Raw genomic sequence first — 72,089 nt, 5'->3', positions numbered from 1 at the left:
ATGATATTGAAACTTTTCATATTGCATTTTTTTCCATGACAATGATTATCGTTATAATTTTTTTAAATGTTGAATGCAGCTAGACTTGGTTGTTATCATTTTTGTGAAGTTTCAGTGAGATTCCCCGAGCACCTATATCTGCAACAATATATCACCCCGACTTCGTTCGGGATGATATAAATGCAGTCATAATTTGACGATTGCAGGAAAGTGTACACTCACCAAGACTGTTCTAAGTATTCCAAAACTATCCGGACTAGTTGACTTTTAATAAAAACCCAGGGGAATTAGAGTATCCAGACTGATCGATCTGATTAAATAAGGTGATAAAATGTAGAACTACACAAAAGTTTATTGTTCACAAGCGAGTTATCTTCCTTTATTTACATTTTCGTATGGAAGGTAAGTTATGTCAGATTTTGATAAGATTGATATACAGATCACCAGGAACTTAGGTTATTTAAGGACAACGCCGTAAACAAAAAACCAGTTATTACAGAAATGCCAAAAATAATAAAAAAATCGTTGCTAGAGTCTGTAGTCAAAACATAGTTTCTGATGAAATATTACGTGAGGATGCTTCCATATAAATATGACCAATCATGGCTTTGCTGTTCTTGAGGAGTAGATTTTAAAAGATTTTTCTTATGTATTCCCATGAAAAACTTTGATCGCCCATTGTGGCCCCACACTACCCCTGGGGGTCATGATTTTAACATGGTCATGATGACCAATCATGAATTTGCTGTTCTTGAATAGAAGATTTTTAAAAAAATTTCTTATGTATTCCGATGTAAAACTTTGACCGCACATTGTAGCCCTACCCAACCCACGGGGGTTATGATTTGAACAAATTTGAATCTACACTTCCTCACAATGATTCAACATAAGTTTCATATTTTCAAGCACAGTGATTCTTGAGAAGAAGATTTTTAAATGATGCCATTAATTTTTCACGAAATCATAAATCATCTTGAAAGAAGGCGTGGCGTGGCCCTTCATTTCAACAAACTTGAACCCCCTTTACCCAAGGATACTTTGTTGCAAGTTTGGTTGAAATTGGCCCAGTGGTTCTTGAGAAAATAAAAATGTGAAAAGTTTACAAAGACCACAGACAATGGACAAATTTCGATCAGAAAAGCTCACTTGAGCCTTCGGCTCAGGTGAGCTAATAATTTAGAAAAAAAAAAAGAAAAACAAAAAACTAATGCCTATAATGACTAATCCAGATTTTCCGTCATCGATGAAAATCTATGAGGGGACCGATCATGCGCACGTCTTCAAACTAGATAGTTCATTGTAATTAGTTAAAAACAACTTGCATAATTAGAATTGAATGCAAAATTTTCTAATGTCACATTATTCAGATTTCATTAAGTGGGATGTATAAACTAGGCTTTTGATTCCATTAAAAAGAACTCATTTGAAATCTAAAAGATGAATTTCCTCATATTTCTATCAGAAAATCCCCGAATTTCTTCCTATAATAACACCGATCAGAAAAAATAATGTCTTTTATTATGTACATAATGATATATGAGGCAATGTTTTAATATTTTAAGGGTATTTTCTTATCTACAGAATGTTTTATGATATAAAAAATCTCCTTTATTTTTTTCTATATTAAAAAAATCTAAAAATAAAAATCATTTTTGATATCAGAAAACTGATTTTTCGAGATCAAAAAATAATCGAGATTTTCCAATATCATTGAAATATAAAAGTGATTTTTTTTTTATACATGTATTTAAATTCGAATTTTTTGATATCTTTAATTAGAACTGTGTACATTAAACAGTGTAAAATACACAAGAAGGAAAAAATACTGTTTTGAACTATTGTATCAATTTGGCAAAGAAGTCGATAATTTTCCCAATCACAAGGAACCTACACCTAATGTCAAAAAGTGCTACGACAACTCTGATTCACATTATCAAACGTTCTATAGATTTTTTTGGAATAATTTTATTAAGCAAATATGCTAACACATTGTAGCTATTTTTAATTCTTAATTTAAGAAATTCTTTGCTGAAAGTAAACAATTGCAAATGCAGAAGGGGACTTCTGCTAGAATGGATGAACAAAAAGGTCCCAGAAAGCAGTCGAAGTGGACTTTATGGTTTGCTTTTTAGAGTAGTACCAGTGCAGTTCCAGGGCAGGCCCAAATTTTCAGAAAGGCATCCAGAGTAGTCCCCTGGACTGCTTTCTGAGACAGCGTGGGGCGTGGGTGTCAGGTTTGGTCTCATTGATACTGTATTTGAAAACCATTTGGTGGGGATATAATGGAAAATCTGGTGACCTTGACGTTTGTCCAGAAAATGAAAAACTGCCATTTTATCATGACAATTATGTGTACAAAGTTGATAAAAATAAAGATAACGTTCTGGAGATATATTTGTAGCAAATGTTTGTTATAAAGTTTAAAAGGTTATCTGATTACCAAGGCCAAACTTATGTGGAGAGTTTGATGGCTATCTAGCAAACTTTTAAGACACCATTGGTCTGTCGACCGACCGAAACTTGCACAGCAAAGTTGCAAAAAATAAATACTATACACTGTAGGTGGCAAGATTATGAGGTATTGATAAAAGAATGTTGTAAGTTTCCTGTATTTAATGTAGAACCTACGTCGTATGACGTCATATCAAGTAAACCAGTTTAGACCGTCTTTTTTATGCTAGATCCATTAATACGTCATAATTAATTTAATGTTACTTTTCCCCGTACTTTCTCCAAGACTGCCTCTTGTAATGAAGTTACACAACTGTGAATGGTATGCAACTATTTTGAAGGAAATCAAAAAAACCTAAGAAATTTAAATAGTACAATATCTTGATAAAAATGTCTTCGGGTCAAAGATCTGTTAAATATTGTGTGTAAATTTTGTAATGTCTATCATGAAATGACGTACATTCCCTTTCATTATTATTTGTTAATTATTCATAATGGTTGGTGTATAATAATAATGTTTCCCTAAAATATCTTTTTAAATAAAAAAAATTACATTTTTTGATAGATATTTACATTGTAAATCTGAACGCAACCGCAAAACAGTCATTTAATAAATAAATCCTGTGTTAGTGCAGAAAGGTCAACAAAAGAAGTATTGATAAATAGAGTGTCTCTCATTCGTTTGTGGGGAAAGGTATATATTTTAATCACTTTTTGTAATTATTTGGGTATCTTCTTCACCATATTAAAGATTGAAAACATTCTGATAAAGACTTTTGAAAAATATATACAAATTTAGGTGGTAAATTGACTCAATAAATATTCAGCACATTTGCCTATATTCGTTGAAATGTGGACTTAATCTTTTATGTCAATTGAATAAAAAAGAATTTATTCTTGAATAATATTGCTTAATACGGTTCAATTGATAAAGTCTATAAAAGACGATGTTTGAAGAAGTATTGTTGTGATTTTCTATATTCTCATTATGATCAGTACCCCTAAAAATGACTGAAAATATGTAGTCGTAGTGTAAAATTATCATTCCAAGTTGCACAGGCTGTACTACATTTAATTACAAGGAAACATACCATATATTTTTATCTGATTGACAAGCGAGTGCTAATTTATCATTTTGAATAGTTTGAAAATCTTGTGACAAAGACTTTTCCGACATAGGTTCTACCTTAAGATATGAAACGGGATTGAATGAAAAAAGGTGAAGGTTAAGCACAGTTATCACACTCATAATACATTTATCGGGATTAATTAATAGAACTCTTTCTCAGAAAAGGTAGGAAACGTCTGTTAGCAGGATACAATGTGCCGTTGAATACAAAGTGACATCGACCAGTATGGATTTATTTTTAAGGACTGATGAGAAGCAAGTCCTGGTGAAATATCTTGCTGAACATTCGTTGAACCAAGCTAATAAAACCTGAGATGAGTTAGTCCTCATGTGTTACATTTTTGTTGACACTTTTCACTATAAGCCGACTCTTCCAATTAAATTCAACCATTTATTTTTGATAATCATTACTTTAAGAAGGTTATAAAATTCTCTAAATAAAATAGGCAAAGACAACAAACAGTGATTGATCTGAAAAAAAAACCCCAAACAAACAAATATACAAACAATACAATTATGTGAACAGGGAACACGGAGCCCTGGAAATTCCAGAGGTGGGATCAGGTGCTTAGGATAAGTAAGTATCCCTTGTCGAACCCTTTGCAATCCCTATTTATTGATCAGACTTTTGTTTGTTTGTTGTTTAACGTCCCTCTCTAGAATTTTTTTACTCATATGGAGACGCCACCACTTGTTGGGCAGCACATTTATACCTATACTCGGCACTCAGGGCCATTGAGCAGTGAGGGATCTTTTCGGTGCCAACACCTACTGCGACACGGGACCTTGGTTTATACGGTCTCCTTGGTTTATACGGTCTCATCTGAAGGATCGGTCTCCATGTCCCGCAGTGGATTCGAACCCGCAACGTAAGGGTCAGCTCCTTACTCTGCGACTCTGGAGAAGACGCTCTAACCACTGCGCCACTTATTGATCAGGTAAACGGGGTAATCTGCAGTCAAAATTAGTCTGAAAACAGTGGATTAACGATTGGTATGAACCTTGTCAGTCAGCAGTATCCTACGATAGACTGCATTTGCAAGACGTTATAATGACTGTAAAGTGTTCAAATTGCTTACTGTAAAGAGTGTGTTGAAATCTTTGTAGCATCAACTTATTTCTGAGTAGCCAGCCTCGGTTTAAAATTTGATTGCTTTTAAAAAGAATTGAGTGAGATAAAATCCATATGCAGGAGATAAAAGAAAAAGCTAAAGTCATCCCGTTTGTAATATAATAGTTTATTTGTTTATTTAAGAAATAAAGTTCGCGTTTTCGTGAATGTTGCGGGATAACCTCCGACGCCGAGAAATGTTGTTTGAAATATAAAAGCCGAGGCTTATATTCAGTTGAACTTCGGTATCTCCAACACTGATATCTTGAATGCCATTGATATGTCGAAGTTATTTGAAAGTCCCAATCGCTTATTAGTCCCCTACCGGTGAAACCGGAGGGGACTATAGGTTTCCTCTGAGTCTGTCCGTCTGTCTGTCTGTTTGTCCCTCTGTCTGTCTGTCAGTCTGTCCCACTTGGTTTTCCGCACTTTTTTCCTAAACGCTTGCAGATATTGAGCTGATTTTTGGTGTGTGAGTGTATCTTGATGAGTTACAGATCAAGTATGCATTTCGCCCCGCTTCATTGATTTTTGACGGAACTATGGCATTTTCAATTCTTAACGGGAACCAGATTACACTTGCCGGTAGGGGACTAGTATTGCTAATGCAATACTTTCAGAATGCTTGTTTTTTAAGTATTTTACTCTCAATATCTCCAATCCTCGGTTATCTCGAAGTTTATTTCGCGACCCCATCAAGTTCGAGATAACGAAGTTTAACCGATTTCAAACAACGGTTTTATTGTACTAACAGCTTTAATAAATTTGGCTGATCGTTTCCTCTATATATAACGAATTAGGTCACCATATCACGATTAGGCTGTTCCATTTAACACCAGAGGGTCAATTTGTTTGTTTGCTTAGGTATCGATTGCAATGGAAGGCACACGATTTCAGCTTTCGTTGGATTAAAAATATCCTTTAATTATTTATAAATTTTTTTGTAACATTTATTGATTAATATTTATGAATATAAAATAACAAAATCAGTTGTTTATTTTGTTGCCTTATCAGTAAAATCAGGGATTGTAAATGTTGTGGGAAGGTCCGTGTAACAGTCCAATTTAGCTATAAAACATTTATCAGGTTTTACACACTGTTTAGATTGCCGAAGACGACACATGGATATGATCTAAATAAGTACCGGTATTAGAATCTAAAGTGAAATATTCTTTTCAGCTGTACAGTGGTTTGATATGTATTTCTAATCTTATAATTTTTTGATGTCGTTTGTGATTTATTGGAGAAAAATGCCTGTGGCATTTCTTTGATCTTGGCAATAACCGGAGTAAAATTGCCATTAAAGTCTATATTCAGTAGAACGTCCAAATATGAAAGAGACGTGGCTTTACGTGGCTTTTATTTCGAGATCAATGGGATACATCAAGAGGATACATGAGTGGAAATAAATACTGGTATTTGATAATACATTGTCGTAGTATCTTAATGTCGAATTGAAGCCACAGCAAAAGACTTCTTCTTCTTCTCATGTAGAAGCATTTGAATCAATTCTGCTAAAGAAGAATTTAAAAAAAAAACAGCTCGACGCTAATAAAGCGCACAATTTGTGACCATGGGAGTTCCAATAGATCGTTGGAAGACCCATCGCCAAAAATTACAAAAAAAAATATTGTCAATGCTGAAGTCCTCCATCTTTTTAATATCAACATCAAAGTATTCCGACAGAATATGCTGATTTAAGGATCAGTATTTCTTGCATACAAAATCAAATATAAACATCTATTTACAATTTATGCCAAAGCCTTTTCTCTTTTGCGTTTTTCCCAAATACTGTTGATGCATAGAAAAATTTGACTGAAATTTGTACGATAGCAAATCTTATGTTGTCGGGAGAATGTTCTTTCTGCCATGTAGATATAGTCAACTGATCACCAGCAAGGCCCTCACCCATATAGCTAATAGTCCACTGTAACGAGGGGTATAAACACATATCACTTGTGTAAAGTTCATCATACCCTTTCAACGATGCATTCGTTGCTGCGTCCATGCAAAATCGAATATAGGAGGATTGATTCAGGTGACCATTAGTATCCTCGTCGATGTGTCCTGGAATAACGACATATTTATAAGCATGCCTGGGAATTTCCGGCAAGTCTTCCTTTTCAGTGCTAGGATGACCGACTGTATTCATGAAAACTGCATGATTTTTGTAGAAACATTCAGGAAATGAGGAAGGCCGTCGTGTTTTATTCTCACCACTTTCATGAAATTTTCTTCAAGAATTTCCCCTGTGGCTTCGTTTTTTTAATTTAACAACACATATGAAAGACGTTTGTTTTAATTGTTTCAGTTCCATATCAAACTTTAATTTTATCTGCAATGTTGAATTCATACTCTGTATTTCTGGATCTAGAATTAATTGCTGCTTAACAAAGGCTAATCCATTTTCCTCGTCATTGACGCCTTCCAAAAATCTGTTAGGGACAGCCATCACGCGAACATCTTCAAGCTTTCTGAAAATACACCAGACGACCCGATATCCTTTAAAAAAGTAAAAATTACAGTAGAATTTAATGCAAGATTTACTAATTGTTAGGACATTATTTACACACTGAATTGTCTACGAATTTTTCCGTTTGCCAGATCATGACAAGGAGCACACGGCGGTTGTGACCGGTCGACAGGGGATGCATACTCCTCTATGGCACCTGATCCCACCTGTGTTGCTATTAGAGGTCCGAATCAATAACGACGCATTGTTGGTAAAGTTTATTGTAGTTCGTCTGATCATAAAATAAAACAATGGGCATGTTTATGAAGGTATAGTAAGATCCCTCTGAAGTATCCGGGACGTTATCTTATACCCACTCTAAGATATGTCTTAAGATGTAAACCGAAGTCATCTTGGACGTATTGTAAGTTCTTCAGGCTTCAGTTCTTTTCTTTAAAAAAAAATAAAAAAAAAATTCAATGTAAAATGCAACTTCATTTCGTTAAGCATTCCATCTATTTCGAAAGTTACAATTTTTTTTTATTTTGTGGCAGGTTTTGATACATGTAGTTGAAGGATTTGGCCATACTGCAACAAAAAATAGGGGAGGGGGTTTATGTGGAGGGTGTAGAGTCAGCCTGTTAGTGAAAATTTCCATACTGAATTAATAATTGAAAAAGAAACATTTCTTTCTGGAAAAAATCCCCCTCCCGATACTATAATTTAGTACATACCCAGTATGTAAGTAATGTTTCAGTCTCCGATGATATCGATTATTGATTTTATTTGCGCTGATTTAGAATCATCTGTCTTCAATATTATCGGCTATATACATTTCTTTATGAAAAAGAGCAAACCATGGTCCAATTTTCTCTGAGAGGAAAACTTCAAACACTTCGTGAAGAAGCTGAAAATGAAAAATGTAGTGATTTCCAATATCTCTTCTGTGATAACGAAGATTTCAGAGCTGTTGTGAAGAATTCCAGGGAGTGTGATTTATTTTAAACTTTCATCGTTCCCATTTCATATCCTATGAATGGTAGAAGTGACACTGAAGTGTCATGTATCAGTAGGTGTAAAAGACCATCAATTTCCTGGAAATTTACTCATAAAATCTTCAAGTAAAACACCTGAAATACGCATTAAAAACCTAATGTCCCCCCCCCCCGCCCCAATTCTGACGGTTACTTAATCTCAAAATATATACTTTGTCACCATAAGATAAATTGAAAGACATAACCACAGATGATAGTATTATGTTATATAAATAAGGAAAATTGTCCATCGAAAAGTTTTAGCCATCCAGTTTATCATATAATTGACAATAAATACTGCTAATTGATAAACATGGTCGATATATCTTAATTTCGAATTGAAGACCAAAGCAAGATTTTTCTTCTCATGTAGACGCTTTTAATTAAGATGTAAAAACTGGTCGGCTTTTAAAAGGGCACAATTGGTATCCATAGAAATTCCAGATGGTTGGAAGACCTTGTCTTCAAAGACAACATACACATGTATATATTCTCAATGAGGAACTCAAGCATCATTTACAAATTTCCTTCAATATACTTGTGCACAGAATTAGAACATTTTTAACAGACTAATCTTCTCGATAAATAGTCACAAGATATGTGTATTTCTAAGTGCCATTCTTATTGAAGAAACAGGTATTTATCATATCAGTTTCTTTTTTAAATGTCACACAGAATGGTTGAATAACGTGTAAATATGTTTTGATTTTGCTGATTTAAAGAAAATGTTCTATTCTTTTATGCATTCAGCAGTAATTTAAGGTATTGTCTTCTGCCATTTGATCGATAATTTCAGCAGAAGCCTTTCGACAAAAGTATAGAATGACTTGAAAGGTACAATTCTGAATACAAATAAATTTAAAATTTCTGTTATGCAATAACAAATCAATATTCAATTATCTATTTACAATTTATGCCAAAATCTTATTTCATTTGCGTTTTTTCCAAATACTGTTGACGCATAGAAAATTCGATTGCCATTTCGTACGATAGCAAATTTTATGTTGTCGGTAGTATGTTCTTTTTGCCAGGTAAAAATAGTTAGCTGATCACCAGCAAGACTCTCACCAACATAGCTAATAGTCCACTGTAAGGACGGATATAAACACATATCACGTGTGTAATGCTCATAATACCCTTTCAAAGATGCACTCGTTGCTGCGTCCATGCAAAATCGAATATAGGAGGATTGATTCAGGTGACCATTAGTATCCTCGTCACTGTGTCCTGGAATGACGACATATTTATAAGCATGCTTGGGAATTTCCGGTAAGTCTTCTTTTTCAGTGTCAGGATGACCGGGGGCATTCATGAAATCTTCATATTTTTCGTAGAAATATTCAGGAAATGAAGAAGGCCGCCGCGTTTTCCTATTTATTCTCACTGCTTTCATGAACTTTTCTCCAAGAATTTCCCCTGTGGCCTCGTTTTTTTAACTTAACAGCAAACATGATGGAAGTTTTCCTTAATTGTTTTAATTCATGATCAAACTTTAATTTCATCGGTGATGTTAAACTCACACCATGCACGTTAGGATCTAAATTCAACTGTTGCTTGATAGTGGCTAATGAGTTTTCCTCGTCAATGATTCGTCTGTAGTCCAGAAACCCACCAAGAAGAGCCGCTAAGCGTGCAGCTTCAAACATCTTAGAAATACCCCCAGACCGCCCAGTGTCCTGTTAAAATGGAGAACGATTTACATAACTATAGTAGAAATGATTTTTAGTATATAGATATAAATTAATGGATTTAACGAGGCCGAGTCTAATTCGAGTGCGCATGACTTTGCGCAGCTCTTTAATTTCATGCAGTCATATGTGCGACATTACACCTTTCCCAAACATTGTGATTTTAATACAGAATTAAAATTATCTGTAACACCTATGGGTCTGAAACTGTACTTTTACGACAATAATTAGGAAAAACGCTGAAATGGATCTAACGACATCACTGTTTTCCGATTTTGTAAGCAATGCATGACGCTGAAGAATGACACATTACTCGCTTGTATATTCAAGACGTCCATGGATATTATACTAAAAGCTGTTGACAGAACATTGAAAGAAACATACTAGCAATCTAAACATTGCTATTTTTTCCAAAATAATTCATCTGCGCCGATAATTCATCTGTACTATATATATTTATACCGCAATATGGCAATTTTAGAGCAATACGCTGATTAAAAAAATAATCTTTGTAATAATTTCTAGACCAACCTAAGTAGTATAAGGCGCCTAGATAGGGGGGTCAACTGAGTGCACTTTTGGGCCCTGGGGGGGATGGGGGGTCAACTGAGTGCACTTTTGGGGCCTCTGGGGGGATGGGGGGGTCAACTCAGTGCACCCCCGAGGTCAAGGTCAGAGATCTGGAAAAACCCACACGCGCTCAGCACCTTCTGAGATCTGGAAATTCCTGAGATGTGAGATCTGGAAAAACCTGCACCTTCTCAGCACTCACCTGGAAAAACCTAGCCATTATGACGTCATACACTGTATAAGTATTGCATGTGTCTGACTTGAAGCTCATTCTCTTGTCAGTTCCATTACCTGTCGACATGGATTCTGCTATGAAAAAACTGTTACATGCCCAGCAACTGATGAGATGGAGAAGACGGGCGAAAGACTTAGAAAGAATTATTTACAACAATAAACACAGAGAATTAGCGCTCAGAAAAAGAAATGCCAGAATATTACAGAGAACGCAGAGAGCCCAAGTCCAACAAGAACAACAAAGGACTGTGTCGGATGAAGAACCACACTCATCAACCCATTCACCACCCCAGAAGCCAAAGGCCATTTCTCAATATTATCAACTGAGACTGAATCAAGCCAAGCATTCCAGAAAATTTAAAGCTAAAGAAGATGTCTACAGTGTGAATTTTAAGGAATTTCCAGAGGAGGAAAACAGAGGCTTTGTTCGGCGATTATTTAGAGACATGCTGCAAAATGTCAAATATGAAATGCAGTGTAATCCTAACGATTACCTACGCCTGAACATACGCCATCCTTCTCTGGATTCCGACATTTGGTACGAGTTTACGCAATGTAAACATTTGAACGAGGACGTCATTTTAGACAAAATAGAAGCCGTGCAACAATCCAAGAAGGATTTTAAACTGGGAGACGGGGCCATGGAATTCGACATGTTTCGGGTCAAGTATCCGGAAGGGAGTGGTGGAGACAAAACCAAACATCTGATGGTCAAAAAGGAGAGTTTTAAGAAGGGAAAAAGAAGTATCCTTCAGATCGACAATCCCTGGGATCAGTTTTGTTTAGCTAGGGCCATCGTAGTCACCCGGTTATACAGTCAAAAACCTGAACATCCAGAGAGTTTAGTTGAATGGGAAAAGCGATGGATACGTATGCGGAAGGGTGATTACAAATATTTAGACCAGAAAAACGAAGCCCTAGCTCTCATGGAACAAGCCGGCTGTGATATCCATCGGCCTTGTGGACCCGAAGAATGGGGGAAATTACAACAAGTGTTAACCCCTCGCTATCGACTGAAAATATTCCAGTTCAAGTCCACCTCCTCTAAACTCACCTTAGAACCCGTTTACAAAGGCTACGGAGAGGGAACTTGTTTGAATGTCCTGTTAGACGACCATCATTACGATGCCATCATATCTATGCCTGGTGTGACGGGCAATCAATACTACTGTGATCATTGCGACGTGGGCTACAGTCATATTGAACACCATCGTACCCAGTGCCCTCACCGATGTAATTTTTGTTTAACTGACACTCCCTGCCCTCCAGACGGGAGCCGCATTCAATGTAGCCAGTGCCAGGGATTTTTTAAGAGTAGGACTTGCTACGAAAACCATCTGCAGCCTCACAGTAAGAGTACGGCCACCACCGTATGCAGTTTAATGGGACGATGTAGGCACTGTCAGAAATGGATGCCTAAAAAGTTACTCCCTCATCACCATTGCGGAGGACAGAAACAATGTAAGATCTGTAAGAAAACCGTAGACACGGATCATCAGTGCTACGTTCAACTCAAGCCCGAGAAAAAGAAAAAGAAAGGCAAAGAGACCTTACAGTTCTACATCTATTTCGATTTCGAATGTACGCAGGAAACCGGCATCCACCTCCCTAACCTGTGTGTGGCACACCGCGTATGTCAAAATTGCGGTCACTTACCCATAGAAGATCCCTGTCCTCACTGTCGACACATGGGACCCCGTCAACACGTGTTCCGAGGGCCAGAGACCTTAAGGCAGTTCATGGACTGGTTATTACAACCCACTACAGGAAATAAGAATTCCGCCTTATTACACGACGAGGCCATCATCATCGCCCACAATTTCAAAGGATACGACGGACAGTTCATTTTAAATTACCTGGTTCATTCCGCCTGCCTGAAACCTACCGTCATCATGAACGGCAGTAAAATCTTATCCATGCAAATCTGCGGACTGAAATTCATCGATTCCTATAATTTTTTACCTTTTGCCCTGTCCAAGATGCCCTCTGCTTTCGGATTCACCGAACTCAAGAAAGGATATTTCCCTCACTTTTTTAATACGGAACAGAACCAGAATTACGTGGGGCCTTATCCACCGGCAGCTTACTACAATCCCGACGACATGTCTATAAGTGGACGACAGGCTTTTTATCGATGGTACGAACAACAAGCCGGAAAAGTGTTTGACTTCCAGAAGGAATTTTTAGACTATTGTATTTCAGACGTCGATATTTTACGACGATGCTGTGCTCAGTTTAGAGCCACCCTCAAGAGCTTGGTCCATGTAGACCCCTTCCAGGAATCCATCACTTTTGCCAGTGCGGCCAATTTAGCTTACCGTCGAGGATTCATGCCCAAAGAGACCATTGCCATCATTCCCAACCTGGGGTATCAGCCTGCGCGTCGATATTCCGCCAAAGCCTGTCGGTGGTTAAGCTGGATGAGTCACCAGACCGGATCTCACATCCAACATGCTAGAAACGGGGGAGAAGTCAAGATCGGAAGTTATACCGTCGACGGATACCAGGAAGCCACTCGCACCGTCTACGAATTTTACGGATGCTATTGGCACGGATGCCCCACCTGCTACCCGAATTTACAGACCGAAAGTCATCCTCACCGGACCCAATTTACCTATGAACAATTACACGAGGAAACTTTAAGACGGAGTTCTGTTTTAGAGGAAATGGGCTACTCCCTCCGTAGCATCTGGGAGCACGAATTCGATCAAGAAGTGCAAAGAGAGGTAACTCTACAGAATTATGTACGAGACCTGGACATTCCAGATCCTTTGAACCCCCGAGACGCCCTGTACGGAGATCGGACCAATGCCACTAAATTATATTGTGAGGAGGGGGACATGAGATACGTGGACGTCTGTTCCTTATACCCTTACGTATTAAAACACAGACCTTTTCCCCTAGGCCATCCTCAGATCATAACAGACCAATTCCAGGACGTGAGAACTTATTTCGGCCTCATTCACTGTCGGGTCCTACCACCCCGAGGCCTCTATCACCCCGTTTTACCTTATCGCACGGGAGGCAAGTTATTGTTTCCCTTATGTCGAACTTGTGCGGAACGACAGGACTCTACCTCTAAACATCGATGTCAACACGCAGACCAGGAACGCAGTCTTACGGGTACCTGGGTGACTACAGAATTACATAAAGCCCTGGACATGGGATATACCCTAGAGCGGATTTACGAAGTTTGGCATTTTTCACAAAGCAGTCGAGATTTATTCAGATCTTACATCGATACCTTCTTAAAGATCAAACAGGAAGCTTCTGGATTCCCACCTGATTGTCAGACGGAGGAACAGAAACTAGATTACATTCGTAAAGTCTTAGACAGAGAAGGGATCAGGATGGACCTGTTAAGTATAGAAAAAAATCCGGTGCTAAGAACGATAGCCAAACTCTTTTTAAATTGCTTGTGGGGAAAATTCGCTCAACGCCTGTTATTACCTAAAACTCGATACTTGACCGAAGAAGAGGAACTACAACAACTCTTACAAGATTCGACCATTGACATCAAAGGGATAGAACTCTTAGAAAATAAAGAGCAGGCCGAATCGGACATGATGCTGGTCAATTATCAAGAGAAACAGGAATTCGTGGAAGAGTGTCCCTTCGGAAACGTGGTACTGGCCTGTTTCACTACCGCCCATGCCCGATTACACCTCTACGAGACTTTACAACCTTTGGGAGATCGGGTCCTTTATTTCGACACGGACAGTATCATATTCCAACATGAGGAGGGACAATTTAATCCTACCCTTGGCAACAGTTTAGGAGAATGGACAGACGAATTAGACGGGGACCACATTATCAAATTCATGTCAGGAGGCCCCAAAAATTATGCTTACCTCACCGCCAAGGGAAAATCCATGTGTAAAGTCAAAGGATTGACTCTCAATTATCGGGCCTCTCAGATCGTGTCACCAGAGACTTTAGAAAAAATGCTCCAGAAAGAAATTGACGAAATCCAAGTCTCGTATCCCTACAAAATACAGAGGACTCGTCAACATGAAGTCAAGACAATACCTTTAGAAAAACAATATAGAATTGTCTATGATAAGAGACAATTGATGGAAGATTATAACACTTTACCTTATGGTTATTAAAAAAAAAAAAAAAAAAAAAAAAAAAAAACTGTATTTTAAATGTTGTTGTTGTTATTTTATGGGAAAAAACCCCCAAAAAATGAGGGGTTATAAAAAGGGGGGGAAAATAATATAACACTTCAGTCATGGCTGGTGTTGATAAGGAGCCAGACTACCTTCCTGTTTACCCTAAATATGCTCTGCTCTTAAAGAGAGAAGCTACCTTTGATGATCGATGGCCCGATTCTTTAAAAGGATTAATACCCGACCTAGCCAAAGCCGGATTTTATTACAGAGGAGTGAGTGATAAGACCATCTGTTTTCATTGTGGTATGACTTTAAACCTCTGGGAACCTACAGACGATCCTTATGTAGAACATGCTTATTGGAACCCTAATTGTCCCTACATCAATACCTATGAAGGACGTGAGTGGGTGATGAATGTATTCATTAACCATTTACTCCGGGCGGGATACAAACCTTCACCTGAAATCAAACCTCTACTAGACCAAACCTCTACAGAGATCCAGGCCACAGGAAAATGTCACATTTGTTTAGAGAGAGAATTACAAATGGCTTTACTCCCTTGCGGACACGTATGTTGCTGTTATTTATGTGCTCCCACCTTCCGGTATTGCCCCATCTGTCGAGCCGATGTGAAGAGAACCCAGCGTATATTTCTGTGTTGAATAAAAAGGATTGAAACCCTATTTTTCTCTTCATTTGTCATCATGCAACCTGAGGAGACACTCCCCTCTTTTCAATTGAAACACGAATTTACCATGGTGGTAGCAGGACCTTCTAAATCGGGAAAAACGGAATTTGTCAAGAAATTGGTGGAAAATTTACATTGGATTACCCCCATGCCACAAAAAATTGTCTGGTGTTATCGGGAATGGCAACCTGCTTACACTTCTTTAACAGATCGGGTCTCCTTCATTCGAAATATTCCAGAAGACGATGAGAAATTAGTGGGCAATTTAACTATTCCTCACTTACTCATTTTTGACGACATGATGGGAGGAAAAGCCATCGAATCGATCGTGGATTGGTTTACCCGTAAAGCGCATCATCGGAATACCAGTGTGATTTACATCACTCAGAACTTATTTGATCGGGCACCACAGCATCGCACCATTAGTTTGAATGCTCATTATTTAGTGTTGTTTAAAAATCCCAGAGACAAATCTCAAATCAGTGTCTTGAGTCGACAGTTGGCCTTACCACATTTGATGTCGGCCTATCAAGAGGCCACCAGTGTTCCTCACGGGTACCTCCTGGTGGACTTGAATCCACAGACCCCAGACGAATACAGATTGAGAAGTCGATTGTTTGAATGGTTAACTATACACATGCCACAAGAGTATAAATAAAAATGTATCAACATTACACTTGTCATTCATCATTATACAGTCGTCATGGGTCGACCTCTCTCGGCCAAGAGTAAATTAGTGAAAACCTTACGACGTTTACAGCGGGAACGAGATCCTGCCAAGCGAGCCCATTTAATCGAATTAGGGCGTAAAGCCTTATTGAATTGGTTTGCCATGGGAGCTCGAAATTTGATACGTGGGGTCTTACCCATCAATAAACAGACTCAAAAGTTTATTAATAATCATCGTCAAGATTTAAGCATCATAGCCGATAAGTCGGCGAGTGATCAAGACAGAAAAAATGCCATTTTAAAACGCGGAGGAGCCGGATTTCTAGGCGGAGTCATCATTCGTCATTTATTTAAATGGAATGCACCTAAGAAACGACGTGTCCGTCGTTTGAAAAGTGTGGTAGTGCGAGTCGATAATAAGAAACAAAGAGTGTTTCCCGACTGGATGGTCCGAGTAGGAGGAGCAGCTCAAAAGACCAGAAAGAAGAGAAAACCTCCTAAGAGAAAACCTACTCAAAGAAAAGCCCCTGGTGGTAGAAAGAAAAGAAAAAAAAACACTCCCAAAACTCCAGCTCAACGAAAAGCCATGCCCGAAAGTCTAAAAAACGAAATCAATCAGTATTATAAGGAACAAAGACAAAAAACTATTGGGGAGTTATTAAAGAAACAAGCTGAAATGAGAATGGATCGTCCTATGGGGCCCATAGGCAGTCAAAGAGCTACGGATTTAGAAGTGTTTCCTCGAGTCAATGTGGGAATTCCCTCTCCTAGAATTAAAGTCCCCATTCACACTCCTAAAATAGCACGCTTTCAACCTCTGACCGCTTCTACACCTACACTTCCTAAAGGAATGAGATATAAATGTCGATATTGTTCCAAAATCTACGTCACCCAGAAAAATAGAGACAAACACGAGAAGGACAAACACGACATGTATGCTCCTCCTCCTTGAGAGTATAAAAAGGAGAGAAACCTGGGACATGTCCTCATTTTAACCCCAGGATGGCTAAGAAGAAGAAGAAAAGAAGGACTTGTTGTTCTACACGATTAAAACCTCACTGGCCTCTTTTAAGAGTGTTATCTGACCCTCACTATTCCTCTCCATTAAAGACGGGTATTTTAAAACATTGTTCTGGAGATTGTATTCTCAAAATCTGCGAGATCGTGTATAACCTATTAAAAGGAGTGTTACCTCTCAGTTCGGCTCATAAACGAAAACTAGCTCCTAAGAAACACATCTTCAGGAGACTGGTCAAACCTCAATCTATCCGTAGACGACGAGCTTTGTTAGTCCAGCAAAAAGGAGGCTTCTTCCCTCTCTTAGCAGCAGCCGCTCCTTTACTTTTGGGAGCAGCTTCTTCCCTCCTAGGAAAATGAGTCGTAAAATGGTGTTAGTTCCCGAGGTCTTGTTGAACGATCTCAAGGCAAAATTACCCAAACCTCCGGAATTTCAATCCACCATCAGTTTAGGTCAGGAATTGGACGAGATTACAAGACGTGAAGATTTAACCCCAGAAGAAAAAGTCGCTTTATATGGCCAGGAACTTCATCGATATAGGAATTATTTACAACAAGCTAGACAGGAACCTATTTCTAAACCCAAAATTCCAGCAGCTCCAGCAGCAGGAGCAGCTCCAGCCCCAGCAGCAGCAGCAGCAGCATCACCAGCAGCCCCAGCTGAGATTGAAGATGAAATCCTTGAAACAGTGAATAAAAACATGAAAAGAAAAGCTGGATTATTATTAAATCATTTAAAGAAAACCAAGGTGTTGAGTTGGAATAAAGAAGGTGAAATTAGTTATCGAGGTCAAAAAGTTCCCGATTCTAACATTGTGGATTTAATGGCTGATAGTATGAGATCTCGTTCTCGTAAAAACCATCCCCCTCCTAAAGGATTAGATGAATTTGCTCAAGCTTTAAAAGAGACGCGTACTCCTCTGGAATACGTGAGCAATGGAAACCTTATAAAAGCCATGCAGAGACCTGGAAAAATCAGTACTCCTAAAAGTATCTTCAGTGATAGTGAGGACGAGGGCGATAGTAGATTTAAAGATGCTTCTTCATTTTTGACCCCTGTTAGTAGACCTGTAGGAGATAGAGGAATAAAAAAATCCACTCCTAGACCTCTGTTAAATTTAGCGAAGGCCATCAAAAAATCTAAATTCAGTCCAAGTTTACCTAAAAAGAGATTAGAACAGATCGACGAAAATTGGCTTCAATTACCTAAGATATGAAAAAGAAACCAGTGGAAGACATTTTAAAAGAGATTTATTATGATCCTAAAAGAGGGTACGGAGGAATACAAGCTTTGTATCGTCAGGTCAGAAGTCTGGGACATAAGATTTCCTTGAAAAAGATACGAGAATGGTTAAAAGAGCAAGATGCGTATACCTTACATAAACCCATTCACAGAAAATTCCGGAGACAACAGACTAGAGTGACGGATATAGACGAACAATGGCAATTAGATTTAGCAGATGTGTCCAGTTTAAAGAAACACAATGACGGTTATACTTTTTTATTGTGTGCCATTGACGTCTTATCTAAATATGCCTGGGTGGTGCCTTTAAAACAGAAAACGGGAAAAGAAATGATTCGAGGATTACGAGAGATTTTTCAACAAGACGGTCGACGTCCCGTCCGCATTCAATCGGATCAAGGAAAAGAATTTACCAATCGAGAATTCTTACAGGCTTTTAAATCCATTCATTTTTTTACCACTCGTAATACGGACACCAAAGCCAGTATCGTGGAACGATTTCAGAGAACTCTCAAAGCACGCATGTGGCGCTATTTCACCCGTCATAAAACCAGACGGTATTTAGAGATCTTACCGGATTTAGTGTATGCTTACAATCACACTTATCATCGCAGTATCCAAAGAGCACCAGCTCAAGTGAATGCTTCTAATGTGTTAAAAGTCTGGAAAACTTTATATGGGAAATCCAATCGGAAACAGTTTCCTAAACCTCAGTTTAAGGAAGGAGATCGGGTACGCATCAGTAAAACCAAACGCACATTTGAAAAAGGATATTTACCTAACTGGACCACAGAACTGTTTACCATTTCTAAAAGAGTTCCTGGAAGGTATCCGTACGTGTATAGAGTGCAAGATTATAACGGAGAGGAATTAGAAGGGACTTTTTACGAGAAAGAATTACAAAAGATCATTAAAAAAGACGTGTACGAAGTGGAGGAAATCTTGGGGTATAAAAAGCGACGCGTAGGGAAAAAAATCATTCAAGAAGTCAAAGTTCGGTGGAAAGGATATCCCCCTAGTTTCGATTCATGGATTCCCCAAACGGATCTCATCCAATAACTCCTCATTGGAAATTTTGTGGAGAGAATGTTCCTCGAGAAGAAATCGTTTATTTCGCACAATTATTGATCTGTGTATCTCTCATCGTCACCAGTATGGTCATGTTAGCTTTACACGATCCTAATCGAGAATATTGGATGGTATGTGTCAGTTCCTCAGTGGGTTATATCATGCCTAGTCCTACGATGATGCATCATACACCTACCCCTAAGAAGACCACGAATGCACAGAGTTAATGTCTTTTTTAAAAAAAAAATAGATACACCACAGAGTATATATATAAAATGGGGAAACAACAAAGATTTTTTTCATTTCTGATCTGACTGAGGACAGAGCACAACATGGAATTTTTAAGCTCCGAGTATCGTTGGAAAATGCAAGAGCATACAGGTTCCACTAAAAAAGGAGAATGGATGAAAAACAAAGAGGAATGCATCCAAGATTTCATGGATAAGAATCCGGGAGAAACAGGACTCAATGATGTGTACCTGTATAAGAGATTCAAATTACCGGACCATGAATGTGCACCACTCATAGTATTATTATTATGGTCATGGCGACCCCAGTATCAGGAATTCAAACGGAAAGTCAAATACGTCTTGGCTCACAAAACAGAGGCACCAGTAAGGACCTGGATTCAAGGAAAATGGATGGAAGAAGTCCGAGATTGTATCAAAGATTATGTAAACAAAGTGCTCAGAGAAGGATACGACATCATGGACTGTGCTTGTGAAACAGAATATTTGTACATGAGGAGAACTTTTCCTATTCAAAAAGAACTATGCAAAAGTATTCCATGTTTGTTAATTTAATGTTGTTGTTGTGAATTAAAAACCTAAGAAAAAAAAAATAAATTCTGGTGTTGTTGGTTTTTCCTCATCGACTAAAAATAGATATCCCAAGGTATATAAATCTTAGCTTTGAGTTCACTGTGCTCATTTTTTTTCAATCATGCCTTCTGTGTGGAGAATGTCGTATTTTCTTCACCAAGAAAATAGTGCCTGTCCTCATTGCCATAGGCAGTTGAGAGAGATCAGCAGATTACCTGAGTATGACAGTGAAGACGACGACCTTATTGGTTGGTATTGGGGATGTAATGAATGTGGAGAACGTATACCTCACTGGGAAGTAGACGATCCCCCTAGTTTGTGGTATTGTCGCTGTGATTGGTGCCTGAAATATTACCTGTGGAAATATGGGGTTGATTTTATGATGCCACGTTGGGCTAAGCGCATGAGAAGAAATACCAAGATCGAGAGATGCCCCTCCTGCTGGGAAGAAAACACCCAAGGAAAATGGAAATGTCAACAGTGTATGAAATATCCCTGCTGTGAAAAGTGTTACAAGTCCATTATACGGCTTTCTTACAGAAATTGTCCCTTGTGTCGATTTGAACAATAATAATAATAAAAAAAACTATAAAACCAAACCAGGTCTTATTTTTCTCAGCTGAATACATGTGATGACGTCACAATAGGCAGCTTGATGACTTGAATCGGTGCCAAGTTTATGCCCTAGGTAAAAAACCTGAGGTTTTTTTTTTTTTTAAATCTATTTTTAGACTTTGGAAAAACCAATAGACTTAAAAAATTTATTTTTTGACTTTGGAAAAACCAATAGACTTAAAAAATTTATTTTTTGACTTTGGAAAAACCAATAGACTTAAATAGAGTAAGAACGTGTGAAGCACGTGTGGGTTTTTTCAAAGCGACTATAAATAGTCAGATCCAAAGGTATTTAAAGCTGAGCTTTTTTAAAAAAAATTTCACAAAGCGACTGTAAATAGTCAGATCCAGAGGTATTTTTAAAGCTGAGCTTTTTTGTGAAAAAAAAAATTTCACCACTACCACCACATTTCATCATGATTTTTATGTGGAGACTGAAGTATTTCTTTGAGGTAGAAAAGTATTACTGTCATTACTGTGATAGGGAGATGATCCATGAGCGTACATTTACGGTGTATGATCATCCCGGATGGCATCACAGAACTTATCAATTTTGCGAGCATTGTGAAATGGCTTTTCCTCACTGGTTTGTGGATGATCCCCCTTCCATGGAGACCTGTGGATGTAGATGGTGCGTGAAATATTTCACATGGAAGTACGGGGCAGAGAATATGGTGCCCCTATGGGTCAAAGTGACCAGGAAGAGAGCCTTAAAGAAATGTCTGACCTGCTGGGAGGAAAATACGGAGGGGAGATGGAAGTGCCAACAATGCCGACAGTATCCATGCTGTGTGAAATGTGTCGAGAACTTCGTCAAGATTTGCTACAGACTTTGTCCATTATGTAGATATGAAGGAAATAAATCATAAAATCAAAAAAAAAAAAACTGTTGTTTGGTTTTTCCTGAGATGCTAAAAATAGATTGGATAAGGTTATATAAAGAGGTATGACCCCCCAAAAAAATCATTCATTCTGAAAAAGTTCAGTGTCCAAGTCAGACGTGTTTTAAAAAAGATGCAGTATCGTTGGTATTATGAGAGCCCCGTCACTCGGTTTATTTACATGGAAGGAGGGTGGATGAAAACTAAAGTAGGAGCGATCCTGGATTTCTTTGAAAATCATCCAGGACATTCCCTGGAAAACCTGTGGCTGGAAAAAAGAGTCAAAATCCCGCATCCTAAAGGAACTAGAGTGAGGGTGAAATTCAACCAGCATTACGAGCAATATAAATGGGTCAGCTGTACTCATCCTATGAATCGTTCGACACCGATGACCCTGGTTCTGAACGAAAGTCTCTGGTACTCAGACATAGCAGAGTGTGTGAGACATTTTTTCAAGATGAAGAAAAAAGAACTGACCTTTTCAGATTATCACGACGTTAAACAGTACGTGTATTGTCGCATCCCCTTTTCCCAGATGAAAGACAATATGGAAAAGGAAGGACCTGGTGTTTTAGACAGAGTGATTGATTACAGATCAGAAGAAGAAGAAGAAGAAGAAGTGTAAAAAAAAAAAAAAAAAAAATAGACTCAATAAAATTTAAAAAACAAAAAAAAAAAGTGTTGTTATAAATAGAAGGGTCCTAAGTTATTTTGTCTCAGTATCTCACTGAACATGGCCGAGAGCAGTGGCTTTTACATGACTTTACCCAGTGATGGGTCCATGCAATCTTTTCCGAGTAATACGACGGCTCAATTTAAAACCTTATTACCACAAACAGTAGATTTAACAGATGGACAATGGGAAGTGGCTTTAACAGAATTGATGTATCCCATTTCATTGAAAAACATCACAGAAGAGGAAGCTTATTTTGACATCCTGCTTCCTCAGTTTTATGCTAAAAAAGTCGAAGAACCTAATGCGTTTAGATGGGACAGATTTAAAATGAAAACCATAGAGGCGATGCCATTAAGCCAATGTCCTGTACTGTTAGATTGGGACCATACTGAATTTGGTGATCAAATAACGAAAGACCAGAAGATGGAAATTAAGCGAATTCACTTTAGACCGGGGCCTTACATTCATCCCATGGCTTTAACAAGTGAAATCAGTCTTGGACTGGAAAGAACTTTGAAAAAATTATGGAAGTTTTTAGGTGATTCTGTTGATTCTAAAAAAAAGAGTGAGATGAAATTAGCCTATCATGACAAATATGATAAAGTGATGTATCACTTTAACGGGAGAGAACTTAGAAAATATCCCTTTTGCATTCGTTTTCCCACAGCCTTAGCTTATAAGTTAGGAATAGAAAGTAAGAAGGTGATGCTTCAGAACGATACAGAAACCAAATGGATCAACGTGAGTTACATGGGTAACAATACCGTAGATTTATATGAAAATCTGAAATCCATGTACGTGTATTGTGACTTGATTGAACCCCAGACGGTAGGATCCAATGCCTTGAAATTGTTAAGAGTGGTTCCTTGTACACTCAATCTGGAAGATAAAAAACAAGCTAAATGGGAACCCGTTAGAGCGGAATATTTGAAACTGAGTAAAAAACATTTCGATAGCATTGAGATTCATATCATGACTCCTTTAGGGACTCCCATGCCTTTTTTAAGTGGAAAATCGGTCGTGAAACTTCATTTCAGAAAAGTGTACTGAGATGAGTGTACATCTTTTTTGTTACATCCTATTGGGAGTGATGACTTGTCTGATATGCTGTCTGTATTGTATTCAACCCTAAGACAGGAGGGGTATAAAAAGGAGTCCCCGGAGTGCATTTAGGTCAGTCTGACACGAGTCATGAAAACATGCAGTATCATCCCGGATTATTGAGACAAAGAGGACACGGACAGTTTGTCTATCATAGAGGTTTATTACGTCAAAAAGGACACGGTATTTTAGGATCCTTGTTTAAAGTAGCAGCTCCCTTAATAGGAGGATTATTTGGAGGAGGCCAACAGCAACCACCCCCACCCCCACCCTATTATTATCCACCCCAAAACTATCAAAGAGGGGAAGGATTTTTTACGGATTTACTGAAAACGGGAGCTAAACACGCCTTGACCGCTGCTGCTAGAACGGGGTTAGACGTGTTAGAAAATAGGAGATCTTTAAAAGACGCTGTCAAAACTCACGGAGTACAAGCCCTGAAAAACACTTCGGGAATGGTGAAACAAAGAATGAATCTAGGAGGTACTAAGAAAAGAAGAAGAAAGAGAATGAAAAAACAGAGGGGATCGGGAATGGTGATTAAAATAATAAGAAGAAAAAGACGACAGAGAGGCAGAGGATTTTTTACGGATTTACTGAAAACGGGAGCTAAACACGCCTTGACCGCTGCTGCTAGAACGGGGTTAGACGTGTTAGAAAATAAGAGATCTTTAAAAGACGCTGTCAAAACTCACGGAGTACAAGCCCTGAAAAATACTTCGGGAATGGTGAAACAAAGAATGAATCTAGGAGGTACTAAGAAAAGAAGAAAAAAGACACCTGTGTTAGCCCGAGGAGGTCCTAAGAGAAAAAGAAAAAAACAAGGAGGAATTCAGACTAAGAAAACACGTCCTTTAGATATCTTTGATTGAGAGACACTATAAATAGGGAAGTCGAGTGAGATTGACCTTCATTTGTGAAAAATCCATCCTAGTAGACAGACATCATGTTGCAACCAGATTCCTGTGCGTGTGGGATGAACAATTTACAATTGTTCCAAGTCCCCCCGACTAATATTGCTTTAGAAGACTCCAAATGGGAAGAATATTACCCCATTTCTAGTACTTTAGATTCGGATACGGCTCCCATTGAATTTGAAATTAAAGGACAAGGAGATCAATATCTGGATTTATCTCAAACGTATGTTCAAATGGTGTGTAAATTTACAAAAGACGATGGTACTGATCTGACTGGAGCTGGCACCACTTGCGCCCCGGTGAATAATATCTTTCATTCCTTGTTTACGGAAATCGATCTCAGTGTCAATGGAAAAATAGTGTCTCCGGGAACCGATACTTATCCTTACAAAGCTTATCTGGAGAAATTACTTTCTTACAAACCCAGAACTTTAATGACCCAGATGAGAGCCTGTAGTCTGTGGGAAAAAGATACGGCAGGACACATGGACGAAGTGGGGGTAGCAGACCTTGGAGTGGCTCAAAATAAGACATTTGATGTAAAAAAGGGTGTAAGTGGCGATACTGTGGTCATTGACGAACCCATCGTCCCAGAGTTACCGGCCAATTCTAGAAACGAAGGATTTAGAAAACGTCACCAGGCCATCAAAGATAGTAAGAAAATAGCCTTGTTTGATCGTTTACATCTGGATCTATTTCAACAAGACCGATTTCTACCCAATGGAGTAGACGTCCGTTTGAGATTTAATCGAGCTAGACCTCAGTTCTATATGATGATCAAAGCACTAAGTACGGGAAAAGTGAAAATATTGAACATGGTCTTGTGGGTGAGAAAAGTCAAACCCACGGCCGTCATGATGAATGGCATTAATCAAAGTTTGAACACTCATAGAGCCAAATATCCTTTGAGAAGAGTCGAAGTGAAAACCTTTACCATACTGACAGGAACTCAGTCTAAGATTACGGATCATCTGTTTCAAGGCCAGATGCCTAAACGTCTCATTTTAGGCTTTGTGGAAAATGCGGCTTTTAACGGAGATAAAACTAAAAATCCGTTTCATTTTCAAAACTTTGGAATTAAGAAATTAGATGTCAGTATCAACGGAGAGACCATGAGTACTCGTTGTTTTGAGCCCAATTTCAATGAAGATTTATATCTGAGATCTTATCTGAGTCTATATCAAGCCTTGGGAAAATTAGGAGAAGATTGGGCTCCGGACATCACCCTAGAAGAGTATAAAAACGGATACACTCTGTGGGGCTGGGATTTCACGAAAGATCAAGAAGCGCAATCGGACAAATTCCACATCATAGAAACCGGAAATCTGAGAATAGAAGTCCAATTTACGAACAATACGGTGAACACCTTAAATTGTGTGGTGTATGCAGAATTCGATAACCTGTTAGAAATAAACAAACAGAGAGAAGTCAGTATTGATTACTAATGGATACGGGACAGTTGAGAGAAGTCTTATCCAGAGAATTAAAGAGTTCTTTTGGTGGAGTGTACCCTGTCGATATATTACCGGATCAATTAAGACCTGGAGAAAAAGCCATCGTGGTGAATACGGATCCTCAGGATCAACCTGGAGAACACTGGGTGTGTCTGTACGTGAGCAGTCCAGTGGTGGAATATTTTGACTCTTATGGATTTCCTCCCTTACAGAAAGAAATTCAAGACTTTATCCAGCGTCATGCTCACCAATGGATTTATAATCCGTATCGATATCAAGATTGGAAGACCGATGTGTGTGGACAATATTGTGTGTATTATTTACATCAAAGACACAAGTTGAGAAAGAAAGCAGACGAGTGGTTATTTCCCTTTGACCATAGTACAGCTTTACAAAGAGATCATTATGTAGCTCAATGGTTTAAAGACACTTATCATAAAAGACCTACGGGTCATGGACAAACTTGTCAATGTTTCTATCAAAATGTCATGTAATTAATTGTTGTTGTTATCAATAAAAAGAATTGGAAAAAAAAAAATCTGTGTTCTTGTTTTTTTTTTTTTTTTTTAAAAAAAAGGGGGGTTTTCCCCATGATACTAAATATAGAAAAAAAAGGTATATATAAAAAAAGAAAAAGAAAAAAATAGCCTCATTTGATCATGAGTCTCCAGGAGATACAGGGTGATTTATTAAACATTCCTGTAGAAGCTATCGTACATCAATGTAACTGTTTAACAGTCAGAGCTCATGGATTGAGTCAAAGTAGAGCAGATAAATATCCTCAAGCGAATTTGTATGCCACCCGCAGACCTTTAGGGTCTAGAAATTTAGCCTTAGAAGAGGACAGGGATAAGCCAGGAACCATTAGGGTGTTTTCCTCACAAACACCTGTGGTCATTTGTTTATTAGCTCAATGGGATTATGGCAGAGCAAGTCACAGACCTAAAAGAATCTCCACTTATCAGGACACCCCACAAAATAGAGAGCAATGGTTTCAAGCCTGTTTACAAGAATTGGGAAATTTACCTTATAAAACTCTTGCTTTTCCTTACAAGATTGGATGTGGCTTAGCTGGAGGAAATTGGACTCATTATAGACATTATATTGAACAATTTGTACACACTTATGACAAACATGTGTACATTCTTCATAAACATTAACTGTGTGTGTGTGTTTTTATGTGATATAAAATAAATCTTTTTTTTTTTTGAAAGTACCTTTTTAAGGAATATGAAGTGCCATGCTTCAGCCTCCACAGCAGTCTGATGCACTCATAAGCAGATCCTTGTGGGTGGGTGGGTGGGTGGTGCCCAGTAGAAAACACTAGGAATTTGTTATAATTCCATGAGATCATCCAGTTTGGCTCACAGTACAGTTTTTTCTTTTCCCCCTGTAATATATTGTCAATATTTAAAAAAATGGAGAAAAATTCAAAAAATCATCAGCACTTGGAGATATAAAAACCCTTGTTATCTTTTTACCAACTATGGTATTATAATTTACATTATCAATTATCTTTGACTTATCCATTTTTCTTTATCCATTTTTTTTATAAAATATATATATATAAACATGTATAGTAAAAAAAAACAGAATTAAAAATTTGTATCTCATTGAAAAACTTCAAAAGTTTTGTTTGTTTCTATATGTTGGATGATTAACTGTGTGTGTTTTTTCCAAAAAGGAAGAGTACAGCCCAGGCTTCACTTCATAGAGACTGGATTATAGATGGTTAGGAACCCTAAAAAAAAAAAAAAATATCTTCCAATGTTGAGGACTGTAGAAATAAAATCCATTTTTTTTGTTATGATGACAAAATACTACATGAAACAATGCATGTTTTTAAATGTAATGGAATAAAAAAAAAAGAGTAATATATATATATATCAAGACTTAACTTATACTGGAATCAATGAAATTTCATTCATAAAAATATATTTTTTTAAAAGATAAAAGATACAGACTTTATTTATTATGGACCATAAATGATGACATGAATAGCAGCCCATACTTTAAGCACATGACAAACCATTATCTCAAAATCATGCAGAACTGGGTTCATTAGCATAGCTGACATTAAAACATATAGGTGAGGGATAACATAATCACAACAATAAACAATGTGTTAAAAAACTTTAAAAGACTTACAGCGTGGATTACACGCCTTGAACAGGAGGAATAAAAAAAAAAAACCTTGCCTGGAGAGTATCATGGCGGCATAAACACAGAAAATTAAGTCGTACTTAAACACATTCCCTAATGATTTGAGAAAATCACTGTCTTTCATGTGTGTGTATTTTTTTTTTTTTTTTTTTATTGGACATGGGGGAGAGAGAAAGTCTATAGTTTTTTTTTTGTTGTTATAATAAATAAATAAATAATATGAGTTGACAAGAAAAAAAATAATAATTTTAAGTGTTTATGAGTTTAACAAAAAAAAAAAAAAAAAAAAAAAAAAAAAACAGTGACCTCTGGTGTTATTATACGTTTCTTTTATAACCGTGTATCAAAAAGGTATCTTTTCGTAAAATTTGGGTTGGCCCTTAAAAGGGCCGTTGTTGATTTTTTTTCTTCAGGGTTTACTCCCTGGGACTTGGTCCTTAAAAGGACCGTTGTTGTTTTTTTTTTCCTGTTCAGGGTTTACTCCCTGGGACGTCGCCCTCGTCCACGGCCTGTCGAAATTCCGTTGTCTGGTGTTCTTCTTACTCCTTCGATGGTCACGCCACGGCCTCGGCCCACCCTGGGTGTTGAGGGACGGGTAGGAGGGGTGGGAGGAACGGGCTCCGGGCTCCCGTAACGACAGAGGGGGCAGCCCTCTCCTCTGTCGATCAGGCGAGCCGCACAGAGGAAGCAGGCTGGCCTCTGGCGGCATCGACCGCACAGGAAGTTGGATAACTCCTGGTCGCATAAACACAGACAGCAATACCCTTCGGCCACGGAAGCCTGGATCCCCCACAACGGAATGCAACCTTGGAATACCGCTCGGTCCTGGGGAGGTGAAGAAGTGAGGAGGCGGTCGACTGCTGCTCCGGCCGGAGATGAAGGGGGGGACTCCGGACTGTCCGGCAGGCCGAAGTTCCTGCCCTCCTCCTCCGGCCGCGGATGGTAGACGGGGCGTGGTGGCTCCTCTCTGCTCCTTGCTGGCGAAGGCGAAGGCCTGTCATACGGGGTGGCTCTGGCGGCTCTCCGGGCGATGTTGCTTGCCACGAAGGTCCTAAGATCTCCTACTCTGATCCTGCCCATGTTGAACACGGCAAACTCCTCCCCGGTGTCTTGGTTCCGAACCACCATCTGAAGGATCACCTCGACTCCTGGCTGAATCGCTACATTCTCGGTAAAGAGAGACATGTCCTTGTAGTGTCGCTGGAACAGCTCGCTAACGAATGACAGTTAACAGCTGATCAGCGTCGGTATTTATACACACAGCGCGAGCCGAAAAGAGAGCACCCTAAAAGCCCGGATGACGAAGAGCTCAGAAAATCATGGAAACATCAAAATTGTGTTATTTGTGTTTTGTGAATACATACATTGGATTAAATAACATATTATGGAATTATATATACATTCAAACCTTCTAGTAAAAGAATGAAGGTAAGTTTTGAGAATGATTTCACAGTATTTTTCATACATGACATTGTTCCCTTGTTTAGAACAGGCTCATTCATGCCGAAGCGAAGGGTCAACCTTGACTGACCTGAATACAAAAAATAAGTCGTTTTAGACTTTTTAGAGTGTAACACAAAGAAAACTTATGGCAGGCAATAAGATTGAACTTAGGGAAGAGTGTCGGTATAGTTTTCAGATCAAAAGAATCGCTACAAGTGTAAAAATAAACTTAGCGTCGGTTTCGGGATAAACACAACTGAGGTCAAAGGTCAGCCATTTTCAGAAAATCAATGTATAAGACTTTGTATAGGGAATATAAGAATCTTTTCGATCCTGACCTTTTCAGATAAAAATTTTGAGATGAATAGAATCAGATTGATTTAAAAACAAATTGTATACACTTTATTTGCAGTGGGAAAGTTTAGATTTTTATAAATAAGAACAAAACATCCCAGCGTCTAAATGTATAGACTTGTATAGGGAATATAAGAATCTTTTCGATCCCGACCTTTTCAGATGAAAATTTTGAGATGAATAGAATCAGATTGGTCTAAAAACAAATTGTATACACTTTATTTGCAGTGGGAAAGTTTAGATTTTTAAATAAACCAGGATTTTATAGACTCAGCGTCTAACAGATACATGATGACGTCATTACTAAACAACAACAACAATAACAAAAAGCTTAGTGTCTTTTCATTCTTTTATTTTTCTTTTGGGTTTAACAATTGTTCCAAATGTTGAATTCTGCGTTGAAATCTCATTCGATCGGCTACTAGAGCCATCCATTCACTTTTCCGATCTTCGGGTGGTAAATAATGAATTTCATTCAAGTCTGTATTAAAAGTCACACATTTCTTAGTCTCTCTGAAATTTCCACATATTTCATCCCGTATTGAATGCATATTTTCTCCATCGATTCTATTTCCTGGCAGAGTAAAATCACTTTCCTTGCTTGGGGATGGCATAAAAAAGTGTAAGGCTTTCCTAGATAGTGGGTCAGGCTTAACCCATACCATTTCTGGGGCAGAGTTTCTTTCATGCGTTGACATAGAAAATGCAGTGTAGCTAGTCTCCCCAAGTTGGGAGGATGTAACAGGGCCAGGCATTGTAACCATAAGTCTTGAATGGTTTCTATGATGGTAGTGGCTCTCTGAAACACTTGTTCTGCCTCGGGAGGAAGAGGTTGTTCGTGTTGTTCTATCCATTGCATTAACAAATCATAGCCTTCTAAAATCAAAGAGTGGTATTGCTTCGACATGACAATTGATTATGAATAGAAGACATGATATTTTATCTTATTTATACCCCTGTTTTTTTAAATTTATTTTTAAACTTTGGAAAAACCAATAGACTTAATTTTTTTTTTTTTTTTTAATTTTTTTAAAAATCTATTTTTAGACTTTGGAAAAACCAATAGACTTAAATTTTTTTTTTAAATCTATTTTTAGACTTTGGAAAAACCAATAGACTTAAATAGAATAGGAAGGTGTGGGTTTTTCCCAGATCTCACATCTCACATCTCAGGAATTTCCAGATCTCAGAACGTGCTGAGCGCGTGTGGGTTTTTCCAGGACCCCTTCCTTTTAAAAAAAAAAGTATAAAAACCAGCGCAGAGAGTGCATGGGTCATCATTTTCAGTCAGAAGTCAGAGGTGTATACCATGGCACAAGCAATGATGAATACCAAAGACAACCCCAATTATGCGACACCTGAAGGCTATGTCATAGCCCCCATGCCAGAGACTCAGGATCCTGTAGGACTGGACTTGGGATTGTATAATTTCCCAGAGCCCATGACCAAAGAGGACTTTGGTATTTTAACCACCACGTTAGAGGGGATCGTCAACATGCTAAACCAGATGCAAGTGAATGCAAATAAGTTTGAAGAGAAAGTCATGAGTGAATTCGTTGACCTGAGAGAAATAATGGCCCAACTGGAGGATAAAGTGTGGAAAATAGAAGAAGAAAAAGGTAGAGAACCCACAGACACAGAAGCTCCAAAGAAAACCAGAGAGACCAACCCCTGTTTCATCTGCAAAGAGTTAGGACACTGGGCCCCTGAATGTCCCAAGAAAGACCTATGCTACAAATGTGGAAAATTTGGACATTGGGCCGATAAGTGTGACCAAAACAAACTGTCTGAGAAGAAGAAGAAACCACCCAAGCCCAAGGAAAAAAAAAAGACGCAGGAAAACATGAGTCTCGGGGACGAACAGGATAATTTATTAAACATTCCAGTAGAAGCTATTATACATCAGGAGAACAAAGAAAATCTGATTCCACTGGACCAGCCTAAGAAAAGAAAACACAAGGAAGAGGTCAAGAAGTCCCTGAAACTTCAAAAGAAGAATTGACTTTGTATCATACTTAAATAAAAAGAGTTTTTTTTAAAACTTTAACATTGACTTGTTTTTCTTTTTTTTAAGAATAACAGCTGGAGATCAGCTGTGTTTTTAAAGTGTCAAAATTAAAGCAGCCAGAGAGGCGATGAAGGACTAGAATGACGTCATAATCAAGATTTGAATCGTTGCCAAGTTTAGGGCTAGGTAGGATCTCACATGGATTTTTTTTTCAGGCACTTTAAGGGCCCCAAAAGTGCACTCCGTTGACCCGGCCATCCCCCCAGGGGCCTCAAAAGTGCACTCCGTTGACCCAGCCATCCCCCCAGGGGCCCCAAAAGTGCACTCAGTTGACCCCCCATCCCCCCCAGGGCCCAAAAGTGCACTCAGTTGACCCCCCATCCCCCCAGGGCCCAAAAGTGCACTCAGTTGACCCCCCTATCTAGGCGCCTTATACTACTAACCTAGATGGTCACCTTTTTTGAAATTTCACAATCTGGAGACTTTTTACAATAACTTTCATGTACTTGGCTGAAAAAGAAATCTCTAGGGCAGAAATGCAAAAAATATGGAAAAAATGTGATAATTTGGCGCTTTTCCAACAAATTCCCATATGCTCCAATAGTAAAATTTGACAACTTTTGAGATGACCCCCTAAGAAAATGGGACGGTGAACATTCAATTTTTTGATCTTAAAACAATAAATATAATAGTAAAAATTAATTCAAGAAAATTTATCAAAATCTCTAGGGTAGAAATAATTATACCCGGCCTCGTTAATTACAAGAATACATCTCGCAAAATGTCAATAATTCATTAAATATAAATCGATATTTTTATACTGGTAAATTACTATAGTTCAAAATTTAGGGCAATGATAATTCTACATTTCGGAAAATGTTTTGGCAGTTCCTGATTATCTTGTCATAAACTCTGACATCAGAAGAAATTTCGAATATGTCATTATCCAACGTCCAATAGTTCTAGTCCACTTTTCCCGACTTTTGGGGGAAATTATGTTTGAATTTGAAAAAAAAGATACTTATTTTTTTTCAAAGGGTAGCAGCCAAAAAATATTTTTTTTTTTTACATTTATATGATTCAGGAGAAACTGGACGGTTACCATTATACATAATTATTATATAGTCTATAAATAGTCCCTATATAATCTATACAAATATATAATCTGGACATTTTTAAAAAAATTTATACGACAGAAGTTCGTTAATGAAATGAAAATGGAGTCGTCATGCAGCCTTCAATGTCTTATTCATTCAAATCCTGACTATATAATAAAACAATTATGGACTCTTTCGGTGGTGAATATGGTTTGTTATTCACCAGAAAAATATCAATATTGACCGAGGCGAATTGATATTTTTCTGGTGAATAACAAACCATATTCACCAACGAAAGAGTCCATAATTGTATATTATTATATAGTCTATTTATAGTCTCTATATAATCTATACAAACGCAAACAGTTCATAATACTACATATTCACTGGTTTTGAAGCCGTATTCACCGGAGGGTCGGTGCGCGTGCAGCGGCATTGTGACGTCACAATCAACACCTCAAACATCGTTGTAAACAATGGTTGCAACGGCCGGAGCCAGCTGTGTATCTGAGTAGGAAAAACATAAGCCAAGCCTATCGCAGGATTATTTTCTAAACATTACGATGTCTTACAAACAGCAAAAGGAAAACACGGAAGTTATAATTTGTAATCTGGACATTTTTTTTCATTTTTCTACGACAGAAGTTCGTAAATGGAAGTGGTATCATCATTCAGCCTTCAATGTCTTATTTATTCAAATCCAGACTATATAATAAAACAATTATGGACTCTTTCGGTGGTAAATATGGTTTGTTATTCACCAGAAAAATATCAATATTGACCTCGGCTTCGCCTTGGTTAATATTGACATTTTTCTGGTGAATAACAAACCATATTCACCACCGAAAGAGTCCATAATTGTATAATATTTTTTATATAATATATATTTTTTACAATATATATATATATATATATATATATATATATATATATATATATATATATATATATATATATATATATATATATATATATATATATATATATATATATATATTTATATACAATTTTGATAATTCCATGAGCATCAATTACATAGAGTCTATAGAATCAAGGGTAAAAAGTTTAAAAGATTCCCTGGATGCTGCAGCCATTATGTCATCAAAACCAAATTTACCTAAAAATAAAACATGTAAAAGTAATAAAAGCCCTGCTTAACATAAAAATAAATGGTTTGTTAATTAGCTGATACATATGCGTTCAAAACTAGTAAGGAAGGGAACTCTATATGGCCACAAACCTAGAAATATTTATGTTAAGAATCAGTATTATAGAGCGTATAGAATTTATAACAAACTACGAAAACAAAAATTTAGAACATACCATTGTAATATTATTAACAAGCTAAATACTTTAGGTTCAACTGATAAAAAATATTGGAAACTTATAGGGGAATTAAGAAATGGAAACAAAGGCACAACTGATACATCAATCTCTCATAATGATTGGATAAACCACTTCAAAAAATTGAATAAAACTCATGAGGATTTTTATGATCAAGATCAGTTTCTCAAAGACCAACTAAAAACAAACTGAGGAAACATCAACACCCATTTTAATGAACTTGACTACAAAATATCTTGGAATGAAATAAATAAAGCAATCAGCAAACTAAAAAATGCTAAGGCAGCTGGGCCTGACAGAATTTGTAATGAAATGTTGAAACATGGTCAAATGTTTCTTATACCAGTCTTACTGAAAATCTTTAATGCTTGCTTATCTCTTGGCTATTATCCTTCTTCATGGTGTGAAGGATACATCACTCCAGTATACAAATCTAACAACACTAATGATCCCAACAACTATAGAGGAATCACAATTACCAGCACAATTGGCAAGCTTTTTAATTATATTCTTAACTCAAGACTAGATAAATATTTACAATGTAATAAAAAAATCAATCCATGTCAGATAGGATTTACAAAACAAGCTAGAACTTCAGATCATGTTTTTGTTTTGAAAACACTTATTGAAAAATATTGCAAATCAAAACAAGGGAAACTATATGCTTGCTTTGTTGACTTTCATAAGGCCTTTGATAGTATAAACCATGCTGGTTTGAAACTTAAACTATTAAAAGCAGGTATCAGCACAAAATTTTACTCAGTTGTTAAGGAAATGTATTCTAAAAGCTATTCGTCTATTAAACTGGGTACAAATTAATTGGTCACTTTCACACATACAATGGGGTTAGACAAGGCGATAACTTTAGTCCAAACTTATTCAAGATTTACCTTAATGATCTACCTAATTATCTATCAAATTCTGAAAGTTTTGTAAAATTAAACAATGATTCATCTACATCTATTCATTGTCTCGTGTATGCTGATGACATGGTGCTTCTCTCCCCCACTGCTGAAGGTCTACAAGAAAAACTCAATATACTAAATACATACTGCAAGGACTGGTGTCTCAAAGTTAATACACAGAAAACAAAAATTATAGTCTTCAATTCATCTGGCAAGCACATCAAAATCCCCTTCCATCTGAATAACAACAATATCGAATGTGTTAAACAGTACAAGTATTTGGGTCTGACAGTTAATGCATCTGGAACACTAACTAGCGCTAAAAATGATTGTTGTAATAAAGCAAAAAAAGCCTATTTCAAACTTCAAAAAGACTTTCTCTCATTTAATCCATCAGTTAAAACTGCTTTAAATGTGTTTGACCACACTATTAAACCCATTATTCTGTACGGTTCAGAGTTATGGTTTTTTTTTGACCCATCAACTTCCAAATTTAAGAGAAATCCAAATATAACATTAGATAAAATATACCAAAGTTTAGAAGGCGAAAGTTTGCATCTTAAATTTTACAAACATTTATTAGTGGTTCATAGTAAAAGCAGCAACTTTGCTGTAAGATCTGAGCTAGGACGATTGAATGTACACTTTGATGTCATTAAAAATATGTTGTTATATTGGCATAGATTAGAGAATCTAGATGGGGAATTTCCCTTCCTTAGTGAGGCTTATAAATGTTCCAAAACACTACACCAAAATGGAGTTACTTCATGGTATTCTTGTATTGTACTTAACCATATTGATATTAAACTTAGTGATGTTTTAGGTATGTCACTTCCACGGTTTAAAATAAACTTGAAAAGAATATTACTTAACTTCTATAAAATTACAAAATTACATGGGAAAAAGACAGGAATTTGCATAAAGATGGTAAATTATCTACCTTCACATGCCTAAAGACTAAATTTTGTTTTGAACCCTATCTAGATATTTTAACAAACAATCAACATAGATCAGTAATTACTAGGTTACGAATATCAGCTCACAGGTTTAAAATTGAAATTGGACGATATCAAAAAATACCTAAAGATGAACGATTTTGTTCCCTTTGTGATCACAAGGAGATTCAGGATGAAATTCATTTTCTCCTTGTATGTCCTCATTTTAGTGTACAAAGACTTGAACTCATAAATATTTGAAATAATAAATGTAAAAATTTTCAGTCCCTATCATATGATAATCAATTTCTTTGGCTCATGACTAATGAAGACCCTGAGATCCTAAGATCTCTTGCTAGATTCCTTGATAATCTACCTTAACTGAAAAATTTAAATATATTTGGGGATGTATATACATGTAGGAATGGCAATATATCATCTCTTCTGTTCTTTGATATGCATATATGTATCTTTCCAGCTACATGTACTTGACTATATATTATTATTATATTACAATATGTATACACGTATATATCTCTTGTAGGTGCATTTATCAATGATTATACAATCAAGCACTGCTCATTTTATTTAAGATCATGTTTGTTCTATCATTTGGATCTTCCTCCTTAATTCTTTGTTTCATGTTTGTAAATCTTTTTTGCTCCTCCGGGGGCCCAAATTGGACTAATAAATCTTGTATAATATTTTTGACAGATGCGGTTTGGTTAAAAATATACCAAGTTTAAAACATCAATACATTCAAAAGTGAAATAGTGAAGGTTATGAATCTTCAAAAAGTTAAAATTATAGCATTCTTAAATGTAGCTTATGCGATAGTAATCAGATATGAGATGAATATCACTATATTGCATATTAGCAATTGAGAAAAGATTCTTTTTAACCAACAATTTTCTTCTAACCAAATACTGTGAAGTTTTGTGAAGCCATGTGTCTAAAAGATTTGAGTCTTTGAAAAAAAAAATATACATTTACTTCTAAAATTAAAAGTATGGTCAGTCCTCCCCATTAGCTGGGCATTGCTTGACCCGCTGTATTATGTGTCTAGATGCTTTTATATGTTTCTATACCTTATGTACCATTTACATGATTCTGAGAGAATAAATTGATTGACAAGTGATATATATCTAATCTGTAACTTTTCGTTTTTAACAATTGTAGTATATCCTCATGCTCTGACTTTATAATTTTGACAAAATAACTTAAAATAAATTTCTTACTCATTTTGCATGATTTCAATACCAAAATTGCTTAAAAGAACCTGTTCTGTCGATATCACTGTACGGATCCCAATCAAAGAGACTGAGGCTGCTGACCCACTAACTCTGTTTACCCTGTAATGGGACATTGTTTGGATTGGATTCAGCTACACCTGCACTGTCAAAAATAAAGAAGTAAACAACCGTAAGTATGACTGGTTTTGTTTTGAATTGTATGTCGTTACTATCAGACGCTAAAAACGATATGATTAATAATTTATTTGCTGAAAAATGAAACTCCTCTTTTTAAACTTAATTGTTGTTAATGTTATTATTTATCATCATTTTAAGTACATGTATCTTCTAAGTTTTATATTTGGAAAAATGTATTATCATTTTAAACAACAAGAAGAAATAGAAAACGATCTGTCACTGAAAAAATACTTGTATATAGGTGCCGTATCAGTATTTCGTTTGAGGTTCATGTCGAAACATTAGAAAAATTATTCTTGAATCCCCCCCCCCTCAAAATGCGATAATTTTTGCACTAGACATGCAGGGAATGAATTATTTTATGAGATGAGAAACTTCCTGATTCCATCAGATTCATGAAATTCTTGATATGCTGAATTTTTATCGGGCTGCATTTGACGAGAAGTGATTATAGGCCCTGAACTTGATTTTCAAGCATTTGCCCTATTTTGACCGAAACAATCGCAAACTCGCATACTGTGTGTATGTGTTTTTTTTTTAATTAAAATATATACAGTTGTACAAACAATTGCTATAGAGGATTCCCAAAAGTTTGGTTTCCGACTTTTTACATGAACCATATAACAAAATTTCTACCCGAGGAATTATACATATTGTGATCGATTTATTTTGCGAGAAATAGAGAGGACATTGGCATTAAATTGGGACTATTATACCAAAATGTACCTCTTAGAAACGCACAGCATATAGCAAAAACACTTTGCTATAATACACTGTTTGAAGCAATAGCATAATTGTCACCTCGAACTGAGCTTTCGCTCTATACTCCAAAATGAATCAAAGGGTGCTATATTTGAGATGCAACGAATATTTAAATTCTAGCGAAAATTAAGCTTTAAGAAATTAAGCTCAATTAAGCTTTTTGTTTCCATGGCAACGGCAGCCATCTATGATTTTGGATATTTTAAACCCTTCAAATTGTGGAGAATCAATATCATATAATTGGGAATCATCTAGAGAAAGAAATCAAAAACCAAAATTTTTTTTATTTCCATGGCAACAATGACAAACTTTGACAAACAGCGACCATTTGATGCAAAAAATAAAATTGGCTGGGCAGTTAACTGAAAAATGGTATTGAAACTTTTTATAATGCATTTTTTCCCATGACAATGATTATGTTATAATTTTTTTAAATGTTGAATGCAGTTAGACTTGGTGGTTATCATTTCTTTGAAGTTTCAGTAAGTTCCCCGAGCACCTATATCTGCAAAATCATCGGTGGAACAATATATCACCCGACTTGACATAAATGCAGTCATAATTTGACGATTGCAAGAAAGTGTACACTCACCAAGACTGTTCGAAGTATTCCAAAACTATCCGGTTTAGTTGACTTTTAAAAAAAAAAAACCCAGGGGAATTAGAGTATCCAGACTGATCGATCTTATTAAATAAAGTGATAATATGTAGAACTACGCAAAAGTTTATAGTTCACAAGCGAGTTATCTTCCCTTGTTTACATTTTCGTATGGAAGATAAGTTATATCAGATTTTGATAAAGATTTATATAGAGATCACCAAGAACTTCGGTAATTTAAGGACAAGGCCGTAAGCAAAAAACATTTATTACAGAAATCCCTAAACTAATAAAAAAAATCGTTCCTAGAATCTGTAGTCAGAATGTAGTTTCTGATTTACTCCGCTTACTATTAATAGGAATAATCTGAATGCAATTTAGGCAATTACCCCACTTTTAACCAAAAGTTTTAGGCAATTACCCCACTTTAAACCGAGGTCAGATAAAAATATGACAATATACCAAAATGTTTAACATATACTAATTGGTATTAGAACAACGTAGAATGGCTGAACGCCACATCAATGAAGCTGTAATCATAATACTTGTACTAGTTCTGATATCAAACGGGGGAATTTTAAAATAATATTAAGTACACCAAATAATAGTTTTAAGAATTCTTTATACACTGATGAAAAATGATTTTTGGACTTTGAGAAAATTAAACAGCATAGAGGAGTACATACTAAAATTAACTAGATCGTTTTTAACATTGGTTGCTTAATTCTGCTAGAATGGATGAACAAAGAGGTCCAGAAAGCAGTCGAAGTAGAATTTTTGGTTTGCTTTTTAGAGTAGTACAAGTGCAGTTCCAGGACAGGCCCAAATTTCAGAAAGGCATCCAAAGTAGTCTCCTGGACTGCTTTCGGAGACAGCGTTGGTGTCAGGTTTGGTCTCGTTGATACTGTATTTGAAAACCATTTGATAAGGACATGATGGAAAATCTTGTGACCTTGACGTTTGTCCAGAAAATGAAAACTGCCATCATGACAAACTTGTGTACAAAGTTGGCTAAAAATTAAGATAACGTTCTAGAGATATATTTATAGCAAATGTTTGTTAGAAAATTTAAAAGGTTATCTGATTACTAAGACCAAACTTATGTGGAGAGTTTGATGGCTATCTAGCAAACTTTTAAGAAACCATTCTCTGTCTGTCGACCGACCGAAACTTAAAATATATACTATACACTGTAGGTGGCAAGATTATGAGGTATTGATAAAATAATGTTGTAAGTTTCCTGTATTTTAAGATATGAAACGGGATTGAATGAAAAAAAGGTGAAGATTACGCACAGTAATCACACTCATAATACATTTATCGGGATTAATTAATGGAACTCTTTCTCAGAGAAGGTAGGAAACGTCTGTTAGTAGGATACAATGTGCCGTTGAATACAAAGTGACATTGACCAGTATGGATTTATTTTTAAGGACAGATAAGAAGCAAGTCCTGGTGAAATATCTTGCTGAACATTCGTTGAACCAAGCTAATAAAACCTGAGATGAGTTAGTCCTCGTGTTACATTTTTGTTGATACTTTTCACTATAAGCCGACTTTCCCAATTAAATTCAACCATTTATTTTTGATAATCATTACTTATAGAAGGTTATAAAATACTCTAAATAAAACAGGCAAAGACAACAGTGATTGATCTGAAAAACAAATATACAAACAATACGATTATGTGAACAGGGAACACGGACCCCTGGAAATTCCAGAGGTGGGATCAGGTGCTTAGGATGAGTAAGTATCCCTTGTCGAACCCTTTGCAATCCCTATGTATTGATCAGGCTTTTGTTTGTTTGTTGTTTAACGTCCTTCTCAAAATTCTTTACTGATATGGAGACGCCACTTGCCGGGCAGCAAATTTATACCTATACTCGGCACTTAGGGCCATTGAGCAGTGAGGGATCTTTTTGGTGCCAACACTTACTGCGACACGGGACCTTGGTTTATACAGTCTCATCTGAAGGATAGGTCTCCATGTCCCACAGTGGATTCGAACCCGCAGCGTAAGGATCAGCTCCTTACTCCGCGACTCCACAGCAGAAGCTCTAACCACTGCGTCACGCGGGCGACTTATTGATCAGGTAACGGGGTAATCTGCAGTCAAAATTAATCTGAAAACAGTGGCTTAACAATTGGTATGAACCTTGTCAGTCAGCAGTATCCTACGATAGACTGCATTTGCAAGACGTTATAATGACTGTAAAGTGTTCAAATTGCTTACTGTAAACGAGTGTGTTGAAATCTTTGTAGCATCAACTTATTTGTCAGTAGCCAGTCTCCGTTTAGAATTTGATTGTTTTTAAAAAGAAATGAGTGAGATAAAATCCATATGCAGGAGATAATGGAGTGTTGGTACATAAATAAGAGAAAAAGCTAAAGTCATCCCGTTTGTAATATAGTTTGTTTATTTAAGAAATAAAGTTCGCGTTTTCGTGAATGTTGCGGTATAACCTCCGATGTCGAGAAATGTTGTTTGAAATATAAAAGCCGAGGCTTATATTCAGTTGAACTTCGGTATCTCGAACACTGATATCTCGAATGCCATTGATATGTCGAAGTTATTTGAAAGTCCCAACCGCTTATTTTTTAAGTATTTTACCCTCGATATCTCCAATCCTCGGATATCTCGAAGTTTTTTTCGCGATCCCATCAAGTTCGATATAACGAGGTTAAATGTATTTCAAACAACGGTTTATTGTACTAAAAGCTTTAAAATTTGGCTGATCGTTTCCTCTATATATAACGAATTGGGTCACCATATCACAATTAGGCTGTTCCATTTAACACCAGAGGGTCAATTTGTTTGTTTGCTTAGGTATCGATTGCAATGGAAGGCACACGATTTCAGCTTTCGTTGGATTAAAAATATCCTTTAATTATTTATAATTTTTTTGTAACATTTATTGATTAATATTTATGAATGTAAAATAACAAAATCAGTTCTTCATTTTGTTGCTTTATCAGTAAAAGCACGGATTGTAAATGTTGTGGGAAGGTCCGTGTAACAGTCCCATTTAGCTATAAAAACCGTCTTTTATCAGGTTTTTTCAGGTAATACACACTGTTTAAATTGCGGAAGACGACACATGAATATGATCTAAATAAGTACCGGTATTAGAATCTAAAGTTAAATATTCTTTTCAGCTGTACAGTGGTTTGATACGTATTTCTAATCTTATAATTTTTTGATGTCGTTCGTGATTTATTGGAGAATAATGCCTGCGGCATTTCTTTGATCTTGGCAATAACCGAAGTAAAATTGCCATTAAAGTCTATATTCAGTAGAACGTCCAAATATGAAAGAGACGTGGCTTTACGTGGCTTTTATTTCGAGATCAATGGGATATATCAACTGGATCTATGAATGGAAATAAATACTGGTATTTGATAATACATTGTCGTAATATCTTGATGTCGAATTACAGCCACAGCAAAAGACTTCTTCTCATGTAGAAGCATTTGAATCAATTCTGCTAAAGAAGAATTTAAAAAAAAAAAAAAACAGCTCGACGCTAATAAAGCGCACAATCTGTGACCATGGGAGTTCCAATAGATCGTTGGAAAACCCATCGCCAAAAATCACAAAAAAGAAAAAAAATATTGTAAATGCTGAAGTCCTCCATCTTTTTAAAATCAACATCAAAGTATTCCGACAGAATATGCCGATCAGTGTTCTTGCATACGAAATCAAATATAAAGATCTATTTACAATTTATGCCAAAGCCTTTTCTCTTTTGCGGTTTTCCCAAAGACTGTTGATGCATACAAAATTTGATTCCCATTTCGTACGATAGCAAATCTTATGTTGTCGGGAGAATGTTCTTTCTGCCATGTAAATATAGTCAACTGATCACCAGCAAGACCTTCACCCATATAGCTAATAGTCCACTGTAATGAGGGGTACAAACACATATCACTTGTGTAATGTTCATAATACCCTTTCAACGATGCATTCGTTGCTGCGTCCATGCAAAATCGAATATAGGAGGATTGATTCAGGTGACCATTAGTATCCTCGTCACTGTGCCCTGCTACAACGACATATTTATAAGCATGCTTGGGAATTTCAGGCAAGTCTTCTTTTTCAGTTCCAGGATGACCGACGGCATTCATGAAAACTGCATGCTTTTTGTAGAACCATTCAGGAAATGAAGAAGGCCGTCGCGTTTTCCTATTTATTCTCACCACTTTCATAAAATTTTCTCCAAGAATTTCCCCTGTGGCCTCGTTTTTTAATTTAACAGCACATATGAAAGACGTTTGTTTTAACTGTTTCAGTTCCACATCAAACTTTAATTTTATCTGCATTGTTGAACTCAAATTCTGTATTTCTGGATCTAGAATTAACTGCTGCTTAACAAAGGCTAATCCATTTTCCTCGTCATTGGCGCCTTCCGTAAATCCTTTCGTTACAGCCAACACGCGAGCATCTTCAAACTTTTTGAAAATACACCAGACGGCCCAGTATCCTGTTAAAAAGTAAAAATAAGTTAAAATTAAATGCAAGATTTACTAATCGGAGCAATTCGCAGTACTTCAATGACAAATTCTTGGGAAAAATTATATATTATTGAGAAACGTGTCGTCTGACCTTAAAGTAAGTGTAGTCGTAGCGGAGACATCTCTTAATGGTCGACAGGGGAGGGGATGCTTACTCCTCTTAGGCATCTGATCCCACCATGGATTTCCAGGGGTCCATGTTTGATGCCCTACTCACAGATTTGTATTGTTTGTATATTTTTTCAGATCGACCACTGTTCATTATCTTCACTTTTTTCATAGCCTCATGAACATGCCCACAATAGCCTACGAATAAATCTTTATAAAATAAAAGTCGGAGACAATCAGAGTTACAAGATCTTAGAATACCCAAAGTCAAGCTTAAGAGAACGGGTGTTTTTATGATTGCTCCATATGTTTCGTTGTGTTTAGATTCAAATATATTTGCTATATCGTAAAATAAGTGTAACTTTATATATTTATTATATTTCTATACTGATATTTTTGCATTGAATTATATAAAATATAGATTTGGGTAGAATGAAAAATAAGGCTTGTTTAATAAACAATTTTCTGATAAATATGCGTTTTGGAAGTAATTGAACATAAAGAATCTGTTTTAAAATTCCCTATAACTTTTCTTGAGTATCCTAGGTCCTTAGGATAACAAAGTAAAACAATATCGAACTCGAATAAATCCTAACGATTGTGTTCACAGGTTATCGCTATTTTCATTGTGAAAGAGGGTGTTGCAGTTCTTTTGTTATTTTCCCTAAAGTTGTAGCAGTTCAAAAGAAAAAAATTAAATAACAGAAAACGGCCTTAATTTTTTTCATATACAACGGTTTATACAGCACAATGTAGAACAATATTTAGAAACTGCATATCGACTTCCAATTTGCCATTAAATGAAGTGTAAATTAGTCACATAGCAAAATAAGTCAAGTTTTCTGTTTTTCAAATAGGGAATCCCCATTGTTCTGAAAAATTGCCTCCTTGAAACAGAATGAATTTGATATATGCATAAAGAGACAGGATTTTTCTTCAAAACTGCCATTTCCGATTTTTGTTTCAAAGAGGCATATTTTTGAAAATCACAAAAATCGAATAAAAATTATTATCCATCTGAAATGTAAAATGTGCACATAAAATAGCACGTAATAGGTCATTGTCGGAGCTGGTCTAGTGGAAAAGAGTATGGACTCTATGCAAAGATTCTTTTACCTGAGAATGGGTTCGAATCCTGGAATGGCTGGTATAAATTTACATATATTTTTTTTTAAATAATGGAAGTACAATGTAACATCTCTCTTGAGAGAGAAAGAGAGAGGGATAGAATGTTAGAAAATTAATGGGTAATATTTTAAATGCATGCAGAATTAAATTGTTTTCCTTGATTTGTGATCTAAAACTAATAAGACATATATTTAATGTTATTATTTGGTGGCAATGTCTTAAAAAATAAAGTACTATCAATTTAAAGAATTTATTTTTTTTCATACGCATTTCGTTTCATTATTGTTCTGTTAATTAGTGGCATAGATTTGACTTGAAAACACTAAATTGAAAGACTCAATGGAATTTCTTGGATATTGCAACAACAGCGTGATTATTGAACACATTTTTATATATTGAAAAATATTAACGCATGCTGTCCACAGTACATCTTTCAAAATGATGTGCGAGGTGCACTTGCCGTTAATTGTGCTTTTTATCGTTTTAACTTTTCTCGTGCAATATCGCGACAGTGACCATAGATGTGAAAAAAGTTTACTTACAGGTCGCCAGTCTATGTTAGGAAAAAACTATGCATGAAATAAACGTAAAATGTTAAATGTTTTGTTATAACAAGCTGGACATACCCGTCGTATAAATAAAGTCATCTACGTAGCATTATCTATATTTAGAGATAACTCTTCATTCGTCGTGAGTATTTAAATGTCCTTCTCGATATAGGGAATAATCACGAGTTTCTGCAACACCCTCTTTATGCATATATTAGACACTTAAATGACCATCCAAATTTTCGCAATAATAATTACAATTATTTTTGTCGCAGGATTTATTTAACGAATTAAAATCTGTCAGAAAGATAATTCTTTTTTTTTTTCTTTTTTTTTTTTTGTTTTGTTTTGTAATGCATCACAGTAATTTCAAGAGATTTTCATCCATTTTTTAGGATTTCATTGCTAATATTGGTAAAAATAATGAACCTGTTCTGTCGATATCGCTTTGTGGAATTCCTAGGAAGGACACTGATGCTGCTGACCCACTTGCATAGTTTATCCTGTAATGGGACATTTCCTTTGGATTGATCAAGAGAAACTAAATGGTAAATGAAGAGAAAAAAGTAAGCACAATATTTCTTGCTTGAAACTTTATACCATTAATCAACTAGAAAATGACATATCACATATTTTAAGCATAATTTGGTGATATAAAAAAACAACTTGTCTTTCTACGTTATTACTTTTAGTATCATTATTAAGATTATATCCAGTCTATGTCAAGTGGGAAGAATATACATGTACATGTATTCCTAACCAAGAGATGAATTAATAGATGTCCTAACACTCTTTAAACTTTTAAAAACACAGTATCATGGTTTTTGTAAACCACTAAAATAAATCCCCATCTTCCAATATTTACTCTGCAAAACTACGAAAGTTTGACCCCACAAAAGTTTGTGATTCTACATGTTGTAGGAAGCTTTTTACACACTCTGATGATATCCTTTCTATTTGCTTGTAGCAACAAGACGTTTTGTTTCCTTTTAGTACTTTGTATGTGTTTTTTTAACTGTCACCCACTTTCATCAATGTTAGGTAGTTATAGTCTTTTTTCCTGGTTAACAAAAATGCTACTAAAACATTAATTTGATTTCTAATGATAATATTTTTTCGGTGTTTAATGTTTTATCATCTAGCCAGGGATTTCTGCTTGTGAGGAGAGTAGCGGATCAGAAACCCTTGGCTTGCGAAGATGTTATTTTATAGGTTCAAATTATTTCTATGTTGCTCCGATAGCCCTTGTCTACGAATGACATCCGAGGTTTCATCAGTAACTTTTGTTTTCCTTTCTTTCCTCTCTTCATTTAAATTGTGTTTTCTTTAAATATTTTTCTCCTCTCTTTTTTACATATGTTAAAAATGTTAGCCAGTTCTTTCCATTCAAATATTTTCCCTTTAACCAAATTATCGGTCTCATTATCATTAAAAATAATGATAGTTTCAAGAGTGGTTGAGAAGGTGATAATTCGGTAGATTCTATAGATTTGTGAGTAAGAAATACTTTGGTTATTCTGAGCACAGGTACTTGACGTTTTAAACCTTTCTCTTTAATGATAAAAATATCCCCATACTATAATAATAACAAGGTACGTCACGGTCGCCATCTTGAATTTTTCAGGTCAACTACATCGCCTCGATTTTTTGTCTAAAACATGTTTAAAATCAACGGACACAACCACCAACGTTAATTACTTACTTTAGATATGTCTCAACTTTCGGGTTATTCCACTGAAATCACGTAACATCCATTCTATTTATTCAAATATCGCTCCAAACTCAGTCTACTGCTTCCGATTCAGTAAATCTTAGAAAAGGGAGGCCGGAAGTTGATGCTTTTATGTCATAATGCGGGATAGCCCTTTTCTGATTGGTCCTTATATTAACATGGAATAATAATGAACTGAAAAACACGTTCGTATGGGGAAAAGAATGAAATCTGAGCACAACACATTTTATATTTACTTATTATATTGACACGTATTCATATATATATTTGCACATAATTGGTTTCAGACTACATGCTGTGTACTTTTTACATTAACATTGGAGTAGTCCCACACTTAAAAAAAAGATGGGGGGGGGGGTCCAAGAATTACTGTAATATACAAGAAAGGAGATGTCTATGAGAATCGTCAAAAACATTTAAAAAGGGTTTGAATGGAGTAAATCAAAACATAAAAATGAAAAGGAGGAAAAAATACCAGACGCAGAGCTCAAACATGATGCTTTTGCTCCATGATACTTTTGCTCGCCTCTCTTCTGAAATTTCTTATAGACTCGTAATACATATATTTCACCTAAAGGAAGGTGGAATGAGGGTTCAGACATAAGCACTAGCTCATCTGATATTAAAAGGTCTTTTATACGTTATATATTTAAATTCAGCGGTGGAAAATTATTTTTAAAAAAGGGGGGGGGATTCACTTATGACTGACTGACTATTTATTTTTATTTTTTTCAAATTATTTTTTATTTATTTATTTATTTATTTATTTTGCGTGTTTTTTTTTATTCTACCCCCCCCCCCCCCGAAAAAAAAGATGCTACGTGCCTCAATCACTTTGCATAATATATCTGCCTGTTTTTTGAGTAATGACCTACAGGTGGTATGGGTTCCAAGTGTCTGCTTTCACGAAATCCTGTCAACAAACAACAGCAATGGCGGACTGGAACTAAAGCGACTCTGCTGTAAACCCATTATCCTTCATAACTGTTACAATCCTTTTATTTAACCTAAGAACAGTCTACCTTCGTTTCATAAGAAATATTTTTTCCAGTACCTGCTTACTTAGAAGAATACAACTTTGCCGATCTCTTTAAAGAATTCAAAAAAACAAAAAACAAAAAAAAACCCCGCGCACCACAGGTACTTGGTATAACACCCCCCCCCCCATTTATTTTAATCCGGGATCTCTTTCTTTTTTTCTAATGCTAGTACATTGTATGCATCACATGTTATTGATGTTGTAACCCTTTCTCCTCTATTAGTTATTTGAAAATAAATGTATCTCGCTTTTGACTGATACATGTATAGTTGAAACAAGCTTTTTACAAAAAATTCCAACGAGGATGAAAACTCAATAACATGTATTAAATAAACAAAACACACCAATGGGAAAAAATGTGTTAATTCCAGATAACAGAAACAACTCTGAGTGGATGGATATCTCTGAAAAGCGTGTAATAGTTGTTTTAAAAAGCACATGCTGTCTCTGCCGGACTTTTCCCGCGAAATGTCATTTTTCTTTTAACCAATCAAATATAACTGAAGGATATTCCCATTTACATAAAAGCATCAACTTCCGGCCTCCCTTTTCTAAGATTTACTGAATCGGAAGCAGTAGACTGAGTTTGGAGTGATATTTGAATAAATAGAATGGATGTTACATGATTTCAGTGGAATAACCCGAAAGTTGAGACATATCTAAGGTAAGTAATTAACGTTGGTGGTTGTGTCCGTTGATTTTAAACATGTTGTAGACAAAAAATCGAGGCGATGTAGTTGACCTGAAAAATTCAAGATGGCGACCGTGACGTACCTTGTTATTATTATAGTATGGGGATATTTTTATCATTAAAGAGAAAGGTTTAAAACGTCAAGTACCTGTGATTCTGAGGTATTTCTAGATTTTAATACTCACTAATCGGGCCATTCTACAGAAGTGTGACATAAGTGAGTTCGCAAAATGGCCGCCGTCATTCATGCGTGCGGTGCGCTTGCGGTATGTTGAATCTAATTTTTATCAATAAAATTATATAAAAACTTACCTTTTTGTTTTAATACTTTGTTATATGGCCTCTAGAGCGTAGAACACTTCGAATTCTCCTGGGAATGCTTGCATATAAGCTTTGAATATAGTGCAAAGGGAGGCTACCCCATATTTCATTGACGATTCGCTCCAGATCATTCGCGTTTCTGACCTCATGTGTCCTCCTTTGTACACGGATTTTGAGCACTCTCCAGACATTTTCGATTATATTGAGATCAGGACTTTGTGGGGGCCACGGTAGAGTGTTAACATTGTTGTCCTGTTTCCAACGATTTGAGAAGGCGGAGACATGACAGGGGGCATTGTCTTCTTGGAAAGTCCAACGCCGGTTTGGGAAATGACGAGCGATCACAGGCCATCAAGAATTGTAACATATTTCTCGCTATTCATGTTCCCATCCACAGTTTTTAAGGTGCCGACTCCATAATAACATATGCAACCCCAAAACATGAGGGAGGCCCGACAGTTCGTTTCCCAATCACCACGCAATCCGACACATTCAGGACGTATTCTTTCCTCACTCTTCCTCTAGACATGAACTTTATCATTTTTTCCAATAATTATCTTAGTCTCATCACTGAATATTATGGATGACCAATAATTGTTTACTGTCCAGTGCAATTTCTGTCTACAAAATCGGGTTCTCTTCTCTCTATTCACGCGTGAAACAGTGGTTTTCTTAGAAACTACACACCTCTTGTAACCTTCCTCCGATAATCGTCTGTGAACTGTTCTGAGTGACACATTAGATCCTGTCCTAGCATTGAATCTGGTAGTAATGTCCTTTAAAGTCTGACGACGATTGATTTTAATGCTTCGGAAAAGAACCCTGTCATCTCTCTGTGAAGTTTTTCGTTTCACCCCACTTCTCGGTAAATTTTCTATATTACGTCTTTCCCTTACACGCTTGAGAAATTTTTGGATGGTACGACTGTTTATTCAGGTTAAATTCTCAATTTTATAGGTTGAAAGACCTTCATTTGACATCTGTATGATTATTTTTTTTAGATTACTAGTCAGTTCTCGACCATGGGGAGCCATGTTTCCAAGCGGACGATAATTGTTTATCAAAGGGGAATAATCCAATTTTACATCAATGGACTGTTTTAATTAAGTCGTACCGAAACTCATTCAAAATATTTTGTCCTTAAAAGTAGCGGTTAGGTTAATTCAGCAACTGATTTACTACCCTTCTGAAATATTTACGTTGACGGCGGCCATTTTGCGAACTCATTTATGTCACACTACTGTAGTTTAGTGCCCCCGTTTTATACTGTGTTATTTAAGGAATATATTTTTTTATGATGTGATCAATCAGTTTGCTCACGTGATAATTTGCCAAAACGCCGAAGGCGTTTAGGCGTAAAATTATTACGCCAGCAAACTGATTGATCATCATCAAACCAAACCAGAAGTCTCTGGCGAGACTGTAGCTCTACTGGTTTGTACTTATAACAAAGGAAGATTTATTAAAACTAAAGATGTATGGTATTAATGGAAATGTGTATCTCTGGTTAAAAAGTTATTTAGAAAACAGAATGTAAAGAGTGATGTATAGAAATTTGTTATCTTCGCCTGCACCTTTGCAGGCCGGGGTACCTCAAGGTTCTGTGTTAGGTCCATTGTTATTTTTAATTTATGAAAATGATGGAGCTGACAAAATGGCTAGTTTTTGTAGATTATTTGCTGATGACAACAGTTTACAGTATGCTTCAAAATGTGTAAAATCTATTGAAAGTAATTTAAATAATGATCTTAAATCTCTAAAAGAGTGGTCAAAAAAGTGGTTACTTAGATTTAATCCCTCCAAGACTGAAGTAGTATTTTTTAACACAAAAAAGAATTTAGAACCTCCTAAGCTTCTTTTCCAAGATAACCAATAAGAATACGTTCAAACCCACAGGAATAGGAATTAGGAATAACGTTTTCATATAACTTAAGTTGGTCATCCCATATTGAAATGTTACTATTAAATGCATACAAGAAATTGGGTCTATTGAAAAAACTAAAATTTAAAACAAATCGGAAAAACTCTTTCACTCATGTATACGTCATTTATCCGGCCTCAACTTGAATATGCTTCAGTAGTATGGGGTGGTTGTTCAATTACATATTCTGAAAAATTGGAGAAATTACAACTACAAGCAGCCCGTATTGTTACTGGCCTGACTCTATTAGCTTCTAGAGAGTCTTTGTATTCAAAACTGGCTGGGAGCCGCTTAGTGATAGACGCAAGCTACACAGATTAAATACTATGTATAAGATTCATAATAATTTAGTTCCTGAGTATCTCTGTGATATTATACCTGACCTGCGATTTAACGCTTCCACTCATACAACAATTAAGAAACTCTCAAAACTATAACATACTCATGTGTAGACTGTAAACTTATAAATCATCATTTGTTCCAACTGTAGTTAATGAATGGAACCAGGGATGGGCACGATTACTGAAAAATATAATCGATTAATAATCGATTGCTTAGAGGAATTTTGTGTAATCGATTATTAATCGATTACACTCATTTTTGTCGTGTAATTTATTGTAATCGATAACTTTGAAAGATGTAATCGATTAATAATCGATTACTTCCAAGTTTTTATCCCTTCAAATATCAAAGCAATATTTAAATGGTAAATGTTGATGTTATCCACTGAAGATTGAATGTGTTCCTGCAGTTTCAGTGCAGATTCTTTTAAGGTTTTATTCTGGCTAACATTCTTACTAAATGCCCAAATGAGGGATTCTCTACCATGGAAAGTGGAGATATGATTCCTACAATAAAATATATCAAGGAATTAATTATTCCTTTCAACCTTGGATCTGAACCTCCATATTTATTGACTTGTTGCAAAAATTGTTTAATATTTTATTGTGAATTACTTCATAAGAAGTATTTGGGCTGTCGGTATGTTGACAGTACACATTAAACATTCCTGTATGTGTCTTTTTCAAAAAAATAAGTAAATTAGAACTCTTAGTAATGAACATGTAAATTAAATTTGTCTTTACGTAATGAAACCAATAGCACAATCTAATTCTGTATTGAAATAAGTGTTTTGAGAGCTATTAATTGTTTTAATAATATTGTTTGTCTTCAATGGAATGAAAGTTAAACACTAGGTAGTTCACACCTCATTATGCAAATCAGGGATGTCTCAGTCAATAAATTAACCAATTAAGATAAGCAAACACAGTGACACACTCCCTCTATTACAGACACTTATAACCTCTCACTGATATGAAAGCAACCTTACAATTTTGAATGAAAACATGAGAATGATTTTGCAAATTTTAAAGTTTGAAGTTGTTTAAACATTTTCAGATGTGAATAAGTATTTCCATCTTCTTCTTTTTTTCGAGTACAATGTAGGTTATTTACCAAATAATTTATATTTAATAAAGCACTTAAACCTGTCTTTGCTATTTATAATTTTCTATTACAAGACAAAGTTTTTCAACATCTGAAATATGAAAAAGGACATGCAGCTAGAGGACAGTGGGACAAATGTAAAATGCACACGGAAAATATGTATATTTTATTAATAAATGGTTGAAATACAATTCTGAATTATTTAATACTAGACCAGTAGGTCTATAATGCAAATGTTATTTAGAACATTATTAAACTCATGATAATAAAAGTTAGGAAATCCAAACATTACACTAGGTGGTTTATATTTGATATTTATGTGTGACTGACTGGAAATAATTCTCCAAAATAACACCCATTTATGTATAAAATAATCGAAAGTAATCGAAAAAGTAATTATAATTACATTGAAAATTTTAGCTGCAATCGATTAAATTACGATTACAAGTAATCAAAAATCTCTTCGATTACAGATTACTGTCGATTACTTGAAAAAAAAAATCATTACAATCGATTACGATTACTCGATGACGATTACCCCATCCCTGAATGGAACTCATTATCGCTAGAAACTCGAGCTCAATTTCTGCCTTTAAAAGAACGATTGCACAAAAAAATAGCAGTAGCTCCACCTTATTTCAGTTTTGGAAAAAGACCTAATAATGTACTTCACACCAGACTTCCACATAACTGTGCATTAAATATTGATCTCTATAGATGTAATATTATAGCAAGTCCATTATGTTCTTGTGGAAAAGTAGAAGACACACATCACTATTTTTTCTCTTGTTCTAATTATACGAAGGCCAGGAAAGATTTTTTCGATACGTTTTTGAGATTTGATAAGGTTCATATTGTTGGCACCCATACTTTACTGTGGGGGATACTTCACTAAGTGTTCCTGAAAATGAATAATTTTTTTTCAGTGTGCATTCATGTATTCAGCACTCTGACAGATTTAAATGATATATTGTAATTGTTTATGTATTGGATTTGTATATCACAAATTTTTTGGCAGTTTACAAATTCATGTTGTGAGTTTATCAAATTTATTTCTAACACTGTGTAACACGTGTAACTCAAACTTTATAGACTTCTCATGAAGGGAGAGGGCGAAATAAGTTTAAATTTAAGAACTTGTGCCCAATCCCATTGTATATATATTGCAATGAAATATGTTCAATTCAACAAAGGAAGATAAAAGTAACACTTGGACTTGAAACTTTGCAACAGAAATATATAGAATAATGATCCTTGGTTTGGTCTCTTTTTGTGGCAAGATTTATTGCAATCAGACTAAAACTGAAGGAGGAGTAGCCCTTAAAAAAAGAATTTTATAGAAATTTCAATTTTAGTAACCATGACAACAGCATTCAACAAAAAACAATTAAGACAATTATGTATCTTAGTGTAGTCTACTTGTGTGCCAAGTTATACTGAAATCAGATCAAAACTGTAAGAGGAGTAGCATTTTGAAAGCATTTCAAGGAAATTTCTATTTTTAGTAACAATAGCAACACCGTTTAACGAAATCAAAGACCAATATACAGAATTATGTATCTAAGTGTAGTCTACTTGTGTGCCAAGCTATACTGAAATCAGACGAAAACTGTAACAGTTGTACGATTTTGAAAGAGTTTCACATAAATTTCTTTTTTTAGTAACCATGGCATCACCGTTCATTGAAATTAAAAATCGATATACAGAATTATGTATCTTAGCGTATCTTACTTGTGTGCCAAGTTATATTGAAATCAAATCAAAACTGTAGAAGGAGTAGCGTTTTGAAAGTTTTTCACAGAAATTTCTATTTTTAGTAACCATGGCAACACCATTCATTGAAATCAAAAACCGATATACATACATGTAATTATGTATCTTAGTGTAGTCTGCTTGTGTGCTAAGTTATATTGAAATCAGACTAAAACTGTAGGAGGAGTAGCGTTTTGAAAAATTGTTTACAGACCAATGGACAGCTAGACAGACAGACGGCCGGACGGACAACGGACACCTTACTATCGCATTAGCTCTTCTGGTCTCTGACTAGTAGAGCTAAAAAAAACAGTTTTTCCTTAAATTTACATTTTTACTTGATCTTTGATTAAAAAAGAATATTCAATAATAAGAAATATCAGCATCCCCGCTAGGCACTTTACTAAGCAACACACAGCGAGAAAGCATACAATTCTGTCACTTGCTGAACAAATCGCTTTATAAGGTTATAAAGCTATTACCTTATTTGTAATTTTATCTCAAAGACATTGGAATATGTAAATATTTATAGGAGTTTATTTTTGGGTGATTCCCAACTTCAAGTGAATTATAATTGAATATTTAATTATCTGCTGTAATTATGCAGCAATTTAAATACAATTTATCATTGAGTCAAATGCTGACTGACGTTTTTCATACTAATTGTTAGGCCATTATTTACACACTGAATTGCCGACGGATTTTTCCGTTATTTCCTGATCATGACAAGTGGCACATGGCGGGTGTGATCGGTTGGCAGGGGATGCTCACTCCTCCATGGCACCTGATCCCACCTCTAATGTTTTGGAGGTCCGTGTTTGCTCTTCTCCTATTTTGTAACGTTAATGGACTTTTGAGCTTGAATATTATCTCCATATCGTTATCTCCATATATTTCATTGCTAATGTTATTTGTTGAAAAAATTTATGTCAGCTTTAAATAAGGGTTATCTTTAAATTCCTCCGTAATTTTATTTTTCGAGTCCAAACACGTTCTTGTGTTAATTTTGGGGTCAATATTTACGGGTTATTCTCGCAAATTATCAGAATATTTCATGGGTTTTTTCCCGTGTAGGCATTAAACAACGTACTTGTGCACAAACAAGCAACTCAGGTCCGTTACACGTTTCAGCATGTAAATCATATACGGTACCAATTTTGATGCACCAGATGCGCATTTCGACAAATTACGTCTCTTCAGTGATGCTCATGCCGAAACTTTGGAAATCCGAAATATCTGTATAAAAAGAAAAACACTTTGAAGAGCTGAAAAGGGGGTGCCAAAGACTCGAGCCATCAGAGCTATGAGCTTTGAAAAATAACTTGAACAATTTCTTTTCAACTTAACTAAACACTAATTTAAGAGAGTAAGGTCAAGATTAGTCTGAAATATCTGACGTCTTCCTGCATGGCTTTTTTAACGATTTGATATTTTACGTGCTAGGAAAACGTCAGAACTGGCGCCATTACGAAAACTGGGAATTCGCCGCCTCCAACCGGAGGCGGCATTCTCGGGTTGATTTTCGATACTTGCAAACCGAATTAAAAGTCAAACTCACAACTTATCAATAGTATAATACTTTTAGTGCTCACCAACATCGTTTTTATGGTTCGTTTATATAATATATAATCCGATGTGGAATGATGTTTTCTTTTCATCGATATCGGTGAGTACTAGAAGCATTGTGCTATATTGATAAATTGTGAGTTTGGCATATAATTCGGTTCGCAAGTATCGAAAATCAACTCTGGTTGGCGAAATTTCCAGTTTTCGTAATGGCGCCGGTTCTGACGTTTTCCTGGCAAGTAAAATATCAAAATCTTGAAAAAAGCCTGGAAAACGTCAGATATTTCGGACTAGGTCAAGATTAAAGGGAAGGTCAAGGTAAAAACAAAATGTTGATGCAGTTGAATAGCTCTCATCATTATTTATAAGCATATGAAGTTTGATAACAACATCTTGAATAGTTTCTTTGAATCTGAGCTAAACGCATTTTAGTGTAACGGAAGGACAGAAAGAAGGATGGCGGATATGACAAACACTATATGCCCCGGCCATATTCATGGCGTGGTATAATAATCTGTTCTCAACTGGTTACAAAATAAATAATACATCCTCGTAAAGACTGAAAATACTAGTAAATAATATGTCTTTATCTGGTGTTACTGCCCCCATCCCCACCCCCGAAACGGAACAGAGTTTTGGAGTTTGGCAGTTTTCTTTTTTCCCCGTCAAACTTTTTTTTAGTGAAGAAGAAAATACCCCCCCCCCCCCTAAACTGTTCGTGATATGCTCTCATCTATTGATTCAAACTGGTACTTTGTTGTAGACCTATTTTTTTAAAGACAACTGTTGACACACTTGTGAATATATGGCATATATATAACGGGGTTAGATACGCTGCAATGTACACGGCTTAGGTACATGTGTAAATACTTGTGCACGAGTGATGACAATGATTAAAATTTACAAATAGTTTAAAGTAAACAAAGTCAATTTAGATAAAAAAAGTTAGTCTTGTTAACGAAACCATGGGAAGAAATGCACAAGTGCTTGTGGACAGGATCTACAACCCCACCCCACCCCCCACGATAAAGACCAGGACCTTTTCGACTTTTTCCATCATAAATTATCATTCAAAGTCATATTTGTGATATAATACATCACTTCGAAAAAATGAATAAAATTAAAACTTCACATGAGCATACACGCATGGATTTAAGCATTTTTTTTTTCAAAAAAAGATTATACTGTACGTTTTGTGAGCCTTATGGGTAACTGAATGAATTTTAAAGCAAAGGAAATGGAAAATAAAATTGTTTTAAATAGAAATTAATTCCGACATCTAGCCACCTTTGTTTTTAAACTGAAAATTTAATGTGAAAATGTGACAATCTTTATTTTTCCTTTTTTTTTTTTTAATATGTGAAAGGATGTTATATAATTAAGGTCGGCGTTAACATTTAGGGTTGAGGAGAATATATGATTAATTTACGCTGCCTTTAACTCTATTTTTCTTGTGAAGAAGGACAGGGGGGAGGTACATTTTTACATGTCCATTTTCCAATTGACAATTCAGTTTGTATTTTTTTTTTTGGCTTCTCTGACCATTTCTCCCTTAAACTACTATATAGTATTACATACGTGAATAAATTTATGTTTTTAGGGTCTATTTTTGAAAAAAAAGGACAGGAGTCTAATATATTTCTTAACGTGCCTTGGTTTCTAAGGAAGCTCATTTAGGACCTTGTTTTTTTTTTTTTAACATATTTTATTGACAATATGTCAAAGGGATTTGACACAAGTTCTAAAAACTTAGATAGTCCTCTCCCATTAGGACCTATCAAAAAAAAATTTTGAATTCGATATAACGAATTGTGGAATTTGTTGTAACGAATTTAATTCGTTATAACAATTTCTTTGAATTCGTCATAACGAATTCAAAAATTTGAAATAAAGAATTAAATTCGTTTAAACGATTCCTAAAATTTGTTATAACAAATTTAATCCGTTTAAACAAATTTTAAAATTTGTTATAACGAATTTAATTCGTTTAATCAAATTCAACAATCGGGGCCTATAGAAAAATATATATGAATTCGATATAACGATTTGTCGACTTCGTTTTGACGAATTTAATTTGCTAGAACAAATTATGTAATTCGTTTTAACGCATTTAATTCGTTATAACACGTTTTAGAATTCGTTATAACAAATTAATTCGTTATAACAATTTTTTGAATTCGTTATAACGAATTCAACAAATTTGTTTTAACAGATTGAATTCGTTATAACGATTTTAAAGAAAATGTTCGACAAATTCGACAATTCGTTATATCGAATTCAAAAACATTTTTTGATAGGCCCTAAATGGGCTTCTGTAGGTTTTCGAGAACGTGCATCACGACAAGAATAGGTTGGATGATAGATTGATTGATTGTTGTTTTGAGTCCCATTCTAGAATTTTTCACTCATATAGAGAAGTCAATAATGTGGAAGAAAGCTATAGAAGTAAACAAAAAATTATATTCGCTTTTCTTTATATTAAACAATGTACAGGAAAAAATCATATTGCATTTTATATGAAAATAGAAAATGACAGACATATCTTTGATCACAAGCACACTGATGCAAAGCAAATAAGAAATCGAAAACACTCTGTCGAGTTGTTTTGAATTTTTGTTTCGAGTAGTTAATTTAACAGATAAAAGTCCATATTCATGATACTTTACATGCGCCAATGAAAGAAAGAAATGAAACAAATGACTTATTTGGTCATTGCACAGTTCGGAATGCTTTGGGGGCGTGACTTGCATAATAATTTTGAGAACAATTCATGAACGGTACGGTTCGGTGTGAACGAAACGTTTCGTTTTGTGATTGGTATGATACGCTTCTTGTACGATTCTGTTCGTTTTGTGAACTGTACATTTCTTTCGTTTTGTGAACTGTACAGTTCGTTTTGTGAACAGTACGGTACGTTTTTTGAGCGGTGCGGTTCGTCTCGTCTCTGAGGTGAAGTAGCACGTTTTAGGATCTGTTATAATGTTAATATTATTTTAACTATATACAGACACCAGTCGCATTTTCCCGACAGGAATATTTTGGTGCAATATTTACTTATTTTTGCTGAAAGGTACATGTGATATCAATTTGTAGAAACATAGTGCGCCGATATTTTTGTGATAAGAAAAATAGATAACGTCAAGTGCCTGTGCAAAGGCTAGATTTGTTGATCGTTGTACTTTGTCTCCACATATACGGTAGCTCATATGGCAATAATGTCTACCCGTTCATTTTCTTTGGCGCGGTTCATCATTTCATCATATTACGTAAAGGAAATATGAAAATTTCAAAAAGTTTTTTTAAGTTGAAATTTTGAAGTTGAAATTTGGTCAACAAATATATTTCAGAATAAAAATAAGGTATCAAGGCATTCATTAAAAAATACGTTTTTAATAAATGTGGTATTCATAGGCGTCGGAAGCAAATTGAAAGAGGGGCTAAACCAACAAAAAAAGTTTGGGGGCTCAGCCCCAATTTTCAATGCCTATATTATGTCTATCTTTGTTAGGGGGCTAAGCCGCCTATGGTATTTTAGTTCTTCTATAAACTTCAATATACTAAAATACGCGATATATATAGAATGTGGAGTCATCAAGATATAACAGATCACTTTCAACTGATATTCATTTTCCTGAAGATAAACATTGGCATATAGAGCAAGATTAAAGTTAATTTCTCAGTTTAAAATGTCGACTACAAGATTACAAGGCTATTTCAAAGACTACAAATAGTCTACATCACCCAGATGCTTGAGTTTACCTAGTCTGCATCACCCAGACTTTTGCGTTTACCTCGATCCATGAACGTCTGGCATTTATGGAGGTAAACACAGATGGATGGATGATGCAGACTAGACTGCAAAATTCTTTGGATCATACCATAAAGCATCAAATGAACATTGAAAATTGCTCTTAAAAACAACACAGACACATGTGAATTTTTTCAAATTAATATTATATTGGAAAAAATCTTTCGATATTTCACAAATCTATGTCAATCCAGACTGTTTACATTTTCTTAAAGAAATATTTTTAATATACAGAATTTTTTTCTTTCTCTTTTTATGTTACAAACACTTAAACAGATAAATAAATGGAGATTTTTTAAAATCTTTGTTCAGTACCATTGAAAGCTAAAGAACTGTGCTACTTTAAAAACTGCGCTGTTTTTAATTGAATATTTATCAATATAATGCAAAAGATAAACCACACAACACCCAACTTCTCTCAACTACATAACATGAGGAAATGCAACTATACACAAACACAGTAAACAGTGACATTTCTTCATTTTCATCTTATTTCAAATGTTAAAAGAAACACAACGTCTTATCCAACAGGTAACAATTAGACATTGTCATTCTATACTTACATTTAGATTTCAGAATTCGACACCATAAAATGGTGCTCTATGCACAAATATGGCGACTTAGTCACAATTACGTAAAAGATGGTGTTAGGTTATCAACTTAGAGCATATCTCGCTATGTAATGCATGGAAGGCAGCTTGACACTTTAAGGTGATATGATTTATTTTGGACAGGCGCAATAAATCAAACACACTTAGCCGTTATTGTTTTTTTAAAAAATTTATTAACACCAACCTTGCAACTAGCATGTAACCGGCAAAGAGAGAGTTTGCAGCACGAGCGCTTTCTTTATATAATTGAAAGTTAGATAACTCGTGCTGAAACAAGGAGAGATAACTGCGCCAAAAAATTGCACTTCCAAAATAAAAGCATCTTATTCGCATACAGGCGAGATGGATGCCATATTATCTTGGACAGGCGCAATAAATCAAACACAAATTTTAATGGGTTTTATATTTATTTGGCGCTTTTGGGCACGGCTGAATTATAAAACAACATATTATTTCGGGCCTCCAAAGCAACGGGTAGGCCCAGCAACACAAGCTCAACAACATCATTTCAGTACAACAACAACATTTCAGTACAACATCAACATACAATATATCAGGTGACCTTGACCCTGTGAGATGCAGAGGTCAAGGTCAAATAATAAAAACTTGCAATACAACAATAATATTCACATATCCATGACTCTGGGAGGTGCAGAAGTCAAGGAAGAAAATGAACAGTTTTGTTTACACTGTCACAATATTTACATGGTATTCAACTTTGACCCTGTGTGGTGCAGCGATCCAATGATGAACAAATATTACAGTTGAAATGATGTATGCCGCTCAGTTCGCCACAAGACGCCAGTCGTATATGCATTAACAGGGCATCTACAAATGGGGGCGCCGCCATTTTACTAGTGGGGGTCCTGAGCGGCCTAGAGCAGCCGTGACCCTTCCTCTCCCGATATCAGTCATTAACGTGATGGATAAAACTTGCATCCATGCCTAATGATCGCTTCTATACCCCCATGAATTGTACTGAGAAAAATTTCATTTCCTAACTTGGATAAATGTACCCCGTCCCTTTCAAAAAATTGGGCATGATTTTTGATGTCAGGGTAGTGGATTACAGAACCCCCAACTTGACAAACTTTGTTAGAGAAAATTGCATTAAACCTCTTCCTGGTATTCTCCATGCCCGACTATCTGACGAATAACGCCAACTAATGCGGGGAAGAATATGAGACCATATTAATTAAGTGCACAAGAGGAAATTCCTCCCTAATAAATTCCAAGAATTTTATGCCTAACATTCTTAATTTTCTCACTGATGTTTTCCCAATATCATTTCCGCCACAGTGCACAAGGATAACATTTGGGGTAGGACCCACTTTTTTCAGCAACCGCAATCTAGCTAAAGCATTCTTAAATTCTATACCACTGTAACCTTGCCACCAAATTGAAATATCTAATCTTTGCAAATTTAAGTCACACCTACCAGGCCTAATCTTAGCTTCTGCAAAAGCCCTTTTAATAATTGATGACCCGAACAACCATACGACTTGAGAATCTGAAATAATAATTCTAGGTTAATTAAAATCTTGGAATACGTATGTAAGTTTTATAGCAATCTGATTTCCATCTTCCTGAGGATTGAATAACTTGAGATGAAAATCCCTTTAAAGCCAATTCCGTACTTGCTCCAATACGAAAAGAGTGGGAATTGTAGCCCCAAGACTCGAGTTTTAAGGCTGATATTGCTTTGTATAAAATCGAAGTAAACTGGTACTTAGAGAGAGGAGCTCCGGAAAAATGACAAAATAACGGGCCCCCTAATTTCCAAAAACCTTTGAAGATTAGTGTAGGGGCAAGTTAAATCCCCTGTACCATGTATCTGCAAAATTGTACCCCTTCCATACTGATCGGTCTTTGAAAATTTTATTTTGAGGTATAATGTAGTGCTAGTGTCATCAATATGAATGTCTGTATAGGCAACAACTCTATCTGAGGATTTGCCAGAGACTGCAAGTTCTCCTGCTCTAAGGAGGCCATAATATGCAATAGAAAATGCAGCTGAAAACAATGATACCTCATATGAATTTGTACATACACTGGGTAGAATTTTAAGAATCTGCACCAATATGGACTTTTAATGGGCAACCTACTGTCAATGCTGTGAGCTGTGCGTTTCAAGCCCTGTAACAACTTTTTTACTATGAACTCTTCTGTTGGATATTTGCAAATATAAGAAATGGACGCTGAGTACGAACGAACTGTAGAAAAGGCCAGGCCCTTAAGTGACAAATGTGCAACAAATCTAACAATCGAATCACAGGTGGGTGGCCAAGGAGTATTTAATCCTTTTTTTTTTTTATTGGCTCTTACATTTTACAAATTAAGATAAAATACAAACATGTAACATTGCAGAAAGAATATATAATAAATATTACTTAAAATTATCTTATATAATAAAAAAAGTCTAATGATTGAATATGTTTTTGGGATTAATCATGTATAAAAATACTTTAAATCAGTTTTCCAAATTCTCTAATAATTTTTGCCATTCATTGTAAAAGTCTCATAATTTTCTCTTACTACAATATAGAAATTTTTTGATATATAGTTTTTCCCTAAGCATTTTTCAAAAAACAGTAAAATTCAAATTACATTCACAACTCTCTTGTGCATTTCTAATCTTATAAACATAGTATTTTGCTAGCAGTAAACAGTAATTCAGAGGTTTGTTATAAGTACTTGTACAAATTCCAAATATCACATTTTGACATGACATATCTGGGATAAAACATAAATTTAAACTATTCCACCGGTTTAAAAAGTCATTCCAAAATGCTTTAGTATTTTCACAAAAATAAAACCTATGTTCTATTGTATCAATTTCCTTACATGATTTGCATAATGGTGATTTGTTTACACCCATGTTATATAATAGTTTTCCATGTGCTATAAATCTACGTATTAATCCATAATTAAAAGATTGCAAATAAGTTTCACTATTGCATGAAAAGGAAATGGTAAAGATATTCTTCATATCTGATTCTGTAATACTCCTATCAAATGTTGTTTCCCATTTTTTGATACAAGTTGGTTGCTCAATCAAGTGTTCTATCATAGTCCAGTTATAGTCTTTGCATTGCATTTTTGAAATAGGACATATCTTATCATCTATAGAAAGAGTCAATGTATTTCTATTAAAATCAGGTTTTTGTTTTTCTCATACTAATTTTCTCCATTTGTGTGGTATTGCCATTCGTAAAGACATGTAATCTAGGAAAGAAACATTTATTCCATAGAGCTTGACAATATCTTCATGACTTAAAGAGTCTTTGTTTTCACCAACTTACAAAAAGTATCCCACATTTGTACCATTTTCCCAGAAGATGGATAAATTGTTTATCTTTATTTTATCATTAAACCATAAAATTTCCTTAAATATTTTAGGTTCAATACAAACATTATCATTAGTTCTAAATTCCTTCCAACATTTTAAAATATCCATATAAAATTTTGGTATATAAATGTTTAAAATATCTATACAGCATTTTGATTGAAGTAGAGTTTGTAAGTCTATATCTTCTAAATATGCTTGAAAAATCAAGAACCATTTTGTTAAAACAATACATTCTCTTTATCCAATTTAGTCTAAGTGACTTAACCTGATATATCAAAGATATTCAAAGTTTGGAACTTTAAGTCCACCCTTGTTTATTTTTTGACATGCTACAGTTGATTTAACTTTTGGTTTTTCACTATTCCATAAAAAAGATGTTATTGATTTGTTTATTTCTTTTATAATCTCATTGGAAATGGGTAATACAGTTGTTTGATAAATAATTTTTGGAATTTCTAGTGTTTTTGTAATTAAAATCCTTCCTATCAGAGATAGGTGCCTCATTTTCCAGAGGTTGAGAGTTGCTTTAATGTCATCTAATTTGGAATTGAAATTTTTAACTAAACAGTCATATTCCCCATGTACACTAAACCAGATTCCAAGTGTAAAAAATAAACCATTGGACCATTTCACTGGTAAACTTCCTGGAGGAAAATTCCTACAACTACCAATCCATATGGCTTCTGTTTTATTTAGATTGATCTTTAAACCAGAGCAATATTTAAAATTTTAGATGATTCTCAATACTTCAAATCCTGATTTTTCATCACTTAAGAAACAAGTCGTGTCATCTGCTAACTGACTGATTTTAAATTCTGTTTCACCAATTCTTATACCGTGAATACTTTTATTTGATCTTATTGCAATAGCCATTAATTCAACACATAAGATAAATAGATAAGGTGATAAAGGACATCCTTGTCTAACACCTCGAGAAATCTCGAAAAAGGAGGAGGAATACCCATTATTAATTAAACAACTTGTAATGCCTGAGTATAGGGTACGTACCCATTGCCGTAACCCTGTACCGAATCCAAAAGCTTCTAATACTTTATCTAAATATATCCATTCAACTGAAAAGCTTTTTCAAAATCGACTAATAAAATAAGTCCAGGAATATTTTTTAAACTTGTGTAATCAATAAGATCTGCAATAGTTCTTATATTTTCTCCTATATATCTATTTTCAATGTAACCTGTTTGGTCAGTATCGACTATATAAGGTAGAAGTTTTTTAATTCTTCTTGCAAGAACTTTTGCTAATATTTTATAATCAAAATTCAGTAAAGAAATTGGTCTCCAATTCTTTAATAAAGTGCGATCTTTGTCTTTTTTAGGTACAATATTATGCCCCTTGCTTTTAAGTCTGTTAATGCATTTAGTTTTTCTTTTATTTCATTTAATAAAGTCATATTTTCTTCAGATGGATCAGCTGATAGTATTTCAGTTTGTTTATCTAATTCTTTCAACAGTGTTTCTTCTTCCTGTCTACTTTTTCTTGCTTTTAATTTTGAATATTTAACAATAAATCCTCTAAGTTCACATTTAACCGTGTCCCATTTTAACTGGTGATCATCTAAACCTTTATACTTCTCTTTTAAAAAATTGATGAGTTCTTTTGTTTTCTTCACAAATTCCTCATCTCCTAATAATGACGAATTAAATTTCCAAAACCCAGGGCCTCTATTATGATGGACTTCCCCTTTAAGTGTTAAAGTTATAACACTATGATCTGTTTTAATAGCAGGTTTTATATTTGACTTTGCATGAGGAGAGAGAAAACAAGGAATTAAAAAAAAATCTATTCTTGATAAAATTCAAGGGTTTTTACATGAATATGTGTAATAATTTTTATCTGGGTTTTGTTCTCTCCATATATCAGTTAAATTAAGATCTTCTAAAGCAACTAGAATATTGTCTCTATAGTTGGATTTTCCTTCCCTAGTACCGCATTTTTTATCTTGTAGTGGATTTAAAGTAATATTAATGTCTCCCCCAATGATAAGATTTTCATAGCTATGTGGTTCTATGTAAGTCATTAACAAATTAAAGAACTCCACCTGGCAGTTTGGCTTATCCTTTGTTGGAGCATAAATATTTGTTAAGATAAAATTGGTTTCATTTATCATTAAATTGATTTGTAAAATTCTACCTTCATTATCTTGTCTTTTGTCTTTAATAACATAATCTATATTATGGGGAAAAAGAATAGCTACTCCCCTACTATTTGATTCACCATGGCTGAATTCTATATCAGAACCCCAATCCTTTGACCACTGACTTTCATTTTCTAAGACTGAATGTGTTTCTTGTAAATATATAAAACTATTCTTACAGGATTTTTTTAGCCATGTAAAAATACCAAGTCTTTTAATTTTTGAGCCGAGCCCTCTAACATTAAGTGAAATACACGATAATTCAAACGACATCAAAATTGAAAAAAATATTCTATATGTGATGTTACTGCAATGCTACAACTGTGTGTCAAACAAATACATTGTGTTGCAGAGCCAGGTATCATGAGAAAAGGAACAAAAAAAGAAAGTGAAAATATTTACAAAAGGTAACAAAGAACATACCTTGAAGAGGTGATAGAAGACCAAAAAAAAAGCTATAGTCTTCCTTTCTTAGTCTAAATCGGAAGTTCACTTTTGAGCTGTAAAAGATAAAAACCTGTTCAAGAGGGGTAACATTATCCGGAAAAAATTCCGATAGTTCAAAAGATAACGCATTACAAGCATTTGACAGAGCATAATAAAGAATGTCTATTTTGTCAGTGAAAAAAGAGTATGAATAATGCAGTGTACCGTTAATATCACTGCCTAACAATTGACTATTCTATGAATAACGATTTAAAACATCGGGGGGGGGGGGGGGGGGGGGGTTACTTACTATCTCATATCAAAGTAAAGTAACAACCAATAAAGTGTAACTCCATAAAATATGAAAATTCTGAATAGTTAATTATTTAAGCAAACAACATATACATATATACATGTTCGCAGTACTACATGATTTGAAGCGATTTAATTAACTGATTACAGTTATAACTTAATAAGAAAATACAGAGTCTATATGCAGATCATATACACACTCAATGACTAGTGTGTCGAAGAACCACGTCAGTCAGAAGATTTTCCAGAATTTCAAATCGACGACCGCCGATTTGCTTCGCTTGAAAGCGCGATATAACAACCGTCATAGTTCTGCATTATTTTGACTAATCTACGCCCTGCGCCGAACTCACCATCATCGTTGTATCCCTCGTGAGTCTGTCCGCTTGAATCTCGAAATCTGTAAACAAGTATGTTGTGATCAGCTTTGGCATGGGATTGATCACAGAATGTTTTCTTGTACATGTCGCGCACTTAGTTGTAGCACTCCGTTGTTACCCCCATCCCTCGGAAGATGTTCCCTCCTTCATTTGTTTCCAACTCCGTCACTTTAATCTTCTAAAGCGCCTCTCTTTCTGCTTGATCCATTCCTAGGATTTGTTCTGCCTTTGGTTTCTGTACTTTATCCCTATGTATACTTCCATTTGGGAATACAAGTTTCTCTCCCACAATGCGTGTCTTAACGTTAGCTTTCCAGTATTTGCTGTTTAATTCTAATAGTTTCTTTCGATTTTCTGACAATTCAATTGGAGTTTGTGGCGTGATGAAGAATGTTGAATTGTGTTGCAAGGAAGAATTCTGGTCGATTTCCTCTGCTTGTTCTGTACGTTGATTTTTGTTCTCCCTCTGTGCCTGCAGGATCAAGTCCTTATCCGTAAATTTGTTGAGTCGCCCAGTGATGGTTCTTGGCTTCCCTTGTATTTTTGGACCGTTTCTGTGAATGTTTGCGAAAGATGTATCTACTTTAAAATGCGTCTTGATAAGCTCTGGGATTTTAACAAATAGATTTTCGCCATCTTCTTCAGGGAGATTATGAATCAAAATATTTTGTTTCATTGATCTCGATTTGAGATCAATGATTTCATTCTGATTTTTAATTACTGTTCTCTCCAGATTAATCACTATGCACTTCAACATGTTGACGTCTTCTCTGAGCGATCTGTTCTCTTGTCTCAGCTGCTGAAGCTCATCCTCTCCATCTACTTGCTGTTGGGCTATTAATTTGATTCTATGATCGAACCCGTCTTCTTCCCACAAGTCTTTCTTGATATCGCTTATTTCCTCGGTAAGATTTCTGATCGTCCTAAGTGAGTCCGTTATTTCCCCGAGGCTAGCTTGAAGACTAGGGAGTGAATGCACAGCACTAACCAACTCAGGTGTGAATGGGTTACCTGTAATACTCGGTACAGAGAAAGTGTGTCCCTCTACGAGTGATTTCTGCTCACTGCGACTCCTATTTCTATTCATGTTTGTAAGAGTACCCAAAATATAAGCACACACGGGCTAAAAAAAATCAGATTTCAAGTCCTCAAAACCAACTCCAGGAAAAGCAAATTTAATCCTTGTTGCATGCAGTAGCTGAAATATGCTCTTAAACCGTTTTGATAAGCCTTGCTAGTGTTTTCAAATAATGCTGCCCCTAACAACTTGTTTATTTCATGCTGGATATGAGGTTCTGGAATTTGATTGGTACAGGTTGCGGTGATGTCTGTGCATGTGGTGCAGCCTTCCAGAAACGGTGCCACTGCTGACGAGAAATTGAATCGGCAATAATGTTATCATTTGTACGGATGTGAAAAAAATATTGTTTAACATGCAGTCTAAAACGAATGGATGAATTAATTTCATAACTCTATTGGATTTTGAGGATTGTTTATTCAAAACCGCAACCAATGCCTCATTATCAATATGAAATAGTACTTTTTTATTCGCGAGTTGACTACCCCATAAACTTATGGCCAAAACCACTGGGATAAGCTCTATTGTTGTCATGTCACGCAAGATATCTGAATTAATCCATTCATGTGGCCAAGGAAAATAGCACCATTGGCCTTGAAAGTATGCTCCACAACCCAAAATGTGCAGAACCAGCACTATCTGTATACATCTAAAACCAAATTTGAAGACCAATCACTTTCTTGGAAATAAACTTGACCATTAAATTGCTCTAGGAAGCTTAACCACATAAGCATGCCTTGCTTCATTTCATTGTTCAACTTAATATGATAGTGAGGCTTAGATACGCCATGGGTTGAATTGTACAATCTCCTAACAAATGCTCTACCAGCAGAAATAGCTTTTGTAAAGAAAAGTTTAGCTTTCCTAACAATGACTGTAACTGACGCAGACCTATATGTTTTTTGCTTAAATGTTCATGCAGCATAGACTCCAATTCGATACATTTTTCATGAGGTATTCTGATTAACACTGATTTGCACTGTGTCAATTTCTAAACCTAAAAATACAAGACAGTGAGTGGGGTAAACCGTTTTGTCATCAGCTAAGGGGAACCCCCAGTTCATTACAAACTCCTTGAAATGTTTGCATTAATTTAAGACAGGACTCCCTATCCTCCCCTGCAAATATGAAATCATCTAAATAATGATCTAAAGTATCAAGACCACTCTTTTTTTCTGTAATCCAGTGCAAGAATGTTGCAAATTCTTCAAAAACTTTGCATGAGAGAGAGAGCAGCCCATTGGAAGGCATTTATCAAAATAATATACACCATCAACTTTGAATCCTAAAAGGTCAAAATCCCCAGGGAAAATAGGTAGTAACCTGAATGCTGATTTAATATCTACTTTTGCAATAAAGGTACCTTCACCAACCTTGGCCAACATTTTTATGACTGTATCAAAGGATGTATAATGAACTGTGGACTCACTAGGGTCTATATAATGATTTACACTGTTGTCTGTAGGATATGATAGGTGCGTAATCAATCGCCACCCAGCATCCCCCCCCTTTGGTACCACTCCTACTGGAGATACTCGTCGATTACATGTAGGTAGTTCTTTGTAGGGCTCCCCTACCCTGCCTAATTCAACTTCTTTGTTAATTTTTTCTTTTATTTCTGCTTTGTGTTCATAGCTGAAATTAAATTGTTGTTTTTAATATGTAACCTCGGACCTGAGTAATAAAGTCTGAACCCCTGAGAAAAATCACTTAACAACTTGTTTGCTACGGTTTTGTTTGGATAATGATGAAGGTAACTCTTTAATATAGGAATTTTAATTGGTGTTCTTCCTAGGACCCAAATATTTTTGGCTATTTCCCCTGTAATTTTGGATGTGGGATTGGGGTCTTTGGTAGGAGTTTGGTTGAGCTTGTTGTCTTGTATATGCATTTCTATATTGTGGTTGAGGTTGCATGGGCTGGGTTCGAAAGGAGTAGGTGGGGTTCGATGAGCTACTGGTATTTGCCTGGGCTCTTTGATAATTGCATTGTATGACTGGGTGCATGCCGGCACAACGTGTACACGTGTGCATGTACCGACATGGATTTCGACTTCAGGACCCCTTAAAATTGAAATCAAAGCAACATTTGTTTATTTGTGTGTTTTGAGTCTGGGGAAGACCCAGCTGATAACTAGGATTCATGTATAACAACCACAGCTCTGAATCAACTAATGCCCAAGAACTAGAGGGATCTATAGATTTCCGCAGACGATACTGCGTGTCATATTGATACCACCCTGTATCCCCCCTTGAAGCCCCCAAACGAACTGTATGGATATACTTTAGCATATCTACTGCTTTATCTGGATGGGCAGATATGTAAACGGATGCAAACATGAGCATGACATCCGTCCATTTTTCAATTGAATATATTTTGGACACATTTTCCTTTGTTACGATTTCCCATGTGGCACTTAGGGTTAGTTTTTTATCATTACCCCCAGGTTTAGGTAGAAGCAGAGATTGTAATTCTACAAACTGACCCTCAAATATTTTTTGTTTCAAAGATTGATTAATGTGCATACCCAAATTATGGACAGAGTGCACTGGCACAGCTTCCTGATTCTGGCTTGTTTGGGCATGGGGCTGTTCTTGCACCTGGCTGACTTGCTGTGTCGTGGGAGTCTGCAGCAGATGGGTCTGTTGTTGAGTCTGCTGAGGCTGCATGGGCTGATGAGATGGTCCTGGCGCACCTTGCTGCTTTTGTGTCATGAAAGTCTGCTGTGGTTGGGTTTGCTGGAGAACATTCTGCAGTGGCTGTGCAGGTATTGGAGCAGGTTGGACTTGTTGGTTGAAATGCTGCATTAATGTCTGCTGGCTGACTTGCTGTTGTGTCGTGGCAGCCGGCAGTGGTTGGGTGTCATGTTGGGTCTGCTGAACCTGACCTGCATAGGATGAAGATATGGACCTGGCGTAGCTTTTGGATGGGGTTGAATGTTCGGTGATGGGGTTACTTGAGTTCGATCCATCAGCCTCCTTGCACGACCCCGATTCTCCATTGTTGTTGTTTGAGATGGGTCAAACCGCTGAGGTGGCCTGCCTTTCGTAGCTCGCTTAGTGCGTGGCATGTCAAGTCCCAAAAATTAAAATGAACCATTAATTTAAAAGAATTTATCTAATTATAAAAATATTAAAATGAATGGGAAATATGTAGTCAATGGTGCTAAATTCAGTGCCATAAAGTAAAATTTTACAATTTACAACAAAACTAGTAGGCCTAGCTGTAATTTTTTTTTAGCTAATATTTATCCAGTTACAGAAAATTGAAGATGAAAATAGTCGATAAGTCGAAGATTCGCAAAAGATAAAGTTATAAAATTATTATTTATTAGATTATATTATTCGATTTTTTTTTCACTTGCGACAAAGATGGCGGCTAGCACATGGTGATGCGAAAAAGAAAAAACTGAAATGCATTTGACCTGATCTCAAACCTTTGTCATCGAAAAGATAAATAAACAATACAAATTCATAAAAAAAAAAAAAAAAAACATTAATAGCAATCAAGACTTTACTCAGCAACAATCTATTTTAAAAAATCTACACTTAGCCGTTATTGTATTTTAAAAAAATTATTAACACCAACCTTGCAACTAGCATGTAACCGGCAAAGAGAGAGTTTGCAGCACGAGCGCTTTCTTTATATAATTGAAAGTTAGATACCTCGTGCTGAAACAAGGAGAGATAACCGCGCCAAAAAATTGCACTTCCAAAATAAAAGCATCTTATTCGCATACAGGCGAGATAGATGCCATATTATATTTGACTACATGACTTTAATTTAAAAAAAAAAAAAAAAACTTACATCGAATACATGTACAATAACGTGTTGTTAAGGTGATATGATTTATATTTGACTGTAAGACTTTAGTTTTTCTAAATTCTCCCGCATTGGCGAAAGCGAACGGACATCAAATTGCAATCGTCTGTCTGTTTGTCCGTCTATCAGTCTGTCTGTCACAAAAACTTTAATCTTGTTCATAACTTTTGAATGAGAAAAAGATAGGGCTTTCATACTTAACATTACCTTTGACAAGACCTTTCCATGTACTATGATTTTTTGACCCTGTGACCTTGACCTTGAAGTTTGATCAAATTTCCAAAAAATGTAACAATTCCGATCATTATCGAAGGAGAGGAGATAAAGCCTTCATTTTTGACACGTGCATTACCTGTGACAAGATGTTTCCAAATATGTGTTAATTTTAACCCATGACCTTGGTCTTGAAAA

At 35.7% G+C, this 72,089-nt stretch overlaps 5 protein-coding genes across 5 annotated transcripts in view; 2 read left to right on the top strand and 3 right to left on the bottom strand.

Moving 5' to 3' along the window:
• LOC133190097 (uncharacterized) overlaps positions 1-313 on the bottom strand; it is a 4,947-nt gene extending 4,634 nt beyond the window's left edge. The window contains exon 1 of the mRNA XM_061325567.1: positions 223-313. The gene's annotated coding sequence lies outside the window, so the exon portion shown is untranslated. The remainder of the gene's footprint in view (positions 1-222) is intronic.
• A 10,802-nt stretch (positions 314-11,115) lies between these two features.
• LOC133189847 (uncharacterized) lies at positions 11,116-14,778 on the top strand. Its single transcript, XM_061325239.1, has one exon. The coding sequence runs from the start codon at positions 11,116-11,118 to the stop codon at positions 14,776-14,778; it is 3,663 nt and encodes a 1,220-aa protein (XP_061181223.1).
• Positions 14,779-24,713: 9,935 nt separating this feature from the next.
• LOC133189846 (uncharacterized protein F54H12.2-like) lies at positions 24,714-25,925 on the top strand. The gene has a single exon (XM_061325238.1). The coding sequence runs from the start codon at positions 24,714-24,716 to the stop codon at positions 25,923-25,925; it is 1,212 nt and encodes a 403-aa protein (XP_061181222.1).
• A 16,595-nt stretch (positions 25,926-42,520) lies between these two features.
• On the bottom strand, positions 42,521-45,803 carry LOC133190096 (uncharacterized). Its single transcript, XM_061325566.1, has 2 exons — positions 45,699-45,803; positions 42,521-43,454 (listed from the first exon to the last, which is right to left on the bottom strand). Exons 1-2 carry the CDS (start codon positions 45,784-45,786, stop codon positions 42,691-42,693), a joined length of 852 nt encoding a protein of 283 aa, XP_061181550.1. The 5' UTR covers positions 45,787-45,803; the 3' UTR covers positions 42,521-42,690.
• Positions 45,804-66,956: 21,153 nt separating this feature from the next.
• Positions 66,957-67,865, bottom strand: LOC133189845 (myosin-J heavy chain-like). The gene has a single exon (XM_061325237.1). The coding sequence runs from the start codon at positions 67,863-67,865 to the stop codon at positions 66,957-66,959; it is 909 nt and encodes a 302-aa protein (XP_061181221.1).
• Between the last annotated feature and the right edge of the window lie 4,224 nt (positions 67,866-72,089).

This window comes from Saccostrea echinata, unplaced genomic scaffold, assembly GCF_033153115.1.
Source record: "Saccostrea echinata isolate AGI-Se365-2 ecotype Australia unplaced genomic scaffold, CSIRO_AGI_Sech_v1 ptg000020l, whole genome shotgun sequence".
Taxonomy (NCBI): domain Eukaryota; kingdom Metazoa; phylum Mollusca; class Bivalvia; order Ostreida; family Ostreidae; genus Saccostrea; species Saccostrea echinata.
This window is presented reverse-complemented; position numbering and strand designations above follow the sequence as displayed.

Bases quoted from the DNA above. Each gene is read 5' to 3' on its own strand.
- LOC133189846 (XM_061325238.1), top strand. From the start codon at position 24,714: ATGGTGTGTAAATTTACAAAAGACGATGGTACTGATCTGACTGGAGCT.
- LOC133189845 (XM_061325237.1), bottom strand. From the start codon at position 67,865: ATGAATAGAAATAGGAGTCGCAGTGAGCAGAAATCACTCGTAGAGGGA.
- LOC133190096 (XM_061325566.1), bottom strand. From the start codon at position 45,786: ATGTCCCATTACAGGATAAACTATGCAAGTGGGTCAGCAGCATCAGTG. The intron at 43,455-45,698 runs GTTCATTATTTT...ACTTTTTAACAG, and splicing joins AAGCGATATCGACAGAACAG to GATACTGGGCCGTCTGGTGT.
- LOC133189847 (XM_061325239.1), top strand. From the start codon at position 11,116: ATGCTGCAAAATGTCAAATATGAAATGCAGTGTAATCCTAACGATTAC.